The sequence below is a fragment of the Dreissena polymorpha genome, chromosome 5, assembly GCF_020536995.1.
Source record: "Dreissena polymorpha isolate Duluth1 chromosome 5, UMN_Dpol_1.0, whole genome shotgun sequence".
NCBI classification, from domain to species: domain Eukaryota; kingdom Metazoa; phylum Mollusca; class Bivalvia; order Myida; family Dreissenidae; genus Dreissena; species Dreissena polymorpha.
The window spans coordinates 62,878,485-62,939,432 of NC_068359.1; the positions used below are offsets into that span (position 1 = coordinate 62,878,485).

Consider the following 60,948-nt stretch of genomic DNA (forward strand, 5'->3'; position numbering starts at 1 on the left):
AAAAAAAATTGGGGGGGGGGGAGCATAAAAAAAGCCGAAACAAAGAAAGTGCATAGGAACAGAATCATAAAGGATGTTTAAGAAAAAAGTACCAGTATGATAAGAATATGGTGAGGAGTCAATCATAAACAGTCGCATATTATTAAGTGTATTTTTTAACTAGAATATTTATGCAATATAACAGAAACAAGTAGACACATTTACCTGCTCAAATTCGTAGAGCAGTAATATAATTAATAACTTATGAGCCTACATAGGCGTATCAGTGACATCACTGTCGGCTTTTATAGAATTTTTCGTTTAAAGGATGTCTCTTCTTAGTCAAAATCAAGTTGAAGCGGAAAGTGTCGCCCCTTATTAGCCTCTGCTATCTTTGCGCAATGAAGATCATTTTATATGGTCGTGTTCTGAGAAAACTTGGCTTAATGTATGTGCATAAAGAGTCATCCCAGATTAGCCTGTGCAGTCCGCACAGGCTGATCAGGGACGACATTTTCCGCCTAAATTGATGTTTTGCCAAGAAAAATCTTCATTTTAACGAAAAATTCATAAAAGCGTAAAGTGTCGTCCCTGATTAGCCTGTGCGGACAGCACAGGCTGATCTGGGACGACACTTAACGCACAAGCATTATGCCCAGTTTTCTCAGAACACGAATCATATGTTAGCAACTGCCGATTGCACACCTTGAATGAGCGATAGAGGGGAGAATCCACGTCGGCCTTAGAAGACCGCTTCATACATACTTTCGACGTTGTACGTGTTCAGTTGGATGACCACGTCACCGTACAAGTATCCACAGCGTCCCAACTGCGTGGGGCAGATCGTGTCGCGAACCCCCGGGGCCGGTGTCATGAACTGACCGTTCATGCCCTGGTTAGGGTTCTGGATTGGGTATTGCATGTTCTGGTCATAGGTGCTCCTAATGGTTAAAAAAACATTTTAAAAATGTTAATAGAATAATTATAACCAAATACTAGTAATAAGCTACCTGGTACGTTTTCATTTTATATTTAAAACAAGAGCTGTCTCCATAGGATGACATATTCCCCCGATAAACGCTTTGATAGAAGTTATGAGCATTTTTCGAAACTAAACGCATAGTTCGAAACCAAAACGCGGACCCTAAGTTCAAGGTCAAGATCAAAGGGGTCAAATTGTGTGTGCGTATGGAAAGGCCTTGTCCATATACACGTGCATACCAAATATGAATGTTACATCTGAAGCGACATAGAAGTTATGACCATTGTTCGAAACCTAAACGCAAAGTGTGACGGACAGACAGACAGTTCGATCACTATATGCCCTCCTTCGGGGGCATAACAAGTTGGGTCGGTCAGAAAAGTAAATTGAACAGATGTGAAGTTTAAAATTGAACATTTAATAGCGAAGCTGCTAATTGTATTGAAAAACAGCAAATAGAATATTCGCATCACGAACATAACATTTCACCATTCAATTTGCTTCATTTCTAGTGGAGTTTTCGCCACAACGTTACGTTATACCGGCCTTCACATGGCTGGACTATGTAAATATGTACCTAGCCGACTATTATAACTGTCAAATGCATACCGGACTATTTTTAACTGCCAAATGCATAGCGGACTATTTTATTTTTTAACTGTTAAATGCATAGCGGACTGTTTTAACTGTCAACTGCATAGCGGACTATTTTTAACTGTCAAATGCATAGCTGACTATTTTTAACTGTCAAATGCATAGCGGGCTAACTTTAACTGTCAAATGCAGTTAGGACAGACATCGCTGTGAAAAAAAATCAAATCGTCGGATAAATTCAAGTACACAATAACAATAACATAGTATTCTCTGTCTGCTCACCCAAACGGGTCCCTCTGCTCACAACTGGGGTTGTGCTTGGAGAGGAGGATGTTGTCTATGGTCTGAAAGCCCTGGAATGTAAGCGAGCGGTTCCACCTGATGTGTACGCATTCCATACACCGGAGATTGGCGGTCACTAAAACGTGAAATCATCGAATGTACGATAATGTGTTGTTGTTGTTGTTTTCTTACTGATTGACGGGCACTGAATATTATTAAGATGTACGAGAATTTTGGATTTACTGACTCCAGTTCTTGATTTATAATTTAAAAAAATAAAATAACCTCCCTTCATACCCATTCTATTATACCCAAATACACCCCCACCCCCACCCCCCCACTCCAAAAAAAAAAAAATAAAAAAAATACTAGTAATACGGATCAATTTGTTTTACAATTAATATTAACAACTAACTGTATAAACTTTATAAACGTTTACAAAGTCAAGTTTCGTGTTTTTCAGGAAAACTTTTTCAAAGGAAACCGCGCAGAAAATATCAAATGAACGGTAAGTGAAAAGAATCTACGCGCGAAGGCCACGGAGTGCACGAGGAGATTTTCCCGCCGTTTTTCATGAAACCGCGATATCTTAAAGAGACGACGAATGACACAGGGCGCGGCAAATAAGTTCCCTTACTAAAAAATTTTGAACGAACAATGAAGTTTCTGGTAAAATAGTGAAATTATTTGAGTGTGTGCAAATCTTAAAGGTACCGTCTACCACGACGACGAAGAAAAGAAAAGTTTGAAATACCTATTTTTTACGATTATTAGTTTATATTGATTAAATTATAAGGACTGGTTTATTACATTACTTGAAAAAAGTTAATATTTTTAGTATATTCGGTAATAAAATTTCGCGATGTGAAATCGAAAGTACATCGCGAAAAAGGTGACATAAAGATATACACGCTATAAATTACGCAAGTAGATTGATCATTTTATTGATAAAATATATATAATTCACTACGTATTCACAATTTGCATTCCTGGGTTTACCGCGTGATGATGATGATCAATCTACTGGCGTTAACTGGTAGTTACCTGGTACCGGTACCCAGTAAAATGTTTAACGAATATACTGACAATATGAAAACTTTTTTTTCAAGTAATGTAATATACCAGTCGTGATATTTTAATCAATATAAACTAATAATTGTAAAAAATACGGTGTTTTACAACTTTTCGTTTCTTCGTCGTCGTGGTTGACGGTACCTTAAAGTATCCGTATTCCGATGAAAATGACCTAGTGATGTCACGGCAAGTATACAATGGTACTGGGTATCAGCATCCGAAAAGAACTGTTATTTTTTGTTTCTCAACACTGGCGACACTGATGCTTTTAGTGATAGATGAATACCGTAAAAATGGACACGTTTTGTTTTTTCTATCATTTCATTTGGACGTTCAGAAAAAAAAAGTTAACATGTTACCATTTCAACAAATGAATGATATATAATAATTTTATATAAACAGGGCATTTTCTTAAGAAATATATAAAAGGGGCATTTATGTGATAGTTGCATAAACAGGACTGTTTTTTATTATTTCATAAACATGGCAATTGTATTGATAGCTTCATAAACAGTTCCATTTTCTTGATCACAGGGTATTTATTTTATTTATTTCCAGCAGTAAACAATTCTACAAATACATCGATATAATTATGCACTTTGTTTTGTCACGTTTAAAACGCATGCATATTGGACAATATGATATATCTTTTAAAGGAACCTTTTCACGCGTTGGTAAATTGACAAAATTAAAAAAGAAAATGTTTCAGATTCGTTAATGTTCGTTTTATGCATTTTAGTTATGATAATTGTGAGGAAACAGTAATACTGAATATTTCTTATGCTCTAAAATGTCCTCTATATGCATCTTTTGCCGATATAAAACCTGAAAATTATAAAGCGTTGCAACGCGAAACGATTGGATAATTTGGAGAGTTCTGTTGTTGTCGTTATATTTTGTGACATAACGAGGATTGCTTATATAGACTATGGAGTTCACAAAATCAGAATATGAGAACGGATGCAGTGTTTTTTATAGCAATTTCGGGGCCGATATTCGGCCTCATTCCCCTCAAAAAAGAGTATATATTTTTCCCCAATTTTGTAGACAAAATCCCCTATAGATTTTTTTTTTTTTAGAAAGAACTGTCTAATGATAAATATATCTCAAATTTATATCATCAACAACTAACAAAGTATATAACTAGTATAAATATGATTTTGAATTATTATAAAGAGTTATATTAAATTAGTTTTTCCCAAATCAGTGGACTTTTCACATGAATTGCATTGTTTTCCCAAAATGATCAGGAAAAGGTCGGATGCATCTGTATTGTGTCAATATTTGTTGATAAAAAACATTCCAATTTGATCCATTTTATTGATAAAAATGCTGAAATTTTCCAATGTATCGATTTAAAAAATCCCAATTAGACTCAAAATGGCTAAGAAAACTGAGACTCAGTGTGCATAAAGGCTGAACAGTCTGAAACTAATGTTGAAAAAAATCATTGATATATATATAAGAAAAAGGACAGAGACATTCAGCTGTGAATATTACATTCATACATACATGTGTATTCATATAATAAATATCATTACATATAAAAGAGTGAATTTTTAAATAGGTGAGAAAAAAAACACTGGGATGGCCGAGTGGCCTAAGCGATAGCCTTTATTCCAGGGGTAGTGGTTCGAGTCCAGTTGAGGGTTACTTTTTTCTTTAATTGTATTCTTGTTCTTTTACAAACGCTATTTAGATTCAATCTTTGCATTGATCAAAAAAAGCATTTTAAGACAAACTTCAATAACTGCAAAAATCTGTGGAAAGGTCCCTTCAATGGGAAAGTTTATTCTTCGACATTTTTTAATATTGAGACGGGTTATACATTGGGGCAAAAATATTGTCTCACTCAACACTTACGCATGACAAGTATGAAAACCCCTTTGGCGATTTCAAAACATACAGTGAAATCTCTTGAGATTTGATCAGGCAGAATACGTGCCTCATAGCGCGCACTAAGAGCACATTCAAAATTATAACGCGTTGTACGTTTAATTAATGAATTGCACATTGATGCGGTCAACATCTTTTTTATACAACTATAAATTGATTATGGATGAAAAGCTTCGTCGCCAGTGAAACATTCCCACAATAAACAAAAATAACTGATGATAAAATGCAATAAAATAATATATTATTATAATAAGCAACAATGATGCAAAAACTAGATCTTAAGTAGCCGGAAGGGTACACTCCCCTGTACAAAATCCACCCGCGAAGCAAATGATCCGGAGTATCCAAAGCGCCTGTAATAATGTGGCATGCATTTGAGCAAGCTATTCAGCATAATGTGGCAATAAAATCATATTTATGGTCTCTATTTCTCTACTGAACGGAGGAGGTTGTGTTATCATTATGCAAATATTCGTCTTGCGTTTAAATACATGTATCATTTGCTAAAAAAAACTTCATTAATTTGATATATGCGTCGCGTCATGCGAAAATGGATCTTAAGTTGTATAAGCCGAGCGTCGATCAAACCCGGACTGCCCAATCGCACAGTCTGTTCGGGTGCTGCGCTGTTTGCTCTCAAATCACGCAAGTTTTCGTAGTCTCAGTGGCGGGAAGAGTAGCTCCTCACCAGACTGCGTGGATGCACAGGCTGGTCTGGAGCCAAGGCGGCCTGATTTGGCATAAGACCGTTTTTCGCATGACCCTGGATAATATTAACACATCACTGACATTTTCTTTTTCTTGCTTGAGCCAGATATATCTGGATGATTTACAATGTAAACCCGCACTCTTAAGCATGTGGTAATAATACTGCTGTATGCAGGTCTACCATGGCTGAGTATAATGAAGCGTGGTGTATTTGGAAATGTGACACCGTGAAATGATACCCCGACTGACTAAAGAAAGGAATGTGCCGTATTTAGTAATGAATGTTAGTAATCGATTAGTGTTAAACTGTGGAAAACAAATAGTTTGGCAATTTGTTTTTAAATAATTTTATTTTTTTGTATTTATCTATCGGCGAATACTTTAAATGAAAAAAAATATCGTTATCGCGGAACAAGACCATGTAAACATGTATTTGTAATAATAAACAAAGCAAAATAACTCTATAAAAACACACACTCCAAATTTTCCAATATTCGCTGCACGTGTAGAAAATTGTTCGGCAAAAGTTGACGAAAATGGAAAAAAAATATAGGAGAAGTTGAGCACATAAGCTTATATATGTTATATTTAACTGATTAAAAAAATCATGAAAATCAAGCAATCGCGAAACCTTGAAACTGAAAAGTTGATACGCAATTAATATATATATATATTAATAAATTAACTCCCTCAAAATAACTCCTTAAAATATCGCATTTGCGAAACATTTACATAGTTACTATGGCTTATAATTATACTGTGAAACTTTGACGTTTATCACATGAAAATATAGGAATATTTGTGCACTTAAGCGCACCACGGACGAAAAAACGAACGCATGCACGGGCGCAATTACGCCTAACATTTTACGCCAAAGCTATTGCGTGCGCACGTAATTGATAACGTTAAATAAATAAATGCATCTGTCCCTTTTATGACACCGAACGCGAAAAATGCGAAAAATGAAGTCTTTCGAATATGTGTGTCTTACTCTTTACGAAGAAACCGAACGTGTAAAAGATTATGCGAGTAAAATAAACACTTTCTAAATAAGCGGATTACACCATGCAACTGCACACGGATTAAGGATAAACCCTATTACACGTTAAATATTCAAGAATGTTGAACACCCAACATATTTTCAAGCGGATGCAGTTACGAAATAAAGTTAGGTTTGTTTTGTATAGTTGAATTGTTTGGCGTTTTCAACAGTATTTCAATCATGTTACGGCGGTAACTCGGACTTACCGTGGGTTGGCGAGATAACCACAACTGAGTGCACGCAAGATATTAAAAGGTCGCAAATACATTTGACACACCTACATACCGGAGTGAACCGTTATGTATCTAGGACTAATAAACACATTTCATATTTTGCGTTTAAACCGTGTAAGCCGTGTTTAAAAACTAAAAACTATTTAAACAGCCCTAAAGCCTGAAACCATGATAAGCGCGTAAGGGCATGTGAAGTATTGACTATATCAATAGCCTTGGTATTTATTATATCAGGATGTCAAAAAACATTAGTTTTTAATTGCACATAGTCATATTGAGAGGTCATTGACATCCACATGTCACGAAGCCGCCATATTTGTGGGTAATGTCAGCGTTTACGACAGGTAAAAATGTAACATTTTCACTTTATGACACTTACATGTATATGTCTATAATATACCCGTATATAAAGATAAAAAATAACACGTGTTGCCGCTTACAGTTACCGTTTACAAACTTTACAGTAGTTAAATTAATGAAACCCCAGACCACAAAGATAACCACATATGCATACGCACGCTCTATATACATACATTATGGGTAAATACAAATCTAACTGACGTGCATGTATGTCGAGCATATAGCTTTTGTAAAAGCAAGTTATTGATCAATCGGACGATGTCTTTTAAAATGAAAAGGCAACTAAAAAAAATATATAATTCACAGAAATAATAATGACATATATTAACAAATATTATTCGCTATTTCATATTAAGGAAATAGTTTATGCATTCTGGGTCATTGCGTCATACGGGGTCTCTTAGTTTGGCCCGTTTATGTTTACATTTTGACAATTTTTAGTAGTCTTTATAGAGAATATTATGTGAATTTGGGATAAAGATCAAGTTTATCATGCGAGGCTTAGAACCGATGTAGCGCGAGGCTTGTCGAGCGCTATCATGGTTCGTGCCGAGCATGATAAACTTGATCTTTATCCAAAACTCACATAATATTCTATTTATCCTATTATTTCCTCCCTATTTTCGATAAATAATTGTAAAATATGGCATTTTTTGTCGATTTTGTTTTTCTGTTGTTGACAAAAACAGATTCTCCAATTTTCGGAAAAACCCAAATCTGATCTAAAAATAGCGGTAGTATAAAGCTAATGTTTATACGATCGTTGTTTTACTATCGATTTTCATCTGGTAATAGGACAAAAAATTCTCTATATAGCATAGATGATGAAAGCAAATTAATGTTTAATGTATGGCTCCAAAGTCATGAAGCCGATACACACTTGCAGTTTTATATTTTAGACGTTTTGCTAATTTGCTTCTATCACGTTCTCATTTTGTACTATAATTATTGTGAATTTATTTTAATAATTTTAGAAAAGTGCGATTGTGTAAAAAAAATGTAAATGCTGCTTGAATTCAATTTTACGTTGCCTTAGTCCTTTTAAATTTCGGTACACAGCGAATACAACAACAACAGAATACTTATTTTGCTGGTACATTATAATATTGCTAACATATACTTGATAATTATAATATCGATATAAAATATATTAGACAATATTTCTCATTAATATATTAGTTTTGTTATTTCATATGTATATAGGTTTCAATATATAATAGCTCAATGTATTTTCATTTACAACCAGAATGAATCATTTATATAAAGTTAATGTAAGAAAACATCGACGTATATTAAATGTAAATTACAACGTTTCACACATACCCAAATGTTCTAGAAGTATTATGTAAGTAACATTGTAAAGCGTAAGAGCAGTGTAACAAGCTTAGGTAAAATTACAAAGTTTACTGGGTTTAAACGTAATATTACACACGGCGAAGTCAACAAACTTGTGATAGGCTTCGAATTCTTCTATTCAGCCTACTAATACGTTAAACTATGTTTTGTTTCTGATTTAATAACGGCGTGTACTTTTGTTTTCATAACCAAGGTGTGCTGGAAAATTGTATTTTACGAATCATTTTGAGACTACTTTTATTAAAATTACGTCGTGTTTTATATTATAATTATACGTGAGATATACTAATACATGCTATACAAGCACTAATTATAATATAAACACTTACCTTGGTAAAAATGAAATATTCCTAGAATGAAAACTAAATTGAGTGCCGACATTTTGCCGTGGCCGGTGTTAGTGTTATTTTGAATATGAATGATAGAGTCTATCTAAATATAGCCATCGATTTCACAGGTAAATTGTAGGTGTTTACCTGGTTAAAGGACGACGCATTGCATTGTATGCCTTCGCCGGGCTGGTTTAACATGTCAACGAATGCGTCACTTTCAAATAATGTGTGTTGCGAAACATCATGATATTATACAAGTACTTCGTGTATTAAATTTCATGATAAACTGCATACTTTTTACAATATGTATTTTGAGCAATACAAATTATACACTAGTTAAGAGCGTTTTTGATGTACGATTGTAAATTGTATAATACTCTACATGTGTGACTTTTGTTTAAAATATAAAAAATAAGGGATTAAAATAAATGTACACAAATATTCAATCTTCGTAATTTTAGTGTTTAGAGTGTAATGAAGTGAAAATAATCATTGGTTAATTGTAATGTTTTAATTTATTTCCCACCTTTTTAGCTCATCTATTTTTTGGAAAAAAAAGCTATTGTCATCACCTTGGCGTCGGCGGCGGCGTTGGCGTCCGGTTAAGTTTTGCGTTTAGGTCCACTTTTCTCAGAAAGTATCAATGCTATTGCATTCAAACTTGGTACACTTACTAACTATCATGAGGGGACTGGGCAGGCAAAGTTAGATAACTCTGGCATGCATTTTGACAGAATTATGTGCCCGTTTTATACTTAGAAAATTGAAAATTTTGGTTAAGTTTTGTGTTTAGGTCCATTTTATTCCTTAAGTATCAAAGCTATTGCTTTCATACTTGCAACACTTACTAACTATCATAAGGGGACTGTGCAGACACAGTTATGTAACTCTGACTGGCATTTTGACAGAATTATGTGCCCTTTTTATACTTAGAAAATTGAAAATTTGGTTAAGTTTTGTGTTTAGGTCCACTTTATTCCTACAGTATCAAAGCTATTGCTTTTATACTTGCAACACTTATTAACTATCATAAGGGGACTGTGCAGGCAAAGTAATGTAACTCTGACTGGCATTTGGACGGAATTATGGGCCCTTTATACTTAGAAAATTGAAAATTTGGTTAAGTTTTGTGTTTTGGTGCACTTTACCCCTAAAGTATCATAGATATTGCTTTCATACGTGGAACACTCGCAAACTATCATAAGGGTACAGTAAAAGGACAAGTTGCATAACTCTGGTTGTCATTTTTACGGAATTATGGCCCTTTTTTGACTTAGTAACTTTGAATATATGGTTAAATTTTGTGTTTCGATCCACTTTACTTCTAAAGTATCAAGGCTATTGCTTTCAAACTTCAAATACTTTCATGCTATCATGAGGTTACTGTACCTGGCAAGTTGAATTTTACCTTGACCTTTGAATGACCTTGACTCTCAAGGACAAATTATTAAATTTTGCTAAAATTGCCATAACTTCTTTATTTATGATTAGATTTGATTGATACTCTGACAAAACTACTCTTACCTGACATACCACAATAGACTCCACCCTAACCATCCCCCGTGCCCCCCCCCCCTCGAATCCCCCCCGAACCCCCCTAATTATTTTTTTTAATCATCTCACAAATGACCTTCACATCCTCACACTATACTCCCCCACCCCGCCCCCCCCCCATTTTTTTTGAAACGGTTAAAAAACACAAATATTTATTTTTATTATTTTATTTTTTGAAATACCGTCCAACCATCGCACCCAAGAATCCCCTCCCCCCACCCCACCCCCCCATTTTTTTTTTTTTGCATTTTTTTCGCATTTTTGGAAGATAATGTAATAAATGTCCACACCCCACACTATACACCCCTCTTCACTCCACCCCTCCTTCCTTTGTGATTGAAATTGAGAGTCCCTTCACCTTTAAAAAGAAAATAGATGAGCGGTCTGCACCCGCAAGGCGGTGCTCTTGTTTTAACAATATTACCCAAAATATCGATATCTCTTGCAGGGAATCTATACATAAAACTGTTGAAGAGTTTTCTGAAACTATTAGGGCCGTGGCTAATCCGTTGTTTTCTAAGTGCTTTCTTTTCAATAACAAACCTTTTTTCTCAAAGGATATTGTTCTTAAACACGCAGATTGGTTTAATGAAGAATGTCATTCTGCGCGAGAATTATATATGCAAGCACTACGCATTTTCAATTCGGATCAAAATAGCGCAAATAGGATACTCCTTATAGAACGTGGAATATTTTTGTACACATCATGATTTTAATAATTTATCCACATGTAATACTGAATTTGACCAGCCTATTACCGTAAGTGAAATTCACATTTAAATCGCTCAAGCGTAACAAAGCTCCTGGCAATGATCAATTATTAAACGAGTATTTCGTGGAATGTATTGATATCCTTGCTAGTCATTTATGTGATCTTTTTAACGGTATTTTAAATTCAGGTTACTACCCAGAAAGCTGGACGGAAGGCTTGATAATTCCGTTACATAAAAAAGGCCACAAAGATGATGTTAATAATTACCGTGGTATTACTCTCGTTAGTTGCCTGTCTAAGCTATTTACCACAGTCTTGAATAAACGTATAGAAAATTTCTGCTCGGACAATAACAGTATTTCGGATGCGCAATTCGGATTTCGTAAAAGGCGTTCAACAGTAGACCCTATTTTTATTTTACATTCACTTGTCCAAAAATATCTTAATCAAAATACGAGGCTCTATGTAATATACGTGGACATGATGAAATGCTTTGATTCTATTTATAGAAATGCACTGTGGTAAAAATGTTCAAAACTGGTATCGATGGAAAACTACTTAGAATTGTTAAAGACATGTACCAAAAAGTTAAATCTTGTGTTAAATTATGCTCTTCCTATTCTGAATACTTTAATTACGCTATTGGTTTACGCCAAGGAGAGGTTATGTCACCTCTATTATTTTCATTATTTGTTGAAGATTTAGAGCTTTATTTGCAGTACAATATTGATGCAGGTTTAAGTATTGATGATTTAATTGTGATTTTGTTGTTGTTTGCTGATGATATGGCTATTATAGGTAAAACTCCTGATGAAACTCAGAAACATTTAGATCTTTTGTATTCATATTGCTGTACGTGGGGTCTAACTGTAAATATAACAAAAACGAAAATAATGGTTTTTCGAAAACGTGGGGCGCTATTAGCAAACGAAAAATGGACCTATACTAGCCAACCAATTGAAGTTGTTGATGATTTTAACTACCTGGGTACTGTATTTAATTACACTGGAAACTTTTGTAAAAACATTGAACATCTCAATGGAAAGGCGTTAAAAGCTAAGTTACGTTATTAGTTTTAAGTTGATTATACATTTAGGGAGCATTATAATTCACACACCATCTCATTATTAGTTTTGTTAACGTGTTAAAACTGCTATAATTAAGTTCAGTTCTTATTTCATTTACATGATTAATATACAAAAAATAAATGGATATTATTATATATAAAGGTTAGGTTCTATAATTAACCTTTGCAAAATTGAGGATGCAATGCTAAGACTCGGTTATTATGTGTCGCAGGTTTTGTGCATACCGGTATTGAAATTCTATTTTATTTACTTTTTATTTTATAGAGAACATGACTGACAAAGATCTATTGGACAGTGATTATGAAGGGATTTCACAAATACATGAGCACAGTTACATTGTGGTAAGTAACATTTTAAGCAGTTGCATGTGAAGACATTGAATTTGATGGTTAACAATTATATCCTGAATTTAAACTTAATTATTTAATAATACAGAATATACACATGCCCCTACTGTAAGAAATAATATTATTGTTGGAAATGTACTTTGTAAGTATGATGACAAAAATATGTATGTGTCTGTTCATTTGCATAGATATCGGACTCTGACGAGACACAACCACCTTCACCTTTTGGTTGACAGGAATATTCCAGTGAAAGATCAGTTGTTTAACAGCCTTTTTGACAAACAGTATGTGTGACTGCATCTTATTATTAATTTTAATATTACTATTAAAATTAAATTGGAAATTACTTCAGTTGGCAAAGGAATTCCAGTTATTTCATCATATGGCGCTACATTAAAAAGATGACTTAAATGGATGAAATATTAAATGCCCTTACAATTGGCTAATTTTGATCTCAGCATGATTTTTTAGCAAACTTTGAAAAAAGAAACATTGAATCAGTAAAAGCTTGTAGAAAACATTTGCGGTTACATGTTCTGTTCTTTCAGTTTGTCAGTATCACTTAATTAATATTTGCATGCAGTGCACTATTATATTTCAGCATCTTTGGAGTTCCTTTCATGAAGAAAACAAGCTCTTAATTAATGTATCGACAATGATTTACTAAATCCAAGAAGTTGTTTAAAGATATTGAGCTGTTACATACATTCGCCTATTATGAGTTCGAAACTTCTTACAGTAATTATTATAATATTTTTTTAATTATTTTATTATATGTTTATCTTTTTTTGAATAGGTGTGTGTTAAACTATTCTAACAAATAGTGTTTCTGTTTCATCTTACAAAAGTATATAAGATTTAATTTAGCAATGCATTGTCGATCTTTCAGAATTCCTGGTGCTGCCATTCCTAATCAACCGCCATATCAGAATTTTGGATAAGAATTCAGATTACTGGCTGCATATTCAACCGTAAGTGTTTTTCCTGTTCAATTTAACTGCTAGTTCATAAATAAAATTTTGTTTAAGAGAAATAATATTACTTAGAAAATGTTCTTAAATACCAGGTTGTATCACATTTGTATTGGGTGGGTGGGGCAGTTGTACATGTTTTGGATAATGTTTTTTTTTAAAATACTAACCAAATAAGTTTTTGTTTTTTCAACATTTATTCTTGTTTTGTTGTACATTATTTCAACTGTGATATTGAATCACATGCACATTTGCAATTTAGAAAAATCAACTTTTTATTGTCTATTTCAGGAATTTTTGGGTACTGGGTTGGTGGGGGGTAACGTGTTTCAGACCAGAATCCTGCCGGACCATCCAATTGCAAGGACATCTAACATAGCTGAAATGTATCTGTAATGAATTATTAAAAGTTTGGATAAAAAATGTGTTCTTAAATCATTATTTTAAACAAATTATACACCCAGGTTGACTATTTTGAAAAAATGAAAAATGACAATTTTTACACATGGGATTTTTCAATGTTTCCGCATTCACTAACATTACTTTAGACAATGTAAGATAGACAAACCATACATATCTGGAAATGGTTTACTAATATCTATCAGAAAATGTATAATTTTACTGGGTTTATGTCAATTTTCAAAATCAGTGGTTATTGCTGAGTGGTAGACCACAGCGTTCAAAGATCTAACAATAAACAAAGGTTGGAAACAGTAATTGGTTATATTTCACTTAAAAAAAACGTTAAATAAAAAAAAATGAACGCTAAATTTCTAACACATGTGTCTCGGCAACAATATTCAGTGACAACACGTTATGTTTAAGACCGAATTAGCTGGTTAAAAAAAAAATACTCCTTTCAATAATGTCTTTGCTTTAAACACACTAATTTCTTTATTGAAAGTAATTATGCCAATATAATTTTAATGGTTATATCAGCATCAAAAGTCTGAAGCAAACTTTGTGATTTTAGCATTAATACTTTGAAAGATTTATGGCCAAGGTATACAATTTTATTGAAAATCAGCCTTTGTTTAAAACATCATTATTTTTTATGAAAACTTTTCGTATGAACATAAAGAGCGAAATACAGAGTCATATCAAGGGCAACGATCAATGGGGAGTAACTGCGCATGTAATAGACTCCAATATTTACTCCCCTCTATGGAGAGTAGCAAAAGACAATCCAAAAATAATCAACGTGTGTAAAAAAAATATTGAATAGCATAGGTATGTTTGTGTCTAGACAGTATGTACGAGAATGCAGACATTGTTACTTGAAAACCGTTAATCTCGTAGTTCATAAGTTGTGTTATTGTCACTTGCTAGAGGATAAGCGAAAACATTTATGAACAATTCTAATTGAATGCATCGGAATATCGTAATTTTCGCGCTCAATCCACGTAAATGGCTTAGAACAAAGTGCATCGTTGCTGAAAATGATATCTGAAACTGTTGACTCATATTTTGTGCATTTTAAATTGTGCAAAGCTGCTGCTAGCATACTAAATTTACCGGTAGTACGTGTTAGACGCGCTGAACTACCGGTAGTACCGGTACGTGTTAGACGCTCTGAGCCACTTTCTTTCCACATATGTTGACATGTCGATCGAATCTATGTTAGTGTACCTTACACTATATAGCAGTCTTCCATGGAAGGCAAAACCTGTGACATATGTTAAGTATATTCGCCTATTGTGTCTTTATTTTCGTTTTCGCTTTAAGACATATCCTCGGCGAATAAGTTACACTGAAAAAAAGTGATTATTATTATGTCAATGTGATTATTTTCTTTAGGAATTATAGTAATTAACAATTATTTATCATCTATATATAATATAGTTATGTTATACTTATCTTTGTAAATGATCTAATGGCTGTATTGAGTTGTTTCGTTTTTGATCTCTCATATGTCTATATACTCGATTGTTCTTCCTTGCTTGTATTATATGTTATGCTCTTCATGAATGGAGGAAAAGAAAAGTCTATCCATCTATCAATTACATCTGCATTTTATATATTTGCACAAGAAATCATGTTGAATATGTTCCGTGTGTTGTTAATTCAAAACCAAATATAAAACTTTTCTGGTTTTAGCAGACGTTTAAATGATCAATATAATCCGTATGTTTATCACACATGAAAGTATAAACAAACAATGTTTTGGTTGTTTTTATGACTTGTTGTGATCAAAAGATTTAACCATTTTATTAAGAACAGAACAGAACGCAATTGGTTATAAAAACATCGTTAAAACAGGATGAAGGATCACGTGACTTTGTGGAAACCGGTAAGAGGTGCTTTTTTCGAATACCTTTTCAGGGACCTATACAAACAATTTGTTCATATAGGTCCCTGCCTTTTTAAAACTATTTTTTTAATAAGTTCAACTTGTGCACAACTAGTGCATAAACGACAGATTTGTGCTGCTTATGGCAATGCGAAATACATCAGGATTACTTTGTTTAATAAGCAGGTGTTCTTGTTCAAAATTGTATGTGCACTGCAGTTATTTTTACGGTTATGCTTCACGCAACGTGAAATTTTGTTACCGATTCAAGGCGTATTCAAGGATTTATTCTTTTATCTTTTGATATCAGCACAAATTGCCAGAAAAACTGTGTTTTATGCACACACGATTTTGCAAATAAATTTTAATAACTTGAGATATTTGCAAAAATAAAGTTCTTAACGGTGTGTTCACCTTCTGTCCAACCCCTGTGTGTAAACCCCGCTGATTCTGCCCCCTGTAAAATATAGGGTCATATTCGACACGAACTTCACAATTATTTAGTCAAATATGCGTTCAATACGATTGTCTGAGTTTAGGAAACGTGCGTAGAACTCGCAATGGTCTTATTTAGAATAAAGTATGTATTCGACATACTGATCCAGATAAAGAATCCAGAATGAATTGTTAACATAGTCTTGATTAAGAAAGAAGTAAACGTTCTTCGTACAGTTCTATATTTAACATCAAGTATGCGTTCTACGCATGGTAATATTAAGCATGATGTACGCGTTCTTAATACTGCTCTGTACATGTATTTAGAACATCGTGAGTTCAATATTAAGTCTACGCTTAGAATAAAGTACGCAACATGTACACAGGTCTATATTTAGAATCAAGTTTGCATTCTTCGAGACGTATTCAACTTAACGTAACAATTAGAGACATGTGGCAAGACCTTAATTTACCTCATTTGTGTTGTACCAGATGTAAAATATGGTATCTAAGGCAGTAGTTGGCCATCCAGCACCACGTTTGCCCGCTCGCAATAGTGAGGTTCATGTGCAACCAGAGACGTAAATACGTCTCTGAAGCTGCCAATCTCTGTAATCTACGTCTCTGAAGCTGTCAATTTCTGTTATCTACGTCTCTGAAGCTGCCAATCTATTATCTACGTCTCTGAAGCTGTCAATCTATTATCTACGTCTCTGAAGCTGCAAATCTTTTATCTATGTATCTGAAGATGCAAATCTGTTATCTATGTCTCTGAAGCTGCTAATCTCTGTTATCTACGTCTCTGAAGCTGCCAATCTATGTTATCTACGTCTTTGAAGCTGTCAATTTCTGTTATCTACGTCTCTGAAGCTGCCAATCTATTATCTACGTCTCTGAAGCTGTCAATCTATTATCTACGTCTCTGAAGCTGCAAATCTGTTATCTATGTCTCTGAAGCTGCAAATCTGTTATCTTTGTCTCTGAAGCTGCTAATTTCTGTTATCTACGTCTCTGAAGCTGCCAATCTCTGTTTTCTACGTCTCTGAAGCTGCTAATCTCTGTTATCTACGTCTATGGAGCTGCTAATCTCAATAATCTACATCTCTGAAGCTGCCAATCTCTGTTATCTACGTCTCTGAAGCTGCAAATCTATGATATCTACGTATCTGAAGCTGCCATTCTCTGTAATCTACGTCTATGAAGCTGCAAATCTAAACTATCTGACGTTTCTGAAGCTGCCATTCTCTGCTATCTACATCTCTGAAGCTGCCAACCTCTTTTATCTACGTCTCTGAAATTGCAAATCTCTGTTATCTACGTCTCTGAAGCTGTTAATCTGTTATCAACGTCTCTTTAGCTGCCAATCTCTGTTTTCTACGTTTCTGACGCTGCCAATCTATGTTATATACGTCGCTGAAGCTGTCAATCTGTTATCTACGTCTCTTTATCTGCCAATCTATGTTATCTACATATCTGAAGCTGCCAATCTCTGTTATCTACGTCTCTGAAGCTGTCAATATATATTATCTAAATCTCTGAAGCTGCCAATCTTTTATCTACGTCTCTGAAGCTGCTAATGTCTGTTATCTACGTCTGTGAAGCTGCCAACCTCTGTTATCTACGTCTCTGAAGCTGTCAATCTATGTTATCTATGTCTCTGAAGCTTCTATTCCATGTCATATTCGTCTGTGAAGCTGCCAATCTCTGTTATCTATGTCTCTGAAGCTGCCAATCTCTGTTATCTACGTCTCTGAAGCTGCATATCTCTGGTATCTACGTCTCTGAAGCTGCCAATCTCTGTTATCTACGCTTCTGAAGCTGCCAATCCCTGTTATGTCCGTTTCTGAAGCTGCCAATCTCAGTTATCTACGTCTCTGAAGCTGCCAATCTCTGATCTCTAAGCTTCTTTAGCTGCCAATCTCTGTTATTGACGTTTCTGGTGCAATTGATAAAGATTTGCCCACTTGTCTTTGATAGCCTTGTTGAAGCCTTTTACCAGAGTACAAATGACGTTTCTGTAATCTTTGCTTCTGGAGTTTCATCGATTTGCCTGATTAAACCAGCTTTGTTAAAACACTGGGGTTTGTGATCGACATCTTTCTGTTTCATTGTGTTCCTCAAATTCAGCGTAATGAAATGTTCAGATTAAGTTTTTCTATTTTGATTTTTTTAAATATTTGGTAAAATAATTTTTTTCCTTCTTTTCAATCAAAACACTTTCATTTGTGTCTTGAACCAAATCTTGATAGACTTCTGCCATTTTACTGAAATCATTGGTAATACTGCATATGAAACAACACCTTTATGCATTTAACATTTATTTTTTTATGACAATATTTTTCAAAACATATGAATTAAATAGCACATGTATAAGTGTTCACATTCCACAAAAGTATGCGTGTGTTTCATTCAACACATGACAGTCCACAAGAGTTGTATACATGAGCACTAAACATTCATGGCATTACAGGATGGACAAGAAGAAAACTTCAATTATATCAACATTGATATTTTTAAACATTTTATAAATATATTTCATGTTTCTCTAGACATTGCAACAGTCATTGAAATACACACTACTGGTATAACAAAGAGCGTAATCCTTTCATTTCAAATCATAATTTCTTCCAGAATGCACATGCATGCCAGAGCCAGAGGTTGCATGCAATTGTATGCCAGAGCCTCAGTTGTAGGTCATGTATCGTGGAGTGGAGCTGAACTTGGCGTACGCCTTGATCACCTTGTTGACTGCCTCCAGGAAGTCTTTCTCAGTGGCCATCTTCCTGCGGGCACGGATGGCGAACATTCCAGCCTCTGTACACACACTGCGGATCTCAGCACCTGCACACAACAACAGGGCTTAATGCATTTGCATAGTATCCTTCCAGATTAGCATGTGAAGTCTTTACAGACATTGTTTTCCACTAAAATCTGGATTATTGGTAAGAAGAGACTTTCTTTTGACGAAAAATTCCATAAAAGCTGAAAATGTGCACTGCACATGTCCATCTGGAAAAACACTTTACGCACATGCATAAAGGCCATAATGGCTGCTATGAATTCAGCATTTAAACCTTTACTGCTTGGCTACGCAGTAGAGGAAGCATTTGTAGTCCTTTAGAAAATCAAATTAAATTTAAGATCTCTATTAGTAGATTCAAGTTTAAAAATCTTCATTTCCAAACCCAAGATACTGTTGAGCAGCTAAGAGTAGGAAACCTAAACAGGCTGCCAGTGACTCGCAGGCTGCTCTGTTTTTTGACTGGTTGCATATAGCATTGTAATTTTGCTTCTGAGTGGGAAAGGGTTAAGATAGAAACAATTTCTTCACCTAACAAGAACATATTTGGACTTTATTTCAATGTCATCTACAGCTTCAAAGCCGTGGTCATTGGTCAGTATTAGAATAATGGATAACTTGTGTGTTTTTTTTATGCCCCTGGTAGGGTGGCATATAGCAGTTGAACTGTCCGTCAGTCAGTATGTCAGTCTGTTCGTCCGTCCGAAAAACTTTAACATAGGCCATAACTTTTTATGTGTATCTCATGGAGCTGCACATTTTGAGTGGTAAAATTTCAAGGTGAACATCATCCTTCAAGGTCTATGGTCGAAAAAACAAAGTCAAGGGAAGTAATAAGCTTTAAATGGACATAGTTATCTGACCTGCCCACGTATATATTTTTGTTAAATAAATCAAAGCAGCGCAGTATGCGGCATTGTGTTTCTGACATTGTGGTAAAAGGTCAAGGTCATCCTTTACGGTCTACGGTAAAAAGTACAGATTTAAAGGAAGTAATAAGCTTTAAAAAGGGAGAAAATTATTTAATATTGAACATAGCCACTTTATATCTTTGGCATGCATGTGTATCTCATGGAGCTGCACATTTTGAGTGGTGAATCTACAGTCATGGTAGTGGCTTTTAATTATTTGCTACTGAAAATAGAGATTTGTTACAGACAATTATTTTTAAGGGAAGAAATTTATATAATTATAAATCTCATATTATATATTTCCTTACCAAGAATTGAAGTTCATTTCACAGTTACTGTACAGATTTTTTTTTGATTATTTATAACCCAAATGATTGATTTTTCAATGTTTTTTTTTAATGATATAATTATAATTTCTTTGATGTTCATTACATACCTGTGGACTTATGTCCATAGATACATGATCAACTCTGGCTATGATCTCTTTTAAACCACAGGCCTTGGTTGTCAGTGATGTTTGACAAGGTAATAATTGACTGTGAGACCCTTCCCCCCGCCCCCCCCCCCCCCCCCTGGTTGGATTGGACAAAATTCAAGGGAAGTAATAACCTCTAAAGGGAGATGATTTCTATACCTGCCAACTGATAAATAGAAATTTTATTCAATATTGAAGATAGCAACTTGATATTTGGCATGCATGTGTATCTCATGAAGCTGCACATTTTGAGTGGTGGAAGTTCAAGGTCAAGGTCATCCTTCAAGGTCAAAGGTCAAAAAAATAATTTGTTTCAAAGCGGCGTTCTCATGAAGCTGCACATTTTGAGTGGTGGAAGTTCAAGGTCAAGGTCATCCTTTAAGGTCAAGGTCATCCTTCAAGGTCAAAGTTAAAAACAACAACTTTTTTTCAAAGCGGCTTTCTCATGAAGATGCACATTTTGAGTGGTGGAATACAAGGTCAAGGTCATCCTTCAATGTCAAAGGTAAAAAAAATACAAAAGTTCCAAAGTGGCGTTTTCATGTAGCTGCACATTTTGAGTGGTGGAAGTTCAAGGTCAATGTCATCCTTTAAGGTCAAGGTCATCCTTCAAGGTCAAAGGTAAAAAAACACTTTTTTTTCAAAGCAGCATTCTCATGAAGCTGCACATTTTGAGTGGTGGAAGTTCAAGGTCATCCTTCAAGGTCAAAGGTCAAAAATTTCAAAGCGGCGCTATAGGGGGCATTGTGTTTCTGAAGAACACATCTCTTGTTTTTGGATATAAAAGTGGCAATGACCCAAAAGAAAAAAAAACATTTTGGTCATTAAATAGGGATAAGTTGTTACCAAGATGGGTATGGCACGCCTGAACCACAAAAAAGAGAAAAACTAAGTTTAAGTAACTTAAACTTAGTTTCTCACTACTTAAACTCAATTTAAGTAACTTAATTCGAATTAACGCTACTAAATGCATTAAGTAGTTAAGAAGAGTTATTTTCTATTTATGTGAGAAAAATGAATTAAGCAGAGAAAAACTTAGTTTAACTCGTTAAGTGCGCCCGAACAACAAAAATTGATTTTTATTACCGTTAACTTACTTAAATTGCATTTAACGCTGCTTAAAATTAATTTAAGTGCTTTCGCATCGTTAATTGTATTTAATTATTACTTAAGTAATAAAATTTTTACTTAAGTTGAATTATTAATTATCGTTAAGTCAAAACTCGCGTCCGAAAATAAGCATATGAAACAAGCGTTTTGATTGGTTGTCAGGTTTGTTAATAAATTCATGCCCGAGGTCGGAAGAAAAAGATTGCCATGTGGTACGAGCAAAAAATACAGATATTATAAATTTGGATTAGAATCTTAAGTCAGTTAAAATTTGTTTTAGTCTGGAATAACATTCAAAACACCCTTTCATCATCAAATTTTGCTGACAGTCAGTAACTATGCAATAAACATCAAAAACGATCCGCCCGTCTATATATTTCCGGGTCATATCGCATTTACCTGTAGTAATAACTTGTCTTGTACAGGGTTGTCATTATTAACCGATTGCCGATAAAATTCATCGGTTAAAATCACCAGAAAATCGGTTGTTTTTCCCGAATCTTTTAAATTGCGATCGGAAGTTTTGATCTCGCAAACCGAAAATAATTGACGAAGAATAACCGTAGAGCGTTTTGACCTGTGGCCGTTATGACTAGCTACCGCGACCTTGTTTTGTAAAACGACTTTTGATTGGTTTATCGCGTCGGCATACGGTCAATCATGTGGCGCGGTAGATATTAGTCAACATTTCTCTCGAGAATGGCTGAACCGAAAAAGAAAAAAATTAAGAGTCTTGAAGACTTCGGTTTTTTTAATAAACCGAAACCTGGTGAGATCGAGTTGGATTTGCACAACAGTTTATGTATTCTTCCCCGTTTGTTCAGATGCATGCGTATACATACCGCACGATAATTCAGCCGCAGACCCTAAACTGCAAAAGCGTCGCGCATCGTAGAATAATTATGAACTGTGCATTCTCAATCGATATATGATGTTTCAGTGATAAACGAAATAAAAAAAATCATGCGGTGTTTATACTTGTTTGAGAGTTTGTTTTGTTGAACAAAGTGTTTGTTTCAAGTTGTGTTTTTGCATCGATTTTTGCAAGGCAATCTTGGGAGGACGTTTTTCATTGCTTCGTACTGTTGTTACAATGTTCAAGGTAAGACAAACGATTTGTGTTCTATTTCTATTTGATACTTTTGCAATTAAACAATACTATTGATTCAATTGGCAGGGTTTTCCCTTGCACACAAAGTAAGTTAATTGTCATGTTATGAGCTAGATGCATATTGTTTCCATTGTTCTGATGGAAAACCAACACACTTGTAATTTTGAAACCTTATTGTAACAAATACAAATTTTTAGGGGACATTATGACTCCCTATTTTTCTCGTCCTAGGGAAAATCCTGAATTGAAGACAAAAGAGAAAGTAGCTTTCAAATGCACATATTTACCTCATCTGGCTTCAAGTAAAACTTTGTTTACACAATAATTATTTTGAGATATGGTTTTATTTCTTTTTCTTGGGTGTTGATTGACCGAGCGCTTAGAAGCTATATTAAATAATAATAGTATTATAATGAATCTAGCAGCACTCAGGAATATTTTTATGTCCCCCAGTCTTTACTGGGGAACATATTGTTTTTGCCCTATCTGCTTGTTGGTTTGTTTGCGTCAAACTTTAACATTTGCCATAACTTTTGCAATATTGAAATAGCAACTTGATATTTGGCATGCATGTGTATCTCATGGAGCTGCATATTTTAAGCGGGGAAAGGTCAAGGTCATCCTTCAAGGTCAAAAGTCAAATATATGGGGGACATACTGCTTCACAAACACATCTTGTTTGCTATGGGTTTTGCATTTTTTTACTCATTTTTATAATAGAAATTTAACAATGTACTACGATTTGCAAAGACATCAGTATTTTGAGAAATAGGAAATTGCAAATCATCGGGTCTATTTTGTGTTAGACACAAAGTTTTGGACGTATTTGTGTTTCAGGGTCTGATGATCAAAATAGGAATGCTGTTCCATCAGGTGGCTCCAGGGGTGATGTAGTGTCTATTGCCGATCCACAAAGTAGCGTGACTCAACCTGACGTAACTAAGACACACCCAACAAGTAGCGTAACTACTACCGACTCGACAAGTGGCTTGATGACGACCAACCCACTAGTTACTGATTCACCATCTACATCAGCTTGTAAAACAACAAATAGCAAACCCTTTTCTAATGAGGAATATCTTCAATAAGTTAAAACATTATTTGATGGGTCTGAAAATAGGGTACATAACAGGTATCTTTGTCTGGAGAAATTTTGTACAGATATTTCAAACACTGAAAAGAAAAGAAAGACTGCTCCCTAAAAAATTTAATCATGGCAAACTATCAGATTGTTGGTGGCTGTGTTTTTTTGGAGGGTGAGGGCATGTTTTGTGTTGTGTGTAAAAAAGCACAGTATGAAACATCGTCTTAATAAAAGGGATATATTTGTTAATAAACCAGGAACACGGTTTTTGGAGGATTCTTTGAAAGGCCATTCTTCGTCTGATACCCATAAGGCGGCTATTGAAACTGTAATGGTGCATAAACAGTCATTTTTTCACAAAGAAGTTTGTTAAAAGAAGAATGTTGAAACATCATTATATGAAAAGGTATTCTCAACTGCCTACTTTCTTATGAAAAACTTTATGCCAGTTAGAAAACTTCTACCAGTGTTGAGTATGATAGAAAATGTGTATGATTACCAAAATCTGAAGTACTTTGATCATAAATCAGTGGGTTTGCAGAGAGAGTTTTTCTTAACATTAGGTGCAACTGTGAAAGAGTCTGTGATGGAAAAGGTAAAGAAAAGTGCTGCGTTCGGTATATTGTCAGATGAAGCCTGTGATATCAGTGTAACCGAACAGCTCATAACATTTGTTCAATATTTTGATCATGATACAGGTAATGTCCATGTGTCGTATTTGTCCTGTCAAGATGTACTAGAAAAATCAAGCTCAGCAAATGCTCAGGCCATATCAGACCTTCTTGTAGATACTGTAGAAACTAGTGGACTTGACATTAAAAAGATGACAGGGTTTTCATCAGATGGTGCGTCCGTAATGGTGGGTAAAAGAGGAGGGGTAGCTGCACTACTGCGCTTGAAGAATCCGACTCTAATTAATATACATTGTATATGCCACAAACTTGCTCTATCCTGCACTGACAGCAATGAAGGTATTACATACATCAAGGAAGTAGAACTTATCCTTAGACAGCTGTGGTCTTATTTTGAAAATTCTCCCAAACGGATGGCAGCATATTTAAAATTGCAAATGCAGTTTAAACACATGAACTTGAGTAAAGGAGCTTCAAAAACTGTAGCATCACGCTTAAAAAAGGCATGTAGAACCAGGTGGCTGAGCCTTGACTCATCTGTCAAAGCTGTGCACAATGATTATGAAGCTCTCGTGACAACACTAGCACAGTCTCAAACTGAAGATGCCATGGCCCTGGGGTTACTCAAAAAGATAAAAACTATGAAATTCCTTGGCACAATCTACATTCTCAAAGATGTATTGCCAGTTTTGTCAAACCTTTCTAGAGTGTTCCAAAGAGATACATTCTGTTTTTCATCCATAATTCCTGAGATCAATCGGGCTAAAGACAAGCTTAATGGTATTCTTGAGGAGGAGACCCCTCTTGTTTCTCTTCAAAGTGACATAGATTCGTATACAAACATCAGTGCTGAATTATCAATGTCCCCAAAAGTGATGGATGATTTACAGTCATTGTTCAAGAAATACATCACTGCCTTGAAAAACAACATAGATCACAGATTTGGTGATTCTTCAGTAATATTGACAGCTTTCTGCATTTTTGATCCAGTAACAGTTCCAGGAGACTCAGCCCTGTTCAAAGAGCATGGGAATAGAGAAATCCAACAGATAGCCACACACTTTTTTGCAGATAATGAGGAGGACAGAAATCAACTTAAAAATGAATGGAGTGGCATAAAATATCATCTGAGGGACACTTTGAAACCAAATATTCCACAGTCTGTTCTTGACAACACACACAAGATCACCACTACAGAATGGTGTCTCTGTCAACTTTTGTCTGTGACAGTGTACAAACAATTCTTTCCAAAACTGTGCTTTGTAGCAGAAGTGGCAGCTTCGCTTCCAGTTAGTAATGCCTGGCCAGAAAGGGGAGCTAGTGCTCTCAAGAACATAAAAACACGACACAGAAACAGAATTCAAAATGACTTGCTTGATGCTCTGATGCAGGTTACTGTAAATGGCCCAAAGTGTGAGGATGCAGGGGAACTAGTTAAGTCAGCAGTGTCTCAGCGGCTGAGTATGAAGGACAGGAAAAAGTAAGCAGTAAGAGCTGAGAAGTCTACATCAACAGCAGCAACTGCAGCAGCTGCTGCTACCACTTCCACAGAGTCAGGGATGCAGACAGATGACACTCACTTGGTTATTGGTCAGGATGAACTACGAATGGAAATTGAAGCTGCGATGAAAACACTTCTTTTAGAGGAAGAGGTTGGGGAGTCTGACCAAGAAGATGACCAAGAAGATGACAGCTTTTAACATGTACAGTGTCAGTATACTAAAAATGTGAAAATCTTTAAATTTTCTTTTCTTTTTAGACCTCATTTTAACTTTTTATGCTCTGAGAATAGGAGTATTTTGTGCCTCAAAATGTCTGAAAATCGGTTTCGGTCGGGGGGCTTCGCCCCCCTGATCCCCCACCAGGGCGTTGCCCTGGACCCACAACGGTGCCTAGGCGGCCCCCTTGATCCCCGGCCTAATCGGTTGCTTTTCAAAAATAATCCCTTGTTTTTAAACATAATGACAACCCTGCTTGTATACGAGTAGTCATACCAGCTTGTATGTAGAAACTGGGACTATATTATATGTCCCAGGTAGAAATTAAAGATTATATCGTGTCACCGAATCCAACTTAATTATATATATGTTTCTGATTGGCTTAGGTCTTCCGGATCATTAACTGACCAATCAAAACAATTCGACTTTACAACTTAAGTAAAATTCCTTACTAAAGTTGAATTCGTGTAACTAAAAACATATTTTAAGTAGAAAAACCTATTTTAACGCAACTTAATTGAAAATAGTACAATTGATAGAGAAAATCCTTGTTAAGTTGAATTAATTCAACTTAAGTAAGAAAATTACCATTAAGCACCGTTAATGCATTTTCGGTGTTTTAATTAGCGTTAACGCCGCGGGAACCACAAAAACTACTTAAATTCATTTTAAGCAGCGTTAATTCGAATTAAGTAACTTAAATTGAATTTAAGTAGAGAAAAACCTAGTTTAAGTAACTTAAACTTAGTTTTTCTCATTTTTGTGGTTCAGGCGTGCCATAGATGGGTGTTGGGCAAATTTTATCTAATTATTGGCAGCGACAAAATAAAAACAAAATGGTTTATTTTAAATACAGTATTTAAAAGTAAAGTTCAATTGTAGCTGTATTCTTGTTAGAAATATGTCATTTTTTGTAAAAAAAAATCTTGTTTCTGGTACGATATGATATGAGATATGAGAAAGGAACTAAAGATTGAGAAAGAAATAATCAGCTGTCTTCATACAAAATGAATAGCACACTTTGTATGGCAAGTTCTATAAATCATCCCTATAATACTCACCAGTGGTGTTTGGGCACAATCTAGCCAGCAATTCATATCGTATGTCTTTCTCTACACTCATGGACCGGGCATGGATACGGAAGATGTGGGCACACCCCTATAACAGACAAAATAAATATGGAAAATACAGACCCATGCCTGCAGCATATAAAATGGATATGCAAAATATGGAAAAAACAAGAGATGTGTTTGCCAGAAACACAATGCCCCCTACTGCGCCGCTTTGATTTATTTTATTTTTGTTTATCATTTGGTAGGTACAGATAATCTCCCTTTAAAGCTTATTACTTCCCTTGGATTTGTTTTTTTTAACTTTTGATCTTGAAGGATAACATTGACCTTGACCTTTCACCACTCAAAATGTGCAGCTCCATGAGATACACATGCATGCTAAATATCAAGTTGCTATCTTTAATATTGCAAAAGTTATGGCCAATGTTAAAGCTTTCGGACAGAATCACAGACTGACAGTTCAAATGCTATATGCCATGCTACTGGGGGCAAAACAAGAGCTGTCATAGGACAGCGCACTCGACTATTCGAGTGCTTGACAGTATAACGTAAGCCATCATGGGGAAATTGTTCTTATTCAATAATTTATTAGACGATCGTTCAAAAATAAAAAAAAAGGAAAAATAATTTATTTTTTATTTTATTTTATTTTTTTTTTGGGGGGGGGGGGTTTAGAGGGGTTGAGAGGGGGGTATAATGTGGGGTGGGGTCATTTATTAGACGATTTTTTTTTTTAAAGGGGAAAAAAATATTTAATTTTTTTTTTGGGGGGTGGTAGGGGGGTTCGAGGGGGGTATAATGTGGGGTGTGGTCATTAATAAGATGATCTTTCAAAAATAAAAAAAAATAAAAAAAGAAAGAAGGGGAGAGATTCTGGGTTGGGGCGTGGAGTTTTGTTTGGGTGGAATCCATTGTGGTATTCAGGTAAGTGTTGTTTTGTGAAAGTAATAATAACATGTGATCACAAATAAAGAAATTATGTCAATTTAAGCAAAATGTTAAATTATATAAGTGGAAAAGGGGCCATTATTCTGTCAAAATGCTTGATACAGTTGTCTGCTCTTGTTTATAGGTTGGGTCATGTTGGTTAACAAGTATGCAAAATATAAAAGCAATATGTTAAAGGATATAGGAAATATTTGGGGTAGTACGCAAACTATAACATAGATATATCAATAATATGCATATTCTAAGTATAAAAGGGGCAATAATTCTGTCAAAATACTTGATACAGTTGTCTGCTCTTGTTTATAGGTTGGGGTCATGATGGTAAACAAGTATGCAAAATATGAAAGCAATACGTAAAGGGACATTGAAAATATTTGGGGTAGTACTTAAACTAACATTTGCTGCATATTCTAAGTGGAAAAGTGGCCATAATTATGAAAAAATGCCTGATAGAGTTGTCTGCTCTTGTTTATAGGCTGGGGTCATGTTGGTAAACAAGTATGCAAAATATGAAAGCAATATGTCAAGGGACAATGAAAATAATTGGGGTAGTATGATAACTTTAACATGAGGTGAGTAGGATAGCTCCACTATATATATTTCATATATAATAGTTGAGCTAAAAACTGTAAAAACAACATGTGTTTGTGAAACACTATGTCCCCCCATATATTTGACCTTTGACCTTAAAGGATGACCTTGACCTTTCACCACTCAAAATGTGCAGCTCCATGAGATACACATGCATGCCAAATATGAAGTTGCTATCTTCAATATTTCAAAAGTAATAACCAATCTTTAAGTTTTCGGACGACTGCAAATAAGAAATGTCCCCTTCTGCGCCGCTTTGAATTTCTATTATTCTTTTTTTTACCTTTGACCTTGAAGGATGACCTTGACTTTTCACCACTCAAAATGTTCGGCTCCATGATATACACATGCATGCCAAATATCAAGTTGGTATCTTCAATATTGCCAAAGTATTAATAAAATGAGCGATTTTGGCCACATATACTTGACCTCTGACCTTGAAGGATGACCTTGACCTTTCACCACTCAAAATGTGCGGCTCCATGAAAAACACATGCATGCCAAATATCAAGTTGCTATCTTCAATATTGCAAAAGTATTCATAAAATGAGCGATTTTGGCCACATATATTTGACCTCTGACCTTGAAGGATTACCTTGACCTTTCACCACTCAAAATGTGCAGCTCCATGAGATACACATGCATGCCAAATATCAAGTTGCTATCTTGAATATTTAAAAAGTTATTGCAAATGTTCAAGTTGGAGCAAACAGACCAACAGACCAATGTACAGACCAACTGACAGGGCAAAAACAATATGTCCCCCACTATAGAGGTTTGGGGGACATAAAAAAATGGATATGAAAACCATGGGCAAACCTCTGTAACAGACACTATGGAAATGAAAACCAAGTGCAAACCTTTGCAACAGACAATATGGGTATGAAAAACATGGGAAAACCTCCTATCAAGTATACCTCTAGATCTGGCAGACCAAACTCAATCTTCCTATCCAGTCTGCCAGGCCTCATAAGGGCAGGGTCGAGGGTATCAGGTCGATTGGTTGCCATGAGAACCTTGATGTTGCCCCGGGGATCAAACCCGTCCAGCTGGTTAATGAGCTCCAACATGGTCCGCTGCACCTCGTTATCTCCCCCTGCACCATCATCAAACCGTGCACCTGAAATGTACATGTATGGTCAATGAAATAATCGATCTAATCAAGAGCCAACACGAGCCTTGTGTGATTTCTTGAATTCTTAATTCATTGCACCATTCACACTGTACATGTTGTAAGCAGTTTTATTTTGCATTTTTATAATAATGTTAATATTGATAGGAACTCGTATACCATAGGCCAGCAAAACATGTCTCAGCGGTCTTAGTGGTGCAGTGGATATGGGGTCTGCCTAGCGATCAGGAGGTCACAGGTTCCATCCCAACTGTGGGAGCGTTCTTTAGATTTCCCCCCAAAGACACCAACTACTGGTTCTAGTCCCAGGGAACAGACTTGTGGATGTTTCAAATAAGCCTTAGGCTTTCTATGCAATCAAGCTAAAACAAATACCTCCATCCAAGTTTAATTTATTGCGTGGAAATAGTCTTCAATTTTAAGTCACAGTGACGCACATTTACCCTAACCCATACTGAAGACAATGGTTTTAAAAGGATCATGTGCCAACAAAGCAACCTTTAAAGTTGTTTGTGTTGAATAACTGCCATATACAATTAAGAATGAGACTTTTATGTATTAGAATAACTACCTATAAAAAGTTAAGTACAAGAGTTTGAGAACATAGCAAAATCCTGTGTCAAATGTGCAAAGCAAAATCCTGTGTCAAATGTGCAAAGCAAATTCCTGTGTCATGTATGCAAAGCAAATTTCTGTGTCATGTGTGCAAAATCCTCTGTCAAGTGAGCGAAATTCTGTGACAAGTGTGTAAAATCCTGTGTCAAGTGTGCAAAGTCCTGTATCAAATGTGCAATTCCTGTGTTAAGTAAGCAAAATTCTGTGTCATAACCGTAACTGAAGTGTGCAATTCCTGTGTTAAGTAAGCAAAATTCTGTGTCATAACCGTACCTCCAACAGCATCTATCTCATCAAAGAAGATGATGCAGGCCTTCTTGTTCCTGGCCATCTCAAACAGCTCCCGGACCATCCTGGCACCCTTGAACACATACAGGGACGCTTTACATGAAACGGCAGGGTTGGTTAGTAATTTCACAACTTCTAACAGATGTCAAGTGATACACGCAATTCACAATGAATTAACAATTGAAAAACAAGAGATGTATTTGTCAGAAACACAATTTCCCCTTCTGCGCCGGTTTGAAGCCATATTTTTTACCTTTGACCTTGAAGGATGACCTTGACCTTTCACCACTCAAAATGTTCAGCTCCATGAGATACACATGCATGCCAAATATCAAGTGGCTATCTTTAATATTGCAAAAGTTATGACCAATTTTAAAGTTTTCGGACGGACGGACTGACTGACGAATAGAGAGACAGACGGACAGACCGCTGGACAGTTAAAAAACTATATGCCACCTGTCAGGGGCATAAAAAGTCTCCATTTGTAGGTGTTACTTTGGTAAGTACATTGAATGTCACAAGCAATCAATGTAGACAAACAAAACTTCATTTAATTTAAATACATTAATTGCATATCTGGAGCACAAGGAAACAGTCATATTCACTGGGGTAAAAAGATAGGTCAAATATTTAATTTGAAAAACAATGACCTAGTTTAACAAGAATGCTAATTCTTAAAAACTATTTCCAACATCAGTAAGATCTAATACAAGTTAGTAAGAGACCAAACAAGAGGGCCATGGTGGCCCTGTATCGCTCCACTGTTTTTTATGTGAAAAAAGCGTGCAATGCGCATGGGTTGAAATGTACTCAAGCATGTCACTTTCTCTTTCTATCCCTCGTCCCACTGGGCGCTTAAAGTTGGAAGGGTGAGCATTTTTTATATATGGAAAGCATTACTACGGTGTTAACTAAACAGACTAAAAAGTCCGGGAATTGTCGCACAGGTCCTTTGCTTATAACGTAGGTAAATTTATCTCTCCAAAAGATATTGTTGTTCTTTTTTTTTCACATATTTTTAGATGCTGAAGATCAAATCTACACGTGTTCTACGAGCTTAATGAAAGTTCCTTCATTCAATCATGAATCTTTTTCCAAAATTCCAAAAAGTGTTTGTAGGTTTCAAAGTTTCTGTTACGTATATTGTTAATGACATATGCAAAATATGTAATGACGTAGATCACCTGAACTTTACTTCATTCTTGAGGCATTAGTGAGTGTAGCAGGATTGTTAACGTGGTGAAGAAATTGTTTATTGTACAAAGAAGATATTTGCCTTAGGAAACATAAAGTTACGAGTTTTTCAGGTTCATGAGGTGCCGAAAGGCAGTAGGAATGATAACTTTGTAGAGGTTGTTTGTTAAACAAAGTAAATGTTTATGAGACAAAAAATTGAATTATAATTCATCAAGATGTTGCGATCATGGCAACAATACTTGCATATGGCGTGAGGTTTAAAGAGATATCATGACAAACAATTAGCTTGACCTAACTTTCCTTTACTTTTTCCATCTGACATTGGTTACCTGTCATGTTTGTTTTTGAAAAATACTAGGATTGCCATATATTGAAATAAGGTATCTGATCTATTCTCTGATATGTTGCTAGTAATATACTTAGCGACAGTCATGTTATAAACAAGGGGTTTGTTCACGGCATCTGTAGAATATACTTTTAATAGATACATCTTTTTTAAGTTGGATTCTCCTTACTTTTTTGCTACTGAATATTACAATCACTTAATTTAAAAGTAACAATTTGTTGCTAAGTTTATCTTGAACAAATATTTTTTGCAATCTGTTTATAAATCATAAAATGATGTCATTCAATTTTTTTTTTGATAAATAGGGCCTATAATGAAACAAGAATTTTGAGAATGTTAACATAAAAGAATAATACTAACCATTTGGTGAAAACAAACAAAACAATACAATTTTTTTATAAAATGTTATATACAAACAAGGTTAATGGACTAAATATAAACAAACACACTTGAGTGTTCTTCTTGTGTTAATGATGTATTAAACTGAGTTGAATTAATATATAAATAATTTGTTTACCTTTCAATATCTTGCATTTCACATCTTTAGTTCAATGTTATTTCAATTAACTGAACAGCGTGACAATCATAATAAAGCAGAATATGCATATGAATCTGATTATACACAGATCCACTATTATATAAATCAAATCATGTTTGTCTATTTCCATGTTTGAAAGATCCTCTTCTAAATTGTTTTACTTCGCGAGTAGACTGAACTCCCAATTTGCAAACAGAAACACTGGTTTCCGTGACAGAAATTCACTGTGCACATTTCTAAACAAAATATGTGTTTCATGTATCTAAAACGTAGTCTTTTTTGTTGACAAACACATTTCATTATTCCTATCAAACTATATGATGTCAGTCGTCAATTCGATTGATATTTGTCATTTCAATAATCTTAATTTTCGCTTCACAACAGCGCCATTTGCATACGCAATACCAAACACAATTTATGAAACCGATTTTAATTGGAAGATTGGGAAACGACAGCCAATTATATCGCTCATTTTAAAAATGCTTAGGCAGAATCTACCAGTGTAAAATGCTGTGAGTTTTCGCTGGCCGCTGATATATTAAGCATATGTTCAATTTTGTGACCCCCGGGGCAGGGTCAAATTTGACCCCAGGGGCATAATTTGAACAAACTTAGTAGAGAACTATTAGATGTCACTACAAACCAAATTTGGTAGCCCTAGGCCCTACGGTTATGGACAAGAGATTTTTAAAGTTTGCACAAAATAGGCTTTATATAAGCATATGTTCAATTGTGTGACCCCAGGGGCAGGGTCAAATTTGACCCCAGGGGCATAATTTGAAGAAATTTGGTAGAGGACTATTAGATGTCACTACATACCAAATTTGGTAGCCCTAGGCCCAATGGTTATGAACCAGAGGTTTTTAAAGTTTTCACAAAATAGGCCTTTTATAAGCAAATTTTCAATTTTGTGACCCCTGGGGCGGGGTCAAATTTGACCCCAGGGGCATAATATGAACAAATTTGAAAAAGGTTCACTCAAGGAACATTCCTGAGAAATTTCATCACAATCGGACCAGTACTTTAAGAGAAGATGTTTAAAGAAAAAGTTAACGCAAGGACGCGCGCACGACGGACACAGGATCAGGACATAAGTCCCACTTGCCGCTGGCAAGTGGAACTAAAAATGAGATTTATTGAAGGTTTTCTTACAACAGCCAAAGTTTTTTTCTCACCTCTCCAACATATTTCTGCACAAGTTCTGACCCAATCACGCGAATGAAGCAGGCATCTGTTCTGTTAGCCACTGCACGAGCGCACAGGGTTTTACCCGTACCAGGAGGCCCAAACAACAACACGCCCTTAGGAGGCTCAATACCCAGATTCACAAACTTTTCAGGCTGAAATTGAATTGCATGAAAATAAAACCTTTTGTTTACCCTTTACCACTTAGATTCGTATTTTACCCGTTACCACTTCGATTTGTATTTAACCCTTTACAACTTAAATTCGTACTTTACCATTTATCACTTAGATTCATATTTAAACTTTTAACACTTAAGATTCGTATTTTACCCATTACCACTTAGATTCGTATTTAACCCTTTACCACTTAGATTCATCTTTTACCCTTTACCACTTAGATTCGTATTTTCACGCATTTGTGGTCCCTTAGAAAGTTATATTTAATTAAAACTTTTTTCTCTAGATTCAAGTTTTTAAGGCTTCATTTCCAACCCTTAGATACTGACGAGCAGCAAACAGCATAAAACCTGAACAGTTTCTCACAGGCTGTTCTGGTTTTATGCTGTTTGTACATCGCCATTTTCACTTTGCTTCTAAGTGGGAAAGGGTTAAAACATTATAATCATGATTCTTTATGGTTGTTAATGAAATGTTTTCTGCTTCCAAGCTCCCATTCTAAAGTTAAAGACTATTATAGGTATTTTAAGTGTAAAAATATGAAAATATTCTGTTGTGAACAGGTTTAACCTGCCCTCTCATCAATTCTTTGTGTTGAACTTTCCAAGGTCATCCCAGTTATAGTTATTTTTTTTGTAATAAAAGTATTTCATTATCAATTTTCTTCCAGATCAGCTTTTTATATTTTTAATTGAGGACTTTTATAAATTACTATATTTTCTCTTCAACATTTATTTTTCATTATTTTTTATATGAAACTTCACTTACTAATTTTCTAAAAAATCTTAAGATTTTGTGAGGGGCAAATATACATAATTGCACACAACATATTTAGGTGACACATTCTTTGAAATAGGCCTCTTTGAATGAAGATTTAAGAAACATTACTACTCAAAATCAACGAAAATTTTGTACAATTGTTCGTAAAATAAACTTAAACAATTAAAAAATAAGTGTTCCTATGGCAATTGCCGAAATCTCAACGCCAGATGTGGTCTGGTAAAATAGATGTTTATAGATACAAAATGCTCGTTTGTATTATTGTTGTGCATATCTATTCATACGACATATGAACACTAACATGGTGTTCGTGTGTCGTATGAAAAGATATAATCGCGGGAATTAATTGTGGCCACAAATAAATAAAAACGAGCATTTTTATCTACAAAAATCTAATTACTTGTAATCATACGACATCTAGCGTTGAAATTTGGGCTATTGCTACAAGGAACACTGATTGTTAAGGTGTTATCTTTATTTTATGAAATACTTAACGAAATTTTCGTTGATTTTGAGCATTATAGAGACTTTAAAAGGGGTGCAACAACTTGACCGGCAGAACGATCGGTAAATCGGTTAAATATTTGTAGTATAGGTAAATGCATGTTTTCATGGATTATACACAAGTCATTTCTAACCCTTGTATACTAATACAGATAATTAACATTTTCTCCAGCTTAAAACCACATGTCACCCTGACTATTGTTATATTATGTTTTCATAAAATGCATTACTGTTTTGTAACTTGGTATCCAGGAGGTGGGAGCTGTTATAGGTGATATTATTGACACGTAATAGTTGTGATCAGAAACAATTTATGAAGGCGTTGATTTTCTTATTTTAAGTTTGAGTTTACATTTACAGGATTGATAGTGTTCCCCAATTTTTTTTACAAATATAAATTGTATGAAGATTGTTTTTTGTTGGTGAAATCTTGGCAATCAAGTAAACGTTGTACTTGCTCTTTTAGAATTTATCTTAATTGCATTATAAACGATGATCCCAATCAAAGGCAAGTATTCATAAAGAAAGCATTTTTAGAATAATTATTGACATCACAACCATCAAAAAGTTCTTAATGTATAACATTGATTGATTTTGAAACATTACAAATTTCAATAAGACGTTAAAAAGCAAAATAGTTATTACAAACAACAATCACACATGTGCCAGGAGACTTATTTAAGCCACCCTATTAAATATAAATTAAAACTTGATATTTATGATAATTTATTGATACCTTGTTTTTTTTCGTTCAAATTTAGGTCCAGTAGGGGGACCCATTCACAATGGGAAAAAGTATATATTTTTCCCAAATGAAATTTAAAAACAAGCTATGTGTTTGTGAAACACTATGTCCCCATATATTTGACCTTTGACCTTGAAGGATGACTTTGACCTTGACCTTTCACCACTTAAAATGTGCAGCTCCATGAGGTGCACATGCATGACAAATATGAAGTTGCTATCTTCAATATTGCAAAAGTTATTGCAAATGTTAAAGTTGGGGCAAACAAACAAACCAACAAACAAACCAACAGACAGGGCAAAAACAATATGTCCCCCACTATTGTGGTGGGGACATAAAAAAACATTTTTTTAAATAAGTCTTTACATGTAAATTATCTCCAAATTAAGCTGTTGAATATTTGAAAATATAATACTGAAATTACTTTTACCATCAATGTTATAGTATCTATAAGCATTAAATGAACAACATTAATTTTCCAATTTCAGGCATAAGTACGTGATATTTCCCAATTCAAAAGAACCCAACCCCATTCCCAAAATGGTGAAAAAAAACACACTGTCTTGGTGTCTGGGTGTTTATGCCTACCTAAAGCAATGCTCTATTGTTGAATATTTCTATACTTTCTATTTAACCCTTTCCCGCTTAGAAGCAAAGTTAAAATGGCTATGTGCAAACAGCATATAACCAGATCAGCCTGTGAGTAACTCGCTGTCTGTTCAGGTTTTATGCTGTTTGCTGCTCATCAGTATTTAAGGGTTGGAAATGAAGTCTTTGAAAACTAGTAGCTAGAAAGAAAGATCTTTAATTGAATTTGATTTTCTAAGGGACTACAAATGCGCCAGAATACGTATCTACGTGGTACAAGTTTCAGACCAGTTGTATTATAATGTTTTAGAATGTGCTGATGAATGGTGGCCCAGTTAAGGTACAATACATCTATAGAGCACCCACATGCAGTAAAGGTGTCTCCACGACTTCTCGCAGTTTCTCAATCTGTTCTTTGCAGCCACCAACGTCGCTGTATGTGACGTCTGGCTTCTCTTCTACCTGCATCATCGTCACCGAGGGGTCAATCTTGGGAGGTAACGGGATGTGAATCTGGTACTTGTTCCTGTCAACCCTGCAGGCAAAGTCTTATTAGTTTAATTATTTATCATACTATTATAGCTGTCATAGTTACAAGCAGAACTTGTTAAATCAAAAACTGCCATTATCACAGTCTGCGCAAAAACTATATAGTCTTTCATGCAAAGAATCATGGAACACTGTAAAGCAAGAATTATTGCTTTAGAGTCAAACATGGAAATATCATCATTCATTTCTAATAAATGTCTACTAATGAATGAATAAATGAATTTATTATATACCTGTTTAATGCTTTTAACAAAATACAGGTTGTATCAATCGTTGAAATAAAAAATCTCGTATTACGCTACTCGCTGTTTCCAATTCCGTATTACCATACTAGCCGGACTACTTCGACCCATTTAATGACGTCACATTACGCGCACCGAAAATAGAAATATTTTATATTACAAAATATATTTGTAGTACATCGTATGACATCATTTCTGTGACAAAACACAATAGTTATAACTAAACTCTATGGAATTTAAGGACATGTCGGAAGTGGTGTTTTTTAACAGTAAACTATTTGTTAAAAACATCTAACGAATTCAAAACGTATTTTGGAGTGTGTGTTTATCATGCATAAATGTATATTTTAATAGGAATACAATAAGTGTTTTTCCCAGGTCATTTTAGCGTAGCGAAAAGCCACGCCGCCCTCCCGGATCGCCACGCTGCCCTTTTCAAAGGCAAATTTCGCCACGCGCCCTTTTTTTCAAAGGCAAATTTCGCCACGCGCCCTTATCGATAACATCTTTATTGCCTTACGATCTTACTTGGTCCGCAAAATCAGCTTCCTTGATTGTGTGACGCTCCCACTGTGCTTGATTTACTCGAGAGACGTCAACGTCCAATCGACTATATTAATTGAGCAGATTTAATCTATAACAGTGCTCGATTTATAGGTAGGTCTTACTGACTGCTCCAAAGCTGTGAATTAGTCATGCGTGAATAACCCCGTCTCATCAATAATGCCGGAGGCTATGTTATACCAAGCGCACTTTTCGCTCGGCAATGTATTACTTCGGAGACTTTAGATGAAAAACTCGATGTTATTCTCGTCGCAATTGTGCATTGCATGCATTATTTAGTTATATCAAAACATATATTTTTCCGCATACTTACATTTAAAATCACAAACAAATTTATTCTTTATCGTTTTCGTCTTTAAGATAATTAGATTGAATTATTGAAATAATAACTGAGACGTTTACTAATTTAACAAAATGAGAATCGCGTATACGATTTAACGTTGCTATGCGCACCTGTCCCTTACATCATTTGACATTTTATCAACATGGCGGACTATACAGAATTAAATTGTGACTCGGCAAAAATGGCAAATAGCGTCGTAAACGATCAAATTAACGATGGAGATTATACATTAAGAAGGAATTAATGAAATGTCTGTGATAATCAACGATGCATAAAAATGTTTTAGATAGCAACAACATTATTTATTTATTTGTAATCTATTCGGTGGATGTATGTCACGGAAACGAGTGTTTGCATATTGTTAGCGATCAATTTACTCGCAATGTTATTTTAAACATCTGTCGAGATTATTGTTAGAAAATGGGATAAGACAAACATGGTTTCATTTATATGTTAGTGGATCTGTGTATAATCAGATTCATATGCATGTATTGCTTTATTATGTTTGTGGTGCTGTAAAGTTTATTGAAACAGCATGGAACTTAAATGTACATTGCAAGGTAAATATATTAATATAAATCATAGTAAGTTAAATACATCTATGACCATTACATGTGTTTGTTTATGTTATTTTTTCCACAACTGCTTCTGATGCGATTACATGTTTCCCCGTAATTCAGGTATTCAGGGAACGTTTTTGCCCTTTTTTGCCTAAACTGCACGCTAAAATGCCCTTTTTGAAAGTAATGCGCCATGCCCATTTGCCCTCCTGGGAAAAACACTAAGTCAATAAAATAGTGTGGTTTAAACGAAGTTTAAATAAAGACATGGAAGATAGAAGTGGAATTGCATATTGTTTCAACGTTTTTGTTATAAACATCGGATTAAAGTTGTCAACTTAATTGTTACAAACATTGGATTAACGATGGCATTAAGGTAAGCATGTCTGAAACCTGTGTTTTCCCAGTTCGAATGTTTACACGTTAATTTTACATAAACTGTATTCATCATGTCTTAAATAAACTATGGCGTACCATTTTAGTAATTGTTTTGTCAGTTTGTTAAAGTAAAAAATACAATTGTTAACTGTTTTCGCTAGTTGTTTTATATAATAAAAGGAATATTACGCTAGTCAATTGTTCCAAGAGTTTGTATCACTCTCGTAGCTTGTGCTATTTCGCATCACACTCGAGGCTCCGCCTCTCGTGTGATACGTCATCACACAAGCCACTCAATTGATACAAACTCTTGAACAATTGACTAGCGTAATATTCCGTATATATGTACAAGCTTTTAACCAGACTGTTGCTTCAGAACATGGTCTCTGAAGGTGCTCAAGTTAAACAAGCTGTTTTATGGCTAAATTTGAGTTTCTACTTAATTATTTTTTTTATTGCATAAATAATGATTAATTTAACGTTCTGACATACTGAATTATGAAAACTTTTACCACAAAGTGTGACCCTGACCTCTGAGGTCAGGGGACAAAATGTACACACATCACGCTGTCTTATGATTTTCCATATTTCAGCAACATTATTTTAAGCAAGAGATGTGTTTGTCAGAAACACAATGCCCCCCTCTGCGCCGCTTTGAAACCATGTATTTGACCTTTGACCTTGAAGAATGACCTTGACAGTGTCCGACAAATCCATTGCCCGGAGCCCGGGGGCTACCGAAATTTTTCATCGGGCTACTGAAATTTTCCAGCTGACGCCCGCCGGGCTACTTTAAATCTATAAGAGCGGTAGCCCGTTTTATTGACAGACATACCTAGAATAAACATGCTGACCATGTGTTTCTACACCGTGTATTGCTTATAATCCGATAACAAAGTGCAATCAATTATCTAATCAGTCACCGATCACTTGCGGTCATGTCGTAAACAGTAACAGTGTATTTTAATCATCCAATCAGAATCAACATTTGTCGTCTGCTAATAATATAATGAGATAGTTAGCGCACATGATGCAACATCATTTCGCAGATTGGAATTCTTTGTTAACCGCAACTATGAGTAATAGCGACAACTTTTTGATGTCGTTAAATATCCAAGGACGCCGAACATTAAATAAATAAAAACAATAGCGGATTCTTCAAAACGGTAACGAAACCGAAAATGAATATTAATAACAACGGTGTGAACGTAGTTAACACCTGCTAATTAGTTTGCATTGTCAATTAATAATTGGATTAATCGACTGTTAATCAATAATCCCATATATGCCCGATTTTTTTTTAAACCAAATTATGGGTGGGTAGACGATAAGAGTCATAAACACAAATGTTTGAAATTTTCTAAAGTGTCAAATGAATTTCGGCATATGGTTCTATTTAAAATGGTTCTATTTAAAGATATGATGAAATAAGCTTCCAATCAGGACCGTTCAATTGCAACATGCGTAAATCACCTGCCACGGTTTGCACGCGTTGTGTACAGCTATTTTAGGTTACAAAATTCTACATTTAATAAATGAATTTCTTTGTCCAGATAAAAAGGGCGCAAAATTGGCATGGGTGTATTTATTTGTAAATAAAAATTTCGTAGCGGGTACAACATTGAGATCATTTAATTTCCATTAAAAGTTTCGTTGTGAATTTCAAGTAAAGTACCAGGGTATCTCGCGAATGATTTGGCATTTACATTTCCTCTTAATAAAATATAATGTAAAAACGCTGTATCGTTACCGTTACACTGTATCAATTCCTTCATTATTGAAACAATTATTGTATTGTATACTGACTGCACACAAGTGTCGTAACATACGGATGCAATACGTAAATTCGGACAGTACTTAAAGTCGGACGCAAGTAAATAAATGATTTAATACTCTTGATTTCTTGAAACTCGGTATTTGTTGTTAAAAAGGGCAATTGCATTGATTAACACCATACGAGTCAATCGTATTGATCATCTAAACGCTTTATTTACGTTTCCAACTTAACGTGCTGTCCGAATTTAAGTACACATACATGTGCACATACATGTAATATCTACATGTAGTATATGATTTTCTTTGGTACATTTACATTTAAGCACACGGTGCCTGTACTGTAACATTAATTAACGATATTGACTGTGTACATCAGACTAGTTGCTGTATTATGTATATGTATGTATACATATTATGTATATGTAAATGAAGAAATAAAATAAAGATGAAAACCTGCCTCTTATCTTTTTGTAAGAAAATTTTATGGGCTACCAAATATTTTTATTGGTAGCCCAGTGGGCTACCTGAAAAATAAGAAATTTGTCTGACACTGCCTTGAACTTTCACCTCTAAAATGTGCAGCTTCATGAGACACATACATGCCAAATATCAAGTTGCTATCTTCAATATTGCAAAAATTATGACAAGTGTTAAATTTTTCGGACTGACATGCAGACTGACTGACGGACTCAGACGGACAGGCTGACTGACAGTTAAAAAACTATATGCCACCCTTCGGGGTATAGCAAAGTTATGGCTTAGAAAGGTATTTTAAAGTAGTTTTCCTTCCAAAATTTACATTTAAACTCTATGAGTAACCTTGACCTTTAAATCAAGGAGACATTGTCATCTAAAGATGGCCGAGACAAAAGTTTTTGACAGCCATAGACACTTGCAAAGGCAGACAGTGCATACTGCAATATGACACAAAATTTATAAACAAAATAGTCAGAGACTAAGGGACATTCATTAACCCACTATATTATTTAGTGTTTTTTTAGAAAACTTTGTTTACACAGGTCCATATCCTCCAGCTATGCCTCATACATACCCGACCCTCATGCCTTCCTCTATGTCTGTAGGAGCCACCTGGTCACCAAGGTCGACCACAAACTTGGCAAACTGCTTTACATTTATGATGTACTTGGGGTCGTCTGTGTCTGCATTGATGATCTTCGTGCAGCGGGCAACCTGCAGAGGCTGCTCACCTGCAACCAACACATTGCCTTGGAATCATTGATCTCACTTAACCCTTTAACACTTAGATACCTATTTTCAGGCATATGTAGTCCCTTAGTAAGAAAGTATAATTTAATTAAAAACTTTTCTTACTAGATTCAAGTTTGAGAGGCTTCATTTCCAAATGTTAGTTACTGATGAGCAGCAAACAGCATAAAACCTGAACAGAATGTGTGTTACTCACAGGCTGTTCTGGTTTATGCTGTTTGTATATAGCAATTTTCACTATGGTTCTTATCAGCGAAAAGGTTAAAACAATCAACTAAATACGAAACAAATTAAAACTTTAAGCAATAAACCCGCCTTCTGAAAGTCGTAAAAGAATATTGGTCTGACATCAAAAGTATTTGATCAAACTAGATAGCTAGGGCCACTTTCCAAGTTTGTAGCTTTGACTGTTTAGGGATGTACCTGAACAATGCAAGCATTGTCGATAAATCCTTAATGAAAACATAGAGGATGTTCTGAGTACCAATATAATTTGCAGGGGTTGCTCACCTGAAACCAACCAATATGGGCACATGGAAAAACAGAGGTCAAATAGCTCTTCTGTTAAAGTTTGTCCACCACCAATTTAAATGAATTTGATGTTATTATATAAATGTATACACATTCACTCCTCAATCCATAATTGGTTAACTTCAAAACAACCCATTACATAACAATGATAAAGCTAGGATTTGAAAAGGGCGGGGTGCTTATTTGCCAAACAGGCATTTAAGCGTATTTTGCCTTTTTATCCCGGTGTCATGTTTTTATATAGCATATATTTATTAATATATATCATTTTACATGGATTTTCATTTAGACCAACAATTATTACTTTAATTAATATCACTAGCTTCAATGAGAAAAATGTAACACATTTATTGGACCTTCTAATACAATTTCCTATATAATAATGTGATCAGACTGACAAAAACATAAATGATAAGAAACAATACTCAACCTAGATCTTAAAGTCATGCAGGTAGACTAACGCACCAAATATCAGGAAAGTATCAAAAAGCGTTTCTCGAGAAATTTGGGAAAAGTGTTATTCTAGAGATTCTCAAGACCATAACTCAAAATACAAGAAACCGTCGGAGACGGGTGATTCTCCCCAAAGGTTTTTTGCCACAATATTGCACTATATATTCAGAAAAAAGCAAACGTCTTGAGAGGCATAACTTAAAAATTTCAAAGGGCAATAACTCTCTAAATAAATCATCTAACCAGAACCCACAAATAACATGTGCGTCTCCTCAAGGTAGTTAAGCTTCCCATAAAGCTTTATTGAATTCCAGTCAGAAGTTGGAGAGAAATAGCCTGGACAAGAATTGCACTATATGTACAGTTTATAGAAAATTTCAAAGGGCCATAACTCTGTGAAAAATCATCCGACCATAACCAGCTGATGATATGCACATCTCCTGTTGGTAGTGAAGCTTCCCATAAAGTTTTATTGAATTTCCGTAATAAGTTGCTGAGAAATAGCTCGGAAAATAATTGCACTATAAATATTTTGTAAAATTGAAAATTTCAAAGGTCCATAACTCTGTGAAAAATCATCCGACCAGAACCGGCTGATAATATGCACATCTCCTCTTGGTAGTGAAGCTTCCTATAAAGTTTCATTGAATTCCAGTCATTAATTTCTGAGAAAAAGCCCGAACAAGAATTGCACTATAAGTACCATGGAAAATTTCAAAGGGACATAATTCTGTGAAAAATCATCCGACAAGAACCTGCTGATAATATGCACATCTCTTCTTGGTAGTGAAGCTTCCCATAATGTTTCATTAAATTCCAGTCATTAGTTGCTGAGAAATAGCCCGGACAAGAATAGCACTATATGTACAGTTAATGGAAAATTTTAAAGGGCCATAACTCTGTGAAAAATCATCCGACCAGAACCCCCTGATAATATGCACGTCTCCTCTTAGTAGTAAAGCTTCCCATTAAGTTTCATTGAATTGTGGTCATTAGTTGCTGAGAAATAGCTCGGACAAGAATTGCACTATATGTACAGTTAATGGAAAATTTCAAAGGGCCATAACTCTGTAAAAAATCATCCGACCAGAACCCGCTGATAATATGCACATCTCCTCTTGGTAGTGAAGCTTCCCATAAAGTTTCATTGAATTTAGGTCATAAGTTTCTGAGAAATAGCCCGGACAAAAATTGTGCACAGACGGACATACGGACAGACAGACGAAGCGTCGACTATATGCTCCCCCCAAAATAAACTTTGGGGAAGCATAAATATGCATGGACCACAACACAGCTCGAACTTGATCTGTAATTCATTCAGGTAGACTCACACACCAAAAATAAGGTCAGGGTCGTTTAGCATTTCGGAACGATTCCCGAAAAGTGCTATTTTAAAGAATTTTTTAAAGAAAAGTCTAAGGCCACTTATTTCATCAAAAATCAAAGAACCAAAACAAAACTCAAATTTGATCTATTTAGTATTAGTCTCACACCGACAATCAGGAAAATATCTGCAAGCATTTATGAAACAGAAAATATCTGCAAGCGTTTATGAAACGGAAAATATCTGCAAGCGTTTATGAAACAGAAAATATCTGCAAGCGTTTATGAAACGAAAAATATTTGCAAGCGTTAATGAAACGTAAAATATCTGCAAGCGTTTATGAAACGTAAAATATCTGCAAGCGTTTATGAAACGGAACAAACCTTAAACTGGATCTGTGAATTCATGCAGGTAGACTCAAACACCAAGAATTAGGTAAACATCATAAAACCATTAGGAAAAAAAACTCCGGCAATGGAATGTGTACGGACAGACAGACGGACTCTCCACCGGCTATATGCCAACCTACGGGGGCCATAAATAGGGCATGGTGTTTGTCCAAAAGGGATGGGTGCTGCACCAATTTGTTTAAGCCTAGCTGTATTGCTGTGTAAAACCACAATTAAAGGTAAAGGTAAAAGAAGGTCTTATCTCCATACTCTGTAGAGTCTGCTTATCCGCTGCAAGATCCCATAATGCTGGAGGTCCGAGGCCAGTGTCTGACTCCTTAATGCCTGCAAATATAATGAGGGTCCTTGATAAGTATAACCCTATACCACTTGGACATGTATTTTCATGCATTTGTAGTCCCTCATAAAGTTACATTTCATTAAAGACTTTTCTTAGTTGAACCAAGTTTAAAAGGCTTCGTTTCAAACCCTTAGATACTGATGTCAGAGCAGCGAACAGAATAAAACCTGAACAAACTGCGAGTTACTTGCACTGCAGGCTGGTCTGGTTTTATGCTGTATGCACAAAGCCATTTTCACTCTGTTCTGAGTGGGAAGGTTTAAAAGATAAGAGTATCTTGCTGACCATCTAAACATCAGTTCATACCAGTTTCTTTGGATTTTGGTAGTCAAAGACAACAAGTGCTTATGAATATTTGCTCTCAAAATAGGCCAGTATTTCCGTTTGGTGATTATATAATACTACTGTTACAGACATTTTCTGTTTTAAAAAAGAATTCTAAAATATGCAAAGGTTTTAGCGAGCAATTGTATCTTCTGCTTCATATTGCTATAATAACCCTTTACCACTTAGAAACACACAGGGACGCATTAGAAAATAAAATTAAATTACATGTTTTTAAATACCTTTATTACTAGATTCAAGTTTTAAAGGTTTCATTTCCAATCCTTAGATACTGATGAGCAGCAAGCAGCATAAAACCTTTAGGCTGTTTGCACATAGCCATTTTCACTTTGCTTCTGAGTGGGAAAGGGTTAAAACTAGGGATGCAAGAGGTTACAAAAATCATAAACCGGTTAACCTTTTGCCATACCCGGTTAGTAACCGGTTAACTGACAAACCTTAGGTAGATAAAATGTTTCAATATACGTAATCAATGTCATACTGCTCATACATATACTCTCTATAGAAACGAAAGTAATTTGAGATCGCTTGCGTTGATAACATGTCTGATTTTTTATAAAATGTATTGTAACATTTATTTTAATAATTTTGTAAAGTTTTGCTATATATTGTTTTTATTTTTTCTGCGTAAAAGAATATGAGTAAATTTTTTTAGAACTACACAATGTTCATTTTAATGGGTCATAAGCTTTTTTTTGGTTGTGTCTTTTACATTACGTTTGCGTCGTTTTGCTCACAAATGGTGTGTTTTTTGGTTCATTCTGTTTTACTTTTATTTTTAATGTTACTTATTAAAATAATTTAATTAGTTGCTTGCTTAAATAAAACTTGCCTCAGACGGTAGTGGTGGACTCGTGGATGACGTTTATAACCAACAATGACTTTAATTTATGATAGAACAAATAAGACGTGAACACAACAAGATTTTAACTAAGAATGCAATTCTTTATAAAACTGTTACTTATAAATACTTTATTTTTCGCGGGCAATCAGCGTTTGATATTGGTTTACAAAACATCAAAATAAGCCATCCAATGCCTCAATTGAATTTTATCGCCAGTTCGATGAACGTGTCAATTGCGTCTTTGCTAATAGCCCCCATTCCTCGCAGTTCGCTAGTAATTTTTTCGCGAGTTAAACAAAACAACAGTGCAAATTATCAAAACAAACCCCTGTTTGTTACCACAAAGGTTCTGATTTATTGCTTTATAACATTCTTTTTGTTGACACGTTATTTACAACCGTCGATGGTGTGGCATGTTGTTCTTACTAGTCGCCAGCACAAATTGTCTGAGTTGCGCACAAAACGTAAAATGGTACGAATTGTATTATGAAAAAAAAAAATTCAAAGAAAAAAGCATACTTAAATCATTTTTTAAGATTACCCTTTTCCCAAAAATGTACCTGGTTAACTGGCCGTTTCAGTATGTAAACCTCTTGCATCTCTAGTTAAAACAATATGTTGATGCTAAACTCTCAATATGCTTAACTTTTTATCAACATCATAATCACATGCAACTCTTTATTTTACGAGTTTTAGATAGAAAGACAGAGAGGCATGCAATGGGGATGTCAGTATACTAATTATTCTAAAATAACAACCGTTTTAAATCAACAACAAAACAGTATTGCCTTTTAATGTGAAGTATCAGACTGCAAAAATCTATCAACATCTGTCCATGCCTCCTAGAGCTGCTACGATTCGATCTGATGCATTGAAAATCGGTTCGAAATGCGTTGATTCGATTACGATACCAAACCTACCAAATTCGATTTGATTCTATAACATATAGACATATAAATACATAGATACATAAAGCCCGCTGTATTCTGACTATTTGATACGGGAAGGTGTGGGTTTTATCTTTACCTGTAATTACGACGCGCGCGATTGACTGCTTATTACTATAGTAATCCAATAAAAAAACGCATTATGGTCTACTTTCGGAAAAAGCGTCAAAATGGCTGAACAAGTTGTGGCCGACAAATTGAAATTATCAGATGCGCCCAAGAAGCTAAAATCTAAAGGGTGGCAGTATTTTGAGTTTCGGGATGGTAGCCTTCCTAACAAAGCAAAGTGTAAACTGTGCTTCACGGATGCAAACATAACATTGATTTAGCAAGACTAAGAGGTAGCACAAGTGCAACTACTCAAGTCGCCAGCCAGAAAAGTAGTTCTGTTTCTGTTGGGAATTTTTTAACTTTATTAGAGAATGTGCTTTGTCCTACAGGTAACAGGTGATGCTGTCACGGCTAAATGGGAGACATGCTTGTAGAGGTTTTGTATATAGGTATAATAGTGATAGTACTATCACTCCACTGATTCCAGATGTTCTTATGATTATTTATTTAATTTTATATTATTGTGTATTCAACACAATCTTCTTGTCAGAAGATTTTTTATATTAAAATTTGAGTCCTAATTTGCTATTCTTTTTTATGTGTTTTATATTGACATCGTTTGAAAGACAATTGGCAGTTTCATGCAAAATATTCCTTACAAATGTTAATTTAACACACTTTCAACAGTTTTTAAAACACTGTTGAACCAACCAAACTATATCAAACAAACACACAATTTGACACATGCCCAAGATATCTAGGTATGCGACACTTTTGAACAGAAATGTTTATTTTGAGGCAGAAGAGTGAATATATGATAAAACTAGGTTTGAAGATGAATCGAATCGAAAAAATCGGTATCTGAGTGTATAAAATCTAAATCGAATTGCGAGCTGTTGGTGTAGGGAATCGTTGCAGCTCTAATGCCCCCATTATAGCATAATACCTACCTGAGAGCTCATTGACTTTCTTGAGACAGTCCTGGATATCTTCCTCCACTTGTTTGATGGACCGACTGTACTGACCAACACCCTGCAAATTATCAACTGACACTTAACTGTGAGTTTTAGTGTATGTAGAGCGTTAGGACAATTTCCCAAATGTTCCAAAAGCATAAAATAACTGCAGCATAACTGCAAGATTCACCCAAATTTAGAAACATAAAAAAAATCCAAAATCAATAAGAATGAAAAATGAGGCTGACCTTAAAAAATTGTTTGTTTGGAGTTACCCAATCCAGATTTCTGAAGGTGGGTAGGTAGGTAGGTTTTGTTTTTTTTTTGTTTTTTTTTGCTATATGGTATTAAATGATACAAATATGATAAACCCTATAGGGTATTTGGTGTATTTAAGGACATGTTGTACATAATTTAAAGGCAAACCGACTTCTATGAAAATTTATTTTTCATGTTTAACACTGTCAGATTTACATGTACATCTTGTCACTTTTTCTTTGGGAGTCTTTTAACTGTCTCTTTTCCCAGAGCCTTGCATGGGTTGCAAATTGGGAACACCACACGGTAAGCTGCAACGGCCTCCTCATCACGTGCTGTGTTTTCACTTATGCCACAATGAAAACACAAGTCTTTATTGATGGCCAAGTGTGAAGAGTAGTACGTCTTCTCAATGGGGACCTACAGCCCAGTTGAAGGCGCACAAATACCTTCCCTTGCAGTGAATCACCTACAAATAAATTGTTCAATAAAAGTTAAAAAATTGTATTGTTTTGTTGTCTTGTATGTTTTTCTTAATAATACTTTGAAAGTACAAATATTAGAATTTCACACTGTTGTCTTGTATGCATTAAGTTATAATATATAGAAAATGTAAACATATGTAGGTAGAATTTCAGCAGAGCTGGTGAAATACAACTATGCTTGACACTCAGTGTTTGCACATAAACCCTGCATTACAATTTTCAGCCAGACATTACTTTGTATTAATATTACTGGATAGAAAAGGTTAAATATTCAATATTCAAAATTTTCAATATACATGTGTAACTGTTATACCATCAGGTGTTATGACTGGACCACAGCTGTATGTGTATTTCTCAAGCAGGCGTTTCAGGCACCTTTCCTCCCTTGTCATGAGGGCCTTTTTGCTATAGATACACCGCGGCTTGTCACACTTGAAGCATGAGACAGTGCTGCATACATTCTGCACCACAAGCACTGTATTGGGACAAACCTGGAAACAAAGTGTTATATTTAAGGCAGTCATTTAGTATGAAGAAGTTTTAAATCGATTCACAGCGTTATTTAATGTAGTAATAATATTAGAAATAAATATGAAAGTTAAAATCTTTTATTTTCATCAATTTCTGACAGTACACTGTAACTCCAATATAGTGCGGTCCGTTATAACGCTGTGTCCAATATAACGCGGGGGGTCCTTGGATCCCGTTTTTTCTCCAACCTTCCATTTCTGATTCAAACCAATGTTATGCATCTTCATGTATTTTCAGAAAATTCAAAGATGGCGGCGATCACAGCCTGCTTGCTTTATCCGTCCGTTTAACCGATTTTAATCGATTTTAATCGATTAGAAGTTAAACGACACGAGAAAGCTAACTGGTGTTTACTTAAATCTACGTTAACTTGCTCACCTTTATTTTGTGTAAAATATGCTGCTTGTCTCTATTTCGGATACTCGACGGAAGGCCCAGGTCTTTATGTCCTTATCTCCGGTTATTTTTCCATAATTTTCCATGAATCTTCCGGAACAAGACGAAATTATTACGCATTGAGCGTAATAAGTCCACACAAAATAGTTCACATTAACTACTATTTACTTAAATCTACGTTAACTTGCTCACCTTTATTTTGTGTAAAATATGCTGCATTTTAGAGAATAGTACAAATAATTCAAATTAAGTTTCACACTAACATTCATGTAACAGTTTATCTGTATCTGTATCTGTATATATATTTCACACTAACATTCATGTAACAGTTTATCTGTATATTCCTTATTTACTTGACCATATACATAGTGGTTGAGGAAAACTTCTTTTGTTTTCCATCGTCCTATTTTCATTACTGTTTCAGGTAATGTCCCGATTGAAACTGCTTGCGTGGCACCTGTTGGTCTAAACGATTTAGCACTAAATCCTTGATCACTTAAGCCTGCAGCAGTAATACTGTCTTGTAAGATATTTGCAACGGTATCAGCACTAATATGTTTGTACGGTGCATTCAAAGCGATAAATAAGGGTCTATAATCACCCTGACGAAACTGCTCCGTTCTTTCAATATACATCTTAAGACAACTTATGGGATCACATGATGAATCATCACAAGGTGGAATGTTAATTTCAAATCCCTGTCTGTTTGTGTCATTTTTAATTGCCCAAAAATGTAAAGTCATTGAGCCATCATTTTCAAAATACACATCATCAACTGACATAAATGTCGGGTTTAGTAAATTTGTCTGCGGATCGAAGCTTTTCCCTTTTGGGGCCAAATCGGATGGCCGTGTCATGCACACAATTGCAAGAAGAGTTATAGCTTTCATACGTAGCATTTTTAAAGTTAGTTTGTCGTTAGATTCCATTTTATTAAACAACTGTACGAAAGCCTCTATTGGCATCGGTTTTTGACGAACCATTGGTCTCTTAGTAGCTGTTTTTACCAGTGATGTAACGAGTCTATGAATATCACTACTATCTGTAGGCGATTTCAGGCCCAATGCCTGGAAGAACGAGCTTAAAGCTGCTAGCGAAATCTTCAATGATGATTCTGGACGTTCAGACTTATCAGCGATAGAACACAAATAATCTGCCAAATGTGCTGTTGTAGAAGTATCAGTTGCCACATAGTTATGTAATTTGCAGAATACTAAATATTTTTTAATATACACATTGTAAGTAGATAATGTTGATTCAGCCAAAGAATGTACAGTTTGTTTTGCCGCTCGCGGGGACCAGCCTAAACAACGTAATCTGTTCGCCCACATACTCTCCAAGCGAAAATCTTCCATCTGTGATTTTTCAAAGGTTCCCTGGCCCCGATGGCCATCACTGTTCTTTTTGACATTGGAAGTTCCACTGGCAGGTCTATTGCCATTTGCGTTAACTGTCTGAACCATGGCTGCCCCGGCCAAAGAGGTGCTATCACTGTAGCTGTTGCATTTTGAAGATTTATCACATTTAACACTCGCGGAAGAAGCGCAAACGGAGCATTCACATAATTGTTCATTTGTTTCCAATTTGTTTGCGCAAGAGCGTCCACCCCGGATGTGAACGGGTCGTAAAATAGAGAATTGTATGTCTTTAGCTGGGTCGATGTTATCGATGCGAATCTGTCCACATCGTGTGGACCCCATTTGCGGTCGAGCATTTTGAACAACTGTGGATGAAGCATCCACTCGTACGAGGATTCTATTCGGGAGAGTAAATCCGCCCTCCAGTTTTGCGTTCCCGAAAGGTATTTCGCCTGAAGTTTTATGTTTGCCTTCATGGCCACTATGTGAATCGAACGCGCTATTGCGTCTAGGGATGCTATGGAACCACCCATACCATTTATCATTGCAACTGTAGTCACGTTGTCTGAGAGAACTTGTATGCTGCGATTGCATAAATCCGCTTTGAAAGATTGTATGCCCATTAGTACAGCTAATAGTTCGCGGTAATTGGAACTTTGTTGCTGAATACGAAGGGTCCAAAATCCCTGAGCTTGTTTGTGACTGTCTGTGAGCCATGCTCCCCAGCCTGACTTAGACGCGTCTGTGATTAATTGTGTATCTATTTGTTTGTTAACTACAAAAAAGGCGTTCCACTGTGAAACAGAGTCTAACCACCACTGTAAATCAGTATATGTATATTTGTCTAAGAACAAAATGTCACTCCAAGACTTTCGGGTAGCAAGTAATCTATATAAGTTTCTAAGAAGTAACTTTGCAGGAAATATACACTTTGACATGGACACACATTGCCCTGCGATTCTTGCTAATCCACGAGCTTGGATTTCCCCTTTAAATAACACTTTTTTAATATCGCGTTTCAATTTGCGAATACGTTCGGATGTGATACGAATTACACACTGTTCACCCGAAGTGTCAATAATATATCCCAAGTAAGGTTTAACATATGACTCCACTAAAGAAGACTTTTCAAAATTCACCACCCAACCTAACTCTTGTAAAGTTTTAATTAAAAGCTGTCTATGACTATTTATACATTTCTCTTCGGCTAATAAAATAAAATCGTCTACATACACTACAACTCGTAATCCCTGAGAACGAAGATATGTTATGACTGGTCGTAGAATTTTAGTAAAGAAATATGGACTACATGAGTGTCCGAACGGCAACACAGTCCATTTGTAATAATTACCACGGAACTGAAATCCTAACAGCTCTTGATGGTCCGGGTGTACTGGTACATGAAAAAACCCATTTTTTAGATCAGCAGTTACAATATAGTCTTTAGGTTGAATAAATGAAATTACAGTACTTATATCTTCATTCTTAAACTTGGGTGGTTGACATTTATTATTCAACAATCTTAAATCAGTAATAAGTCTATATTTTCCATTTTTCTTTGAAATACAATTTATAGGCGAAATACACATTGGCTTAGCCTCACATGGTACAACATGACCTAATAACAACAAGTCATTAATTTCTTTTAACAAAAACTGCGATTGTAAAGTAGAAAACTGCCTGTTTTCACAACAAAAACTTGGAATGTCACCAACTATAGGAAACTTAATACCATTGGCAATATAACTCAGAACAGTTTCAGAAGCACCTATCTGGCGCCATGCATCAAGATTTGATGCTAAAGTATTTCGCATTATTTTAATAACTTATTCTATCTCAACATCAGACTGTCGGTTGCCGGGTGTTTTAAAACGCGCTCCTTGCAACTGATCAAAAACATCGCGACGGCCCCTGCCGTAATGGTTACCTCTTCCACTACCATACGAAGGGTTACCAGAAAAAGACCGTCCACGCCAACGTCCTCTTGGCGGTGCATCAAACCGACGAATACTAGATAATTCAGCGGCTACACGTATGTTGTTAAGTGTTTCCCGATCGAAACCAGATGCGTTTCCTTGTAAACATCGAAAAATGTTTGCTGTAGGCTCATCGAAGTTGCTATTGACTACAAGTGAACCGTACTCTTTTTGCAAATAGTTAAGCTGTGCTGTAAGGGTGATATACACTGGCCCTAAATCACTAGGTTCATTCTCCTTAATTTGACTTAAGAGTTTAAAACATGTTTCAACATATCGACCACATTTTGATATAACATTAAGTGTTTTTTGGTTCTCTCTACGAATGCCAGTTCTAGACTCATGAAGCTTCAGATGAGGAGGTAACAATACCTTGTCTACCGTCTGTTTCACACAGTCAAATTGTTCCTGAATATTTTTAGGAATAGGACCTTCGGCGGTGGCTGCCGATGAGTCAGGACCGAGGGTAAATGGATTGGCCAAGTGTGGCAGATCAGAAGATTGTTCAATATTGGCCTGGTATGGCAAAAAACTGACTTCCGGTGGCGGAAATCTACTGGACGTTTTTGTTGTCGCAGAGCGACCACGGAAAGAACCTTGATTAAATTCAATTTTGGATAACCTGTCCTCTATGCGCTGTATAGCCTCATGGAGGGGATCTTTGTGCGCAGAATAATCACGAGTCCGATCCAAACATTCATTTATTTCTTCAGAAACACTCATTTCTAGACTAACATGTGCCTGGGCCCCGCCGTGTGTTTTGCACTTCCGGAACAAGACGAAATTATTACGCATTGAGCGTAATAAGTCCACACAAAATAGTTCGCATTAACTACTATTAATCTCTTGTGTAATGTCAATAAAGGTCAATAAAGGTGTGAAAACTTGCGAGTCAGTGTTTATTACATGTATTCTCTATCAGAGCGGCTCAGTGCGCTATTTTCAATAAGGTAAGTGCAAGTGGAATAATTATCAAATTAAAGTTATTCAAAACGATTAAAACATTTTTACTTTGATTTGATTGCAGTTTGTCCATATGAAAGGAGCGGCTGTGAAATTTACTGCGCACAACTAGTATACTGCGCAGCCAGAGACTCGTGCAAGCAAAGAAAGATGACGGAATATTTCACATTTCATAGCGAATAGATGAATTACCTGTTAATGTTTTGTATGTATCGTGTATTGTATAAACTTTGACAGTGTTATCGTTTATTATATGCTATACATGCTTGATAAATAAAAAGATCTTTGTTTATGTTTAATGTTTCTGTTGTTTCTGTACGTGTACGAATAATAAATTAAATAATCCTAACGATTTATTTACGTGCTAACGCAGTATACTTAACAGAGATTCACTTTAATTTTTGCCATTTATCAGAAAGTCCACTGAAAGCACGATTTTTACATGACGCGTATGACGCAATAAAACATTTCTTTGTACATGTGTCGTATTGCATTCAATCTAAATTTAAAGTCGCTCGCCCAATTAAAGCTCTGTCCCATAATGCACTGTACTCTTTTTCTGAAAATTGGCGTCGGCATATGGATGTGCTTATGAATCTCATATTTCTCGTCATAAATGTTAAAGATTATTTTTTTCGTAATTGATGCTGTAATTATATTGGATTATCGGATGCATGTGCACATTAGAAAAGCGGTATGTATTACGTTATCGTTCGATTCGGTTTATATGCAAGTATTTTCGGATGACAACAGAGCATGGCAATACACAGGACCTATATTATAGGCTATACTTTACCTGTTTTTGTATCCCCCTGCAATAAATTAGCTCAAAACTTATAACGCTGTCCGTTTATAACGCGGTTGCGTGGCTTGGACCCCGTCATCCGCGTTATATTGGAGTTACAGTGTATACATTTCTTGTATGAAATTTGTGCAAACAATTAAATATCTCGATTTGTGATCTCTGAAACGTCTAAAATTTTTCTGGGTAACTTTTTTAAGTTTGTGATAAAAGCAAACCTGGAGCTTTTTCAAAGTTTTAGCTACAGTCATGATGTTTCCAGATGGCATGTCAGCTTCGGTTGTCTCACAGCCGAGAACATCAACAAGTGGTTTGTGGTGTTCCTTGTCTGGCTTCAGCATAGGATCAGGGAGGAAGGAGGGAAAATTGCAAATTGACAGATACGCAGAAAGATATTTTGTCGTCTTCCGACAATGACTTCAACGACGCCATGTTTCAGCAATCGTGTGGAAATTGACGATAAAATCCGAAGCGCACCTAAATCAAGCGTTTTAGGATCAAAGATAAATAAGCGGAAAGAAAAAACGAGGGAACCGAAAATACAATTGATGGCCGGTTTTCGTGAATGAAAAAAAAAAGACTCCTGGAAGGCTAAAAAAAAATCGAGTCGCGGGCATTTCAGTGAGTCGGTCGGGTAACTCCAAACAAACAATTTATTAAGGTCAGCCTGAATCAATACAGGTTGTCACAGAGGTGACCCAAAGCCTCAAATGTTGCATGTCAACATTTTATTCCTCGCTCAGGCCTTTTTCTCCCTATGCCACGGGTTCGAAATTCGGCCCCATTCCCAATGCAAATCTGGTTGTTTTTTTCCCCAATTGATGATCTGATGACAATTGCTCAAGTTATTGAGCGGAAACGAGGAAAAACCCAATTTTACGATGAATCAAGGGCCGTAACTCAGGAGTGTGTGGGTCAATTTGGCCGATTATCAAACTTGACCTATATGTTATTGCCTTACACATTTTGATTAAGTTTGGTGAAGATCTGATGACAATTGCTTAACTTAATGACCGGAAACTAATCCGGATGGACTAACTAACTAACGGACTGACGGACGGTGCGATTTTAATATGCCCCCAGAACATAGGTAACATAAAAACCTGCATTTATCACACATCTTCATAATATTTTGTAAAATTTTAATAATATGTTATCAAAATAGTCGTTATTTACCAGTTAATGGCTTCTTTGAAATATAAGAAACACTTATTACATGCGATTATTTTTCCCAATTGAGCCAGTTTTGCAATTAATTGTTTCCCAAAATGGGGTTTTTCACGACACGAAATTCCCAAAATTCCAGTGTGGCGTTTTCCCAAAATGGAGCGGAAAAGGCCTGTCGCTAAACAACAGAACACAAATTACAAGTTTGAAAAGGCAGCATTTGGCAATTTTAAAGGCAAAGAATTTGTGTTCTTATTCTAAAATTCATTACATAAGAATTTATTATGAATGCATGAAATATAAAAAGTTGTAAAAAAAAGTGTGAGTACTTCATGGGTCAAAAGTTTAAGTCTACCAACATACAGATGGACATATGTATAAGGTGAATCCAATTTAACCTATATGACGCAAGAAAACCGTTATCTGTTTTAAAGTAAAACAGTATTTAATGATTAAATTCAGTATGGGCAAAATGATTAATTCTGTACTCACATAGGTCTTTAAAAGGGCTATGTCACCTTCATCAAGAGCTGAAATACAAAATTGTTGTTACAAGTAACAATTAAAAAGAAATCTAACAATTTATTATTCTATACATTATTCAACAGTGATATGTTTTGCCCGGAAATACCTGTTCCCTAGACAAAGACAAAAATGAACATTTTTCCAAAAATTCGTACCAAAATTTCCCCAAAAAAGGTTCCTGACCCAGAGCTCCAGATAAAAATTTGGTCAAATTCTTATTTACTCCCTATTTTAGAAATTAATTCTTATTTTACCCCCTATTAATAAAATTATTTCTTAACGATGTATTACCAAATTTTTTTTTTATTCATTATTTTTGACACATCAACAATTCAACATTTTGATTTATAGTCTTGAAAAAACCTGGCTTTCCTTCTCCGTTTCTTGCTAATTGAAAGAACATGCAGCGTGGACTTTTGACACTGAAATGGTTTTGTTTTGACTTCCACGCTTCGATACACCACTTCAGTCGGCCATTTTGATTTTTTATGTAAAACAGTCACTGACACTTCGGCTTAGGTCATAATGGCCTTTTGGTCGCCGTTAAAGTCATATCAAAAACTATATTTAACATTTAATTTTAATTACATTTTGAATAGGTATACTGTATATTACTTGTGTATAAAAATTACGATAAGTGTAATTACAAAGGTACAATAAACAGTAATGACACGCCTGCAATACTGGGAGAACAGAATCGAGACCGTTTGGCCTTTCGACCGTTTTTAGGTGTGGCTCTTCCTCACAGCAAACGCTTGAGTGACGTTGACTTAAAGTGGTAGTTTTAATTGAGCGCCTAGAAGAGACAGAACCGGGATGAAATATTTATCGTATATAATTTGCTACTGGAAGTTTTACGCACGTTCGAAAATTTTGAATTCGTGTTTTATTTTTGCAATGCGTAACTTTACGCAAGGATTCTAAATCTAAATCATTATTTAAGAAATTTAATGCGTTTTTACGCCTTTACGCATGTTATCTGGAGCACTGTCCTGACCTTTCCAAATTTTTCAATAAACTCATGGAACTATATAATATAGATTTAACAAGAGCTCCGCGGTCAGAGACAGATGGTCCTCCCAAACAGGGCCTTGATACAGGCAAACAGATTTAGCTATTGTATTTCTGTTGCATGTGAAAAACCCTTAAGTCATAAAATGACCAAGGCCAATACATCTGGTAAGGTATCAGGCGCCATGGTGGAGTCGTTGCTGAGTAACCATGGACATTTTGCAAGGCCGATGTATCAGTGAAAAAAAGGCAAATCAGTCAAATGACTTACGAGTTATCCATTGGAAATGATAATCCCATTCAATGGAATACTGACTTTGATCATGGACCGAAATTTCAATAGGGATGTTGCAGGGCTTTTTGTTCAATTGTCGATAGTGCGCTTTTGCGACAAAATTGATGCAACTTCCCTTCCATTTGGGAATTTTATAGACAGCAATTGGGAAACTTTGCTTCTAATGGTAAAGTGCTTTTCACGGTTACTTTATAAAGAAATAAATATCTATGGAAAATCAAATAACAAAATAATGACAGTACCCCACCCACTTTTATAACATGGAATGTGATAAAGCAGAAAAGTGTGTTTTTATTTTTCATAACCGTGTATATCAACAATTTTACCTTGTATCGGCTTCTCGTCTTTTTTGTCGTCTTTTACTTTTCTTTGGTCTGAACCTAAATGATCTGGCATCTTTTAGTTTATTGTTCAAAATAATATATAAGACAGCAAAATCATAAAAATCTTTTTCGTGTTTTGCGATTTCTACACCTAACTTTTGTATCGACTTAATCGATTCAAGGTTAAATTATAGTAAACACAACTCTGAATCAGCAACGATTTAGGTATACGGAAAATACGGCCAATGGACCTTACGGCCCAGACCATACGGCACAGATTTGCGCCCCATACGGTCCAGGTTTGCGGCCCGAATTTGCGTACCATACGGACCATATGTCTTTACGCCATGTAGATTATTTTAATACACGAAATACAACATTGTTTAGTATGCTGTGATACTATACATCTGTAATAACAGGTATGTGTATTAGTTAATACACATACCTGGTTAAAACTAAAAAAAGCGGGTTATGAAACGCTTGTGTTCATGATTAGTTCAATCAAGTTATTCATATTCTCAGATTTGTAACTCATTTTAATTGTGTAATCAAATATTCGTTTAAACAGTATGCATTTAAACAGTATGAATCACACAAACATGCACTTTCATAGATAAAATCTATTTTTTTTTATAAAATTGGACATTAATACTTATTAAAATTTATTAGATGCAGCTTGGTGACAACGTTGATAAAAATTTCTTACATCACTTAAAAATGTTACAAAAAGATACACGTGTGTTTTAAAAAAAAATCAATGCACGATTTATATCTTGTGGACAATACGGAAAAAGTTTATCATATATTTCGCGATTGAAAACACACGTCGATAACTTCAATCACATCGATTCTCACCAAAAACAGTTCATTAAAAGTAAAATGATTATTAGCGCTAATAAATTTACGGACAGAAGCTATCTTGTAAGACAATAATTAAAGTCTCTATAACGCTCAAAATCAATGAAAATTTAGTAAAGTATTTCGTAAAATGAATTTAACACCTACACAATCAGTGTTCCTTACAGCAATTAACTAGATGTGGTATGATAATATAGATTTTTTGTAGATACAAAATGCTCGTTTTTATTTATTTGTGACACAGTTAATTCCATTTTAATTTCCCGCGAATATATCTATTCATACGACACACAAACACCATGTAAGTGTTCATGTGTGTTATGAATAGATATCGTTGCGGGAAATTAAAATGAAATTAATTATGCACAACAATAATAAAAACGAGCATTTTGTATCTACAAACATATTTTTTACCAGACCACATTTGGCGTTGAAATTTCGGTAATGGCACAAGGAACACTAATTTTTAATTGGTTAAGTTTATTTTACGAACAAGTGTTTTCTGTTGATTTTGAGTAGTAATATTACTTTATACATATTGACTGGGTGTAAACTTCATCTCAATGCAATGAGATTGTCATTGGGACACATTGACAGGGTGTTCTTTAGTCAAAAAGGGCTCTTAAACGCATGTGTTATGTATACATTTCATATTACCTGTATTTTCATTTAAAAACACTGTTAATAAAACTATTTTCAGTGGGGAAATTTTGTTCCTTTATTAGAACTTTATATTACACTTGCTGTAAACGTATGTGATAGTATCAGAAATGGTATGGTGGGTTCCGAGCAAACAGGAAGGGACCCTGGAGGGAAGTTAGGTAGAGGGTGCTGCGCCTTGCAGTGAACTCATACAGTTTAGTTGGGTGTTTTTATTGCTTTTATTGTATTTATTGCTTTTGGAAGCGATTTTTTTCCAATATTGTTCAGATCAAAGTGTTCTGCATTTTTTTTCCTTTTGCAGCCTGGTGCACCAAAGAGCCTCATAATCCTCGAATTACACGCGTTCACGTGGTAATGTCCTAGATAACAAATTGCAATTTTAGTGAATCAGTCACTGTAGCTTCATTTAAATATGACAAGATGTAGGAAGTCTCCCAAATACTGAAGGAGGAAGAAAGTAAGACGCAGCAAATAGTGGACTATTTTAATCATTCATAAACATTCTCATCCGGGACATTGTTTTCTATGTACGCACCGTTAAAAATATTCCATTTAACACAATATTCACATTATGTGTCAATTTGTGAATAAATGAAGTTGAAGAACTAAAACCTTTGACATAAATGGCAAACTCCTTCTCGGTGCGGATGCAGCAGTTATCATGTTTAAGGTCATAAGCAAATCTGGCTTGCAAAACTTGGTGTTAACCTTTGT

General features: G+C 35.2%; 3 protein-coding genes and 1 long non-coding RNA gene across 4 annotated transcripts in view; 1 reads left to right on the plus strand and 3 right to left on the minus strand.

The window, feature by feature from the left end:
• The window catches only part of LOC127830972 (uncharacterized), an 11,874-nt gene extending 2,927 nt beyond the window's left edge, over positions 1-8,947 (minus strand). Inside the window, exons 1-3 of the mRNA XM_052355920.1 lie at positions 8,836-8,947; positions 1,838-1,973; positions 745-920 (exon numbers count right to left, since the gene is read on the minus strand). Of these exons, the coding sequence (XP_052211880.1) occupies positions 745-920; positions 1,838-1,973; positions 8,836-8,887 (364 nt within the window). The 5' untranslated portion in view covers positions 8,888-8,947. The remainder of the gene's footprint in view (positions 1-744; positions 921-1,837; positions 1,974-8,835) is intronic.
• Positions 8,948-12,454: 3,507 nt separating this feature from the next.
• On the plus strand, positions 12,455-14,042 carry LOC127880655 (uncharacterized). The gene is made up of 4 exons (XR_008049688.1): positions 12,455-12,533; positions 12,728-12,823; positions 13,429-13,510; positions 13,802-14,042. It is a non-coding gene; the product is annotated as an uncharacterized LOC127880655 (long non-coding RNA).
• Positions 14,043-18,536: 4,494 nt separating this feature from the next.
• Positions 18,537-58,898, minus strand: LOC127881899 (26S proteasome regulatory subunit 7). Its single transcript, XM_052430102.1, has 11 exons — positions 58,717-58,898; positions 57,052-57,089; positions 48,618-48,699; positions 45,390-45,464; positions 42,247-42,403; positions 37,150-37,318; positions 33,980-34,144; positions 30,709-30,796; positions 29,606-29,808; positions 27,138-27,234; positions 18,537-19,076 (listed from the first exon to the last, which is right to left on the minus strand). The coding sequence occupies exons 1-11, from the start codon at positions 58,784-58,786 to the stop codon at positions 18,919-18,921; spliced, it is 1,302 nt and encodes a 433-aa protein (XP_052286062.1). The 5' UTR covers positions 58,787-58,898; the 3' UTR covers positions 18,537-18,918.
• Positions 49,143-56,703, minus strand: LOC127881900 (uncharacterized). The gene is made up of 3 exons (XM_052430103.1): positions 55,611-56,703; positions 49,680-49,857; positions 49,143-49,350 (listed from the first exon to the last, which is right to left on the minus strand). Exons 1-3 carry the CDS (start codon positions 55,731-55,733, stop codon positions 49,229-49,231), a joined length of 423 nt encoding a protein of 140 aa, XP_052286063.1. The 5' UTR covers positions 55,734-56,703; the 3' UTR covers positions 49,143-49,228.
• Positions 58,899-60,948: the final 2,050 nt, after the last annotated feature.

What these genes read in the sequence shown, in the direction of transcription:
- LOC127881900 (XM_052430103.1), bottom strand. Translation starts at nt 55,733, where the DNA reads ATGCTGAAGCCAGACAAGGAACACCACAAACCACTTGTTGATGTTCTC. An exon ending in AAACTTTGAAAAAGCTCCAG is followed by an intron (nt 49,858 to 55,610) that starts GTTTGCTTTTAT and finishes CTTTGTTTCCAG; the next exon opens with GTTTGTCCCAATACAGTGCT. An exon ending in TCCAGTCATAACACCTGATG is followed by an intron (nt 49,351 to 49,679) that starts GTATAACAGTTA and finishes ATTTATTTGTAG; the next exon opens with GTGATTCACTGCAAGGGAAG.
- LOC127881899 (XM_052430102.1), bottom strand. Translation starts at nt 58,786, where the DNA reads ATGCCAGATCATTTAGGTTCAGACCAAAGAAAAGTAAAAGACGACAAA. An exon ending in GAGGAAGGCATGAGGGTCGG is followed by an intron (nt 37,319 to 42,246) that starts GTATGTATGAGG and finishes CTTTGCCTGCAG; the next exon opens with GGTTGACAGGAACAAGTACC. An exon ending in TGCAGAAATATGTTGGAGAG is followed by an intron (nt 30,797 to 33,979) that starts GTGAGAAAAAAA and finishes TATGTGTTCAAG; the next exon opens with GGTGCCAGGATGGTCCGGGA.